This window comes from Pristis pectinata, chromosome 9 (assembly GCF_009764475.1).
Source record: "Pristis pectinata isolate sPriPec2 chromosome 9, sPriPec2.1.pri, whole genome shotgun sequence".
NCBI classification, from domain to species: Eukaryota; Metazoa; Chordata; class Chondrichthyes; order Rhinopristiformes; family Pristidae; genus Pristis; species Pristis pectinata.
The window spans coordinates 43,016,960-43,077,907 of NC_067413.1; the positions used below are offsets into that span (position 1 = coordinate 43,016,960).

The following is a 60,948-nucleotide window of genomic DNA, read 5'->3' on the forward strand; positions in this document are numbered from 1 at the left end:
TACAGCTCCCTTGTCTGCTCGTCCCTTCCCACCAATCCCCCTCCTAGCACTTATCCCTGCAACTGTGCAAAATGTTACACCTGCCCCTCACCATCATTCAGGGCCCTAGACAGTCCTTTCAGGTGAGGCAGCGCTTCACCTGTGAATCCGAGGTGTCATTTATTGCATCCAGTGCGGCCTCCTCTACGTCGGTGAGACCAGACTCAGATTGGGGGACCGCTTCGTCGAGCACCTTCACTCTGTCCGCCATAACAGCCAGGATCTCCCGGTGGCCACCCACTTCAATTCCACTTCCCATTCCCACAGCCTCCTCTACTGCCATGTTGAGGCCAGATGCAGGGTGGAGGAGTGACACCTCATATTCTGCCAATATCAATTTCTCTAACTTCCAGTAACCATGTCCCCCTGTCCAACCCCCCCCGACTTATGTTTTCCCTCATTCCTGTGGCCCCCTCACCCCTTCTCTTTCCCTTCTGCCACTCTCACAACCCACCCATCACGTCCCTGTTTCCCCACCTTCTTCCCTTTATTCCATGGTCTGCTATCCTCTCCTTTCTGATTCCTTCTTCTCTAGCCCTTTGCCACTTCCACCAATCACCTCCCAGCTTCTCACATCATTCCTAATCCTCCCTCCCCGACCCACCTACCTTCCCCTCTCACCTGGACTCTCCTATCACCTGCCAGCTAGTGCTCCTACCCCTCCCTTTTTATTCTGGCTTCTGCCCCTCTTCCTCTCCAGTCCTGAGGAAGGATCTCGATCCAAAACGTCGACTGTTTATTTCCCTCTGTAGATGCTGCCTGACCTGCTGAGTTCCTCCAGCATCTTGTGTGTTGCAACAGGTACATTGGTTTTAGTATCACAGTAAAGCAACTGTTGTACCTGAATCTCCCGATGCACCAGTCTGATCCTGTGCACTGAATATGAACAGAAAATGCTAGAATGAATGGATGAAAGATCCCAGACCTGAAATGTTTCTCTTCCCACAGATGTTGCCTGACCTCCTGAATATTTCCAGTATTTTCTGCTTTTATTTCAGATCGCCAGCATCTGAAGTTTTTTTTTGAGTTTCAGTCTTGTGCAGTAATTTACTGAGGAAATGCCCCACTGATCTAAAAATTCTGCCCTCTCTCCCTAATTAGATGTTGGATCTCTAGGAATTTCCCCAATCTCTGACATGAAACTGGGCAGGAGTGAGAGAAACTTGCATCCTGGTTAAAATGTTAGTCAAGATGGCCCTGATATAATATTTTAAACCATTGAACCATGTCATTGACCAGTTTAACCTCATACTGAACTTCTTGCTGCCTGTATAAAATTGTACCACATCAACATTGTTCTGGATTTACTTTATATGCTTTGGAAAACCTTCAGGCAAATCCATTTATTCCTACTTTATAGCGTTGAGACAACTGAGCATGTGAAAGACTGTCATTCAAGTGCATTCCTAAATCAAAGTCAAAGTCGAGTTTATTGTCATGTGCACAAGTACACGTATGCACAGGTGCAATGAAAAACTGACTTGCAGCAGTATCACAGGCACATAGCATCATACAAGTAGCATTCACAAAAAAACAAATTTATCATAAATTATATACACTTTTTACAAGAAAACAAAATTAGAACATAAAAACAAAGTTCATTTCAGTGCAAAGTGGTCACAATGTTGCTAAACTCTTGTGATCTGACATTCATAAAATATTTGAAGAGTACTGCCTAAGTGACTTTATGGCAGCAAATGGAGTGGACTGAGCTTACTGTGTTACCTTTAGAATACAACTAAAACGTTATATTACTTACAAAAGTAATCAGATCAAGCACGTTACCAGTCATTCATCCATTCCTATTCCATGTTGAAACACAAGGGGAACATGAAAACCATGCAACAGATCACCAACATGGGAGGAGTTTATATAGCTTAGAAGCTAAACAGGGTGGGAGCACCATCATATTTCAGATTCTATATCTATACATTTTTAACTTAATGCAGTGTGCCTGGTCATTTCTAACTTGATTGCCTAGGAAAGAGGGAAAAAAATCCACACTTATGGGAACTGATTTATTTTCCTCCGCGTATCAAAGGTATGGGAGACACATTGTTTAAAACAAACCTAAATGTGAAGAATCTAAGATACTGTTTCAGATCTGGAAGTTAGCAAGGTTTTACTTTGTTGTTGATGTTTAGTTAAATCTGATACTTAATGAAAAAAAAAATTGCAGCTGCTGGAAATCTAGAATAAAAACTGAAAATGCTTGAAGAACCCAGTAAGTCAGGCAGCCTCTGTGGAAAGAGACAGTTAACATTTCAGATGAGCGATTTTATCAGACCGGAGGAAGAGAGAAACAAATTAGTCTTGGTAGCAGTGAAGATGGGGAAGGGTGATTGGTGGAATAAAGAGCATTTCTCTTATGGTTGAAGTCATGTGGCAGGTATGGTCAGTTTAAGCTAATATGGCTGTGTAATTTGTTGCTAATGTGGTCCTGGCCTACTGGGGCATGCCCAGCAAGGCAGACTATACACAAAGAGGAAATGAAAAAAGGCAGGCAGACAAAAATAATTCTTATAGAAAGAGCTTTTTAACTAATTTTGGAGAATTCAATATCAAGTCTGGTAGGCTGCAAAGTGTCCAGACAGAAGACGAGGTGTTGTTCCTTGAGCTTGCTTTGGGTCTCATTGGTACTTAATGTTCTTGCCCATGTTTGAATTATATTTTATAATTTAGAGCTAGTATGGTCTATTCTCACTTATGCAAAAAAAACTACAAAAAAATCAAGTACCTACGCCTTTAATTTATTGCTGTAATTGAAGTAACAATGATTTCAGTTTTATCCATGGGATATGATGCACTACCAAATATTGCACATTAGAGGTTTCATTCTGAATTGTAAGGAATGAAGAAACACTTAGTAATTTTTGATACTGAGTACATGGAAAACATCATTGAAAGTAGTATCACACACAGAGCACTGCATTATTTGAAGTGTCATCTTTTGGATGAAACATTAAAGTCCCAGGCAGATTTAAGATCTCATGGAGGTATTTGAATAAGATCAGGGGCACTTTCAGCATCTAATTCAACATTTATACTCCCCATTCACCAAAAAAAACCATGTTAAACTAGTGATTTTTCTCATTGTTATGTGTGGGATCTTGCTGTTCACACATTGTCTGCCATCTCTGCCCAATTAAAATCAGCGACTTAATTTGATGAGGTGGATGCGTGGGGTCATTGAAAATGTGAAAGCAGTTATTTAAATACAGTTGTTTACTTAATCTGTCTTATTGCCCTATATTTTTCAGTCATGGTACTGGATGAAAACAATATTTCCAATAGCTTGCCTTTTTTAAATTCCAAGGAGTTCTTAAAATATACGAGCAGAGAAATGGTGTCTATCACTGATTTCACAAAGACCAGTACTTCCAATTGACTCAGTATACATTACATGATATCAATTGGGAGCAAATAGTCTGTGAAGATAAACATTATCTCTGCATCAATATTTCAAAGAACATGAAGTTATTTTTGATTTACTCCTGTGGTGCTCCTGATCATTAACCTTTAACATTTCCCTTGTAACCAGTAATAGGCAAGCTTTATTGAAAATTAAATGTACAGAATATGAAACAGAACTTGGCAAACAAAATGATTTTTTTTCACTAACTGATGGACAATTCCAACAAAAACACTAAAGCACTCAGAACTGACACAGCACCTGTTGAGCTGCATCACACCCATTTCATAGCATTTTAACTGATGACTGTATATTGCATCTTGTGACGTGCACTTTCCATTGTGTAACACCAACAATATTGCCTGGATGAGATGAGCCTGGCAACTAATTTCTTGTAATACCCCACTCTGCTGAGCAGACAGCAACAGTTGTTCCTCAAGACACTATTTTTCTTTTCAGCTTGTATTACATCAGATCTTTCAAGCCTTCCACACAAAATCTGTGTAGGAAATTTAGTTAAATATGTTAATAAGAAATCCTCCCTCCAACAGTAGCCCAGTCCTGCCACTGGCCTCCCTGTATCCTACTCCTGCAATGGCCTCATGGATACTATCCCAGCCTTACAGCCTAACTAGTGGCCTTAACCTGTCTCAGACTTGCTCTCCAACTTGTTCTTTGTGATCTGGTACATTAAAGCTTCACTGCATACATCTCACTTTCTGCACCAGGTTGAGAGCAAATGAAATAAGGATAAAAAGACGATAAATGGGATGTTGGAAAAGAGATCAAGCTCCATACTCTTGTTTCCTGGCACAACTTCAGCCCCTAGCCAGACCATTACTCCCCTACCAGAAATAAAGAGCTAGACTGTGCCAGAATACTCAACTCCAAAGTCCTCTGTTACCCATAACATGTAGCTGCAGCAGATACCACTCCAAATCTGCAGATCACTGTCTTGGCTGGAGTCCTTCTTGACTTTATTTGCTATCTGTGGTCCTCAGCAGATCCCTTCCTTAATATATTCCAACTCCTGTCCAAAAGGAAGAAAATGAGCACAAGTTTGGGGCAGTGTTTGGGGGGGATGGTGGGTGGAAGCACAGGAAGAGAGGAAATGGAAGTTTGAGAAAGACATGAAAAGGCAGTAAAGACTTGAAACAGAGGGAAACAGGAGAGGCACGTATGAAAGAGCATGAAGATAAAACACAGGCATAAGGTCGTGTATTCAGATTTCCTACCTATCCACAAAATATCTGTATTGAATAAAACAAACACACACATATGCCAAGCAAGATGATTAGGAATGGGAACCCAAATTTTTGTCAGAGGTTGACTTTTTGTTCATCAACATAGATGACTAACCTCAGGGTTCAAGATTGTAGAAAATACTATTGACAATAGGGCATTTTGCACTGATCCATTGAGTAACAATCAAACCTTTGCAATAGAGCATCATAATTTAACATACGTGGATCTCAGTAATTATTTTGAAATTTTTTAAATAAAATTTGAATTCTTTGAAGGCACAATACACCAACCTCTAAAATGAATGGACTGAATTTGATGCACACATTACAAATTAATGAGCAGCATATTCCTTTTGCTCAAATTTAGATTAGGGTTGTCTACACATGTACAACTTAAAGCCCTGACCATGGACTTATTTTTGTCTAAACAATTGATTCTTACCTTAAAAAAAAGAATTTAACATCAAGAATTGTGAACCCTAGACAGCTGTTAATGCTTGTGGGGATAGGACAAGTTATCAAAGGCAAACTTCTATGCGGGTGATTTACTCTTTAATGAATTGTGTCAAGCTTTTGCAGCTATGGAAAGCAGTGGAAGGGAGCCTGGAAGACTTCATGAGACATATTACCAAGATTATTGGGAATCATCTCCGTCAAGCCTAAGTTTAATGGAAAAGGGATAGACAAAAACAAAACAAGAAAAATGAAAAATCTCAATAGATAATTAACAAGGAATGTTTTACTATAGATAGGATATTTGCTATAACTTTTTGCTATTATTTATCTATTCCTGTCACTCTGGAATGAGGACTGAAATTAACAGATCTCCAAAAAATGAATCACGAAAAGCAGGTCTACAGAAATATAAATGACTTTTGGGTCAAATATTTGACTTCTGTGCATGTCTTTTCTTAGTTCTCTTTTTTAACCAAGTGAAGTTTAAATTCTTAAAAAGGAATAACATTTAATTTGCACTAAGTTTTGCAACCTAAAATCAGTGATGATAAATTACATAATTCTCTGCAAGGTTAAAATCTTTTTTAACTTGGAGTCATGGAATCAGAGAGATATAGCACAAAAACAGGCCCTTTGACCCACCGAGTCCACAGTGACCATCAACTTCTCATTTCCACTAATGCCATCTTATACTTCCCACATTCCCATTAACTTCCCCCAGATTCTACCACTCACTTACACACTAGAGGTAATTTACAGCAGCCAATTAACCTACTGATGTGCACATTTTTGAGATATGGGAGGAAACTGGAGCATCCAGGAAAAACCCACATGGTCACAGGTAGAACATGCAAACTTCACACAGACAGCAGAGGTCAGCATTGAACCTAGGTCTCTGAAGCTGAAGCAGCAGCTCTACTAGCTGCACCACTGTGCTGCAACTTTATAAACATGATCAATTTGAAACACTAATTCATTCACTCCCCACAGGTACTGCCTGATATGCAAAGTGTTTCCAACATCTTAGTTTTCATTTCACGCTTCCAGCATCTGTAATATTTTGCTTTCATAAAATCGTAAAATGTTTTAACGATTCTATATTTTCAAAAGTTACAACATTACTGGATTTCAAAATTTCTGACAAATGCTCAACACTGAAAACATCTTGGTTACCATGACTTTTACATTTATTCCATATTTTGTAGGCATCATAAATCATGAATGTATACAGTTTTTGCACATTGGAGTCATGTTTAAAACATCAGTACAGGCCTGGTACATCACATATACTTTTTCAATAAACACGATTTGTTACGACCAATGACTATTTAAAATTCTATGTATCAAACACAGGTAAAGAGGTGAAATGATACAAATTCTTTGCACTATTAATATACAGCTGTAAACAAGGTCTTTCAGGAATATTGACAACCAATGCAGTTTACTGCACAGCACTTCACAAATGAGTTTTTTTAAATTTTTAAATAATAGGTTTGTTTCATAAATATAGATCCAGATTATTGCAGCACATAATTCAATACCTGATTGGTAAAAAAGTACATCAACACGTTTTCAAAGGAAACAGCAGCGGACAGATCACAGAACTGGACCTAATTGCAGGAATGAATAAGCAAGCACCAGTTAACCCAGGCTTGAAGAAAAAGGGACGAGCAAGTGTCAATCCAATACTACTGTAACCCACACTCTAAAAGCCAAGGTGACTGGAGAAAAACTATATGAACATTTATTTGAATTCAAGCAGATTGCAGTCAATTTTATAATATACATATGGGTAGTATTCCTGCTGACTTAGACTGAGCCCTGGTATGTCCATTGCGGCCTAAAAAAGAAGTTTGAAAGCAAATTAACATTTGATTTATTTTATTCTAGATTATTTACAGACTTTTAAAAAAAACACAATTTCAGATAATGCAGCAGCTTCCGAAATGTCTGTCTACCTACCATGATCAAAAAAAAGCTCTACATTAGGGAGCCGGTGCATTGCCTATTCCATTTAATTGCATCAAATATTACTCAAATACAACCTGGCAATTTGATAATTAGGCAAATTCGTGCACAAGATCAATGAAATTTCCATATTACAATGTTTATTTTCCTTGACTTCAACAGAATTCCAGGAAGAGAAAATCTTTACCAAATGAAACTTTATGCCCAACTTACAATTGTTGCATTGGACAAGTGACATGTATCTACATGTGATTATACCACAGTTGTGGGGTGATGATAGTGATGATGCAGAAGGAGGAGGGGAATGAGAGAGGACAGGAAGGAAAAATGGGTGGGGTGGAGAAAGTGAGGAGCTAACAGGAATTTCAGTTTTTGTTTTGCATAGATGGTCCAGAAAGCAGTGGTTTTAGGTAGATTTACATCATGATGTTAGTTTTAGGATTACACTCCTTGTGAGTTAGAATTAGCTCAACTCACACATATATGGATTGTATTCTATTAAGTCAAACCACGCAAAACCAGCTTGCAGGTTATCCATGAAAGCTTTCAAAAAGCAATGTTGTCAACTGAAAAAGCTCATACTATCAGATTAAAAGTTTGCCTCCAGTAGTCAAACAAGCACAGTGACACTAAGAATACAGTGATTGTGCACAAATTCAAATAATATAAGAATATATTAGATATAGTGACTAAACTTCAATTGATGCTTATATTTGCACAGTAGTAACGTATTCTACAGTCATTCTGTACAGGAAGTGTATGTGCAAAACTGCTATGTGATTTTGACCAAGGAAAAGAATCATAGAATGCTTAAGGTGGAAAAAAAAAGCAATGGTTAAAGCAACATCATTGAATATAGAATCAGTAATCTACAGGCTCATGGGTTTAAAACAAAAGAACACGACAGTAAGAATAACTTCATACATGATAAGCTTTGTGTTGGATATCCAAACAAAAATCAATGAAGGCAGCAATATGAGGAATTGGACAAAACAATGTTGGAATAGTTCAAATCAACAAAGGGATCAACAAAGTACAACAGTGTCTGGACTTGATTGTGTTAAAGAGGCCAAGGTTTTTAGTGGGTGCATTGGGAAGGGAAATTCAAGCTTCCGGATTGCTCACTCAGGTTTAAAAAAATTCAGCATGGCTTCTATGTGACTTTCATGCCAGAGAAGTGCAGATAAGTCAGCTGCTAATAGTTTGAGAGAAATTGTAGCATTCTTTAAAAAGGGTTACAACAAGAACACCCTTGCAATGCAGATGAAACCAGACTTAATTGTATATATTTACTAACAAAGACATTCACATTCAAGAACAAGCAATATGTTCCAGGCTACAAGTGTAGTAAAGATAACCTTACACTCGGGTGCTGTGCAAATTGGTATTAGTTTACTATTGTCACTTGTACCGAGGTACAGTGAAAAATGCAACCAGTTTTTTTTTTAATTTAAAAAGCAAAACAAAGCTCTTTAAAAACAAACTGAAACTCCTAATACACCAGTGGCTTATTTCAGCCAGGAAATAATGTGGATGAATTTTTGCATTTTTAAAAGACTTGTTTGACAAGAGTTTTATCCCACATGCCCAGGTACACCTGTAATCTAAGGACTTTGCGACAAAAGGCTCTCCTAATGGTAGAGAATGCCCTTCTCATAGAGGTGGTAACGTTATAGAATTTACATTTGGTGGAAAAATTTGACAATCTAACCCTTGATCCAGGAATTAAATGCATGAATTAAAAGGAGTAAAATGAGTTACTGATCTGTACTGTTACAAAGACATGTCAGTAAGAGAAGTGATTTTCTTTTAGAAAAACTGTTTTGCTATAACTTATGAAGCCAGACTTTGGAGTGCAATGAAACCAATCATAGTATCTCACAGTATTCTAGTTCTACCTGTCCTCAGTCTTGCAATGAATTGACCTGACCTGCCGTGAAATGTTCCATTCAGTTGGATTCTGCTGTACTACCTACTGTCATAGAAAAGTTTCTGCTAAAAAACACTTTTGACCACAGGCCAATCAGGTGGCGGTTTGCACAGAATACCTGAGGCTCCGCGGAAGGAGACAGTGGATCCTAATGGATGGTTCCAAGCAGAACATCAAAGTCATGCCTGATGGTGAGAAGAACCCTCCTTTTCCAATCCTTTATGTATGGCCAGAGTTACCACCCTACTGCATGCTGCTCTCAAGGTGGCTGCACTGCAGTGAGATATTTATCCCGTTCCTGATGCACTGTGTATTTGCCAAGTCTAGAAAGGGCTCCTGTGGTCTTTGTCAAGATTCATCCTGAGCAGCTGCATAATACAGGACTCTGCAGGTTCCAGGGATGCATACGGAGGCAAATATTGATTGTTACCGTAAGATCATTGATTTCATGGAAGACCCACTTTGGTCTGACCAAGACTTGCTCTTCCTGTGCAGACAGCTGCCCACCAAATGCAGCCAATAACATATTCCAAGGAATAGGAGTATGCGTTGAGGGAGCTTGGTGCAACTACTGCAAAAGTCCTGTGGATAAAGGCCACAGTGGGGGGGGGGGTGGTCCTTGCACCACTGGACCCTCTGAGACCGGGCCTTGTATAATAATCTCTCAAATCTATCGCTGAAAGAATGTTGGGAATGAATAACTGCTGACATGTTATGCCTGGCACAGTAAATGAAGACAATTCCATGTCCCATTTGTATGACTATATTTTATGAACAAAGTTCATTTTTGGGAAAAAAAATTATTTGCAGCAAACCATGTGTCTGTTATTGAGCAGTCTTGTCATAAATGGTCCACCTGCTCAATAAAATTACAATCAATCTTCAGAGGTCTAATTCTTTTTAAAATGCAACAGATATCTTATAAGAGATTAACAATTCCTGGAAGATGAACAAGTGTTCCCATGCAGATACCTACATCAATGATGGCAGCAGCACTGCTGTCTAGGTGTTTGTATAAATCATTGAGAACTTCTCGAAGCTTCTTCATCATCTTTTTGTTGGGTTGTAAAAGCATTGCCTGGAAGTTAACTGGCAAACCATATCTGGATACATGGGGCAAGATAAAATAACAAAGATATTAGTCACATTTCCTGCACTTTCACATGTATAATGCTGTTCCACACACAAAAATGCTTTAGAACAAATGATCAACTAACAACTTCAACCAACTTATTTTTTATAAAGTTTCAAATATCATTATCTTCAAAAGAATTTTAAAAAGATGAAAAGAAAGCTTAATGCAAAAGATACAATACCACAATGATTAGTTTGTGCTCACCAATTACTAAGTACACCACAGAGATCTATCCCCTACTAAAAAAATTGTAGATCATAGGAATCCTAAGTAGAATCCATTACAAAATATTATTTCTTATAATTCAAAGCTTTTCATAAATAATATTGTTACAATTGCATCACAACTTGTGGCATGTAGTAGTGCTGATTAATATCATTTTTAAATCCAACACTTCCTTTACACATACAGTACCTTTCAGTCCTGCTTCGCTGTGATGCTTCTACCTTCCTTCCATTCTACACCTCCATTCATTGCCCTCAGCCTGCCTCAGCCTCTTACCTCCTTGCAATAAAGTTCAAGATATTCAGTAGATCAAATCTAATATTTTATAAAACTACTTCTTCTTGAAATTATTTTCTTTTCTCTTATGTAGGCTTTTCTAGATATTTCAATTCTATTGGTAAATTGATGCTTTTCTTTCAACTGCAAAGGCTGTGCATCAAGAACAGTGTACCAAACCTGTCATGAAGCATCATCTGTGACCATAAGGAAGTTTTATCTTGAATACACTGCTCACATTTTCTGAAATGTTTTACGATACCAATACATTGCCATTTCCCATTGCAAAATTTGGCTTTTTATTGTGCACATCAAATCATACCTCACAATAATTAAAATTCTGGGATTTGTTCAATTCCTGTCAGTGCACAATCTTTTAAACATGATTAGAAGAATAACTTTAGTACATTATTTTTTTAATTTTGAAATAAAACCAATTATACAAGTCTTTCCTTACCAGATTTAACCCTTCCTAATTTATCATTCCTCTCTTTACCAACCACCATCACCTCCCCCAGTGCCCAATTCCTTGCTTGGGGCACATTTGTGAACCATAAACTGTTTTTCAACTATTATTCTTGCCACACAAAACTCCTCTCATTGAAATGACTGTTTTCATCCTCATTTACCTTTAAAATTACCAACAGATAAGCAACAACTTTAGAATAAATCAGCCTGGTTACGCAGAAAATGCAGTCTGCCTGATTGCCAGTAGGTTTTACTGAATCTCCATTCTAAAGCAACATGTGAATATAAACAAGAATTAGGAACAGTAGGCAGCCACTCAAGTCTACTCTACCATTCAGTAATCTAATCTAACCGTAACCTCAACTCTGCATTCCATTCTACCCATAGCATCTTGAACCCCCTTGCTTATCAAGTATCTATCAACCTCTGCTTTAGAAATATCTGAAGATTCTGCTTCCACCACCCTTTGAGGAAGAGAAATCCAAAGGCACACAAACCCACTAAGAAAAATAATTTCACCTCATCTGTTTTAAATGGACAACTTTTTTTGTTTAGAAACAGTGACTCCCTAGTTCACAAGAGAAAACATCTCTACATTTGCCTTATCAAGAATCCTAAGGATCTTACTTGTTTCAATCAAATCCCCTCTCAACTTCTAAACTCCAAAAGGACATAGGTTGAGTCTTTCCAACTTTCCTCTTAAAACAACCCAATCCTTCCAGGAATTAGTCTAGTAAGCCTTCTCTGAACTGCTTACAATACACTAACAACCTTCCTTAAATATGAAGACCACTGCTGTGCACAGTACTCCAAAAGTGGTTGTATCAACACCCTAAATCACTGAAGCACAAGCTCCCTACATTTGTAATCAATTCCCTTCACAATAACCAGCAACATTTTGTTAGCTTTCCTGATTAGTTGCTGTACATGCATTTGTCTTTTGTGATTTATGCACCAGGACATCAAGATCCCTCTGAATCTCAGAGCTCTGCAGTCTCACCATTTAAATAATGCTTCATTTTCATTCTTCCTGCTAAAATGGACAAATTAACATTTTCCCCCATATCATATTCCCTTTGCCGGATCTTTGCCCACTCACTTAACCTATCCATGTACTTCTGTAGCCTCCTCATACCCTTCTCACAGTTTACTCCCCTATCTTTATGTCATCAGCAAATTTAGCAATCAGCAAAATCAATAAAGCTACTTAGAGGTGCAGCACACAGATCTGGACAGAAACGTCATCACGACACCTAACATGCAAGGAGGTTGAGTCCTATGTCTTTGTTAAGTTTATATTTTAAATGTTAAGCCATATTTTATCAGCATATGGATCCAATCCACCCCTAAAGAGATTGGGTGGGGGAGGGGAGGCAGGGAAGGAATAATTTAAACAGAAGTATTTTCCACAACCTTAACTCCCATCCTCTACCTCCACATTATTTGAGTACTTTGCTTTCATGACATGTTAAGTTCTTAAAGAATCTTTGAAAGGCAGACTACTGATCCAGCTTTTGTATTTGGGTCTTCTCACATATATCCTTTTCTCTCTGAACACAGAAAATTGGTACATGTAACTCTTTTAAATCAGTCACATTTAAAACAATTACAGATAAATATATGGGATTATCCTGGTCAAGAATTATTTCTTAGTAAAGTTAATCATGGCCATGCCATGCAAAAACTCATTTTCATTTCCCTCTTAATATAATTAGCACTAATACAAATACAAGAACCTAATAAAAAGTTACACAAAAATAAATCTTCTAACGGGTTCAAATAATACAAATGGAGTCTGATGATTTTATAAAGTTACTCTCCAAACTGTTGAGAAGCTTCACTCTCTGATGCTAATTTGGTTGATGTTAAGTGGGTGGTTCACCACCACGTTCTCAAGGTGCAAAACGTGCCCACGTACTAAAAAAAATGAATAAATAAAGGGCATATAACTTTCTTCTTTGTGTTTTTAAAATCAGTGTCCATGGAGGATAATCAATCAAAATGGAGACTTCAAACACCTGCAGACCAAGCCAATAAAATATCCCACTGGCATGCTGGGCCAAATCAAATTGAATTTTTGGATTGCTAATGGACACCCATCAATTTTAGATTTCACCAAGAGTTGAAAACAATGTACGCTGATAGAAAATCTCTATGGATCAATAACTTATCACCAGAAACTGTAAAGATCTTTATCCTTTTTCCACAATCCTTTATCCTGGATCCTTTATCCACAATCAACATTGTGGGCCGAAGGGCCTGTTTTGTGCTGTATGGTTCTATGGTTCTATCCTTAGTACTGGATTAAATTCCCTTTTATAAAATCTAATCAGTAGTGAGCTGGCTCATAGAACATTACAGCACAGTACAGGCCCTTCGGCCCACAATGTTGTGCCGAAATTTTATCCTGCTCTAATATCTATCTAACCCTTCCCTCCCACATAGCCCTCCATTTTTCGACCATTCATGTGGCTCTCTAAGAGTCTCTTAAATGTCCCTATGTATCTGCCCCCATAAACTCTGCTGGCAGTTGGTTCTACGGACCTACCACTCTGTGCAAAAAAAATTACCTCTGACATCTCCCTTATACCTTCCTCCAATCACCTTAAAATTATGCCCCCTCGTGTTAGCCATTGTTGCCCTGGAAAAAGGTCTCTGACTGTCCACTCGATCTATGCCTCTTATCATTTTGTACACCTCTATCAAGTCCTCTCTCATCCTCCTCCTCTCCAAAGAGGAAAGCCCTAGCTCACTCAACCTACCCTGATAAGACATGCTCTCCAATCCAGGCAGCATACTGGTAAATCTCCTCTGCACCCTCCCCAAAGCTTCCACATCCTTCCTATAATGAGGCAACCAGACCTGAACACAATACTCCAAGTGTGGTCTAACCAGAGTTCTATAGAGCTGCAATATTACCTTGCGGCTCTTGAACTCAATACCCTGATTAATGAAAGCCAACACACCATATGCCTTCTTCAATGCAGTTAAATGCGAGTTAAGGGAGAAGTTGTACCTTTTTAAATGATGTTTGTAAATTATTTATTCTAAGTGCTATTGACCTGCGCGGCAACCTTGAGGATCTATGGACATGGACCCCAAGATCCCTCTGTTTCTGCACATTGCTAAAAGCCCTGCCATTAACCTTGCATTCTGCCTTCAAATTCGATCTTCCAATCACTTAGGCTCTTTTTGATTACTTTAAATATCAGTAGATTTTGGCTCAAAACTCAATGACACCCTAAACATTTCATGGGTAGGAAATAAATACGGAGTAAATTGAAGATAAAAAGTTGGACCTACTGATCACATTAAGTCAGTTGAGGGCAATGTCCAGACCTTCAATAAAAGGTACCACACAAAGACCAATATGGTCAAAACACAGTGTTAGGGGACAGGGAGCAGAATAGGTAGCTAACTGGTTGAAAGTACAGGGTAGAGATAATCAGTGGAAGACAGTGAGATCTCACAAGGATTAGTGCAGCAAATGCTGTTCAGTTTTTTTTCTAGGGTCTAAATCATTGACATTAACTTGGTGGTCAACATAAAATTGGGAGGGATAGTAAGCACTCAGAATAAACAATTTACAATCATCATTTAAGAAGGTACAACTTCTCCCTTAACTCACATTTAACTGCATTGACATTGCTAAACTAGTTATAATTGTTTTTAAAAATATTCCAAAATGGCAGGACCAATTTTTGGATGAGATTCAGCAAATATAATCCAACTCAAAATGAAAGCAAAAGAAACAGAAATACAGAAGCTAAGCATCCAAAACTATTTTGAATATGCAAATATTGAAAGATGAAACAATGTCATCTCTAAATTGCTTTTTGACTGAATTTGCCTTTCTTTTAACAATTTGATTAAACTTATTTCAATGTCAGTACAGTTGAACTTCTGGCTGTAAAAGTGATTTACCTTGAGTGACCTGTCAAGTACAAGTCTCAAGGTAGTTTCTGATCAATAGTAAAATACTCAATCACAAACATTACACCTTAATTTATAAGTAGAACTTTTACTCAATAATTATGAATTAAACTGATAACAAAAATAATAAAATAAAACTTTAGGGTATTGTATAATAGTATCTGCAGTGTGAAATTTCAAATCAATCAATACCTTAGAACAGACTCTACAAATACCCGTAAAGCTTTCACATGAATCCATGCAATAAAAGCCTCACTGAAGTTAACTTTCAGCCATCGCACCAAAGGACCCTATAAACAAACAGTACAACATGTTAAGCAAAGATTAGTTAATTGCAATACTTTTTACACAGCTTGTGCACCTTTAATTTTTTCCACATCACTTGTTCAGCCTTGAGCTTTAACTGTTTAGAAAATGCTTCAGATAATTTTCAATTAAGATGCACAAGGCAAAATGTACATGTATTATTGCTAAATATAAAGTAAACCCTTATTTTAACTTATTTCAGTGCTGCAGTTACAGATATCAAAGTAAATTTTATATTCTCATTCTTTTCCCCATTTTTGGCCTTCTAGAGGGCATAGCTATAAAAGATCAGTTGCAACAGTTTTTACCTAAATGTTTAAAACTGCAAAGCAATCACATAGATGTAGCATGGCGTCAAGTATGTGTGATCATCTCAACCTCATCCAAAAAAAATCACATTTAATAATAACCTTTCCACAACCTGATTAAACTCATTCAGATTTCAATGCAACTGAATTTCTAGCTGTGGAACTGATATAACTTGTAAGATGTTAAAGTAATGGCAGGATCTGTTTCTGATCAATAGTAAAATATCCAGCCACAAACATTGCATCCTAACATAGAAGTACAACATTTACATAATGACTATTTTTGCCCTGTTCCTAGGTTGCCCTCAAAAATAAAAATCTTGTAAAAATAATCTTGTTTAAGAAAAGGATTTTGCCACTTTTCAGCCACTCTCTGCTCTAAAATTTTACATTTGATTGGATGCCTGCTTCTGCTGGCTTCCTTTTCAACTGCTTCTAGATCACTTTTGTAAACATGTTTTACCTATGTTCTCAGGCTCTGGAAACACAATGCTAGCTAAATATAAATGCGTCAAGGCTCCTTCTCTGATCTTCACCCTATCTTGTTATCTTTATTCGCAGATGGCATTGCTGTCCATTACCTTCACTCTCTACTGAATGTAGTGAAGGGCTACTCTGCACTATCAGCTCTTTCCATACTTTTTGAATGGCTTCTTATGTATTCCCAAGCATACATATTCTTGTGATCTGTTCAGTACTTTTTCCCCTTATAAATGTTTTCATTTTCATAAACCAGGTACCACCCACCTCATTTTACCATCTCATTCAGCCTTTCTGAGCCAGCAAAGTCCCCTGCCCATGTCCAATTATTCCCCTACCCACTACTTCCATTTAAGATAGACATTTCTTTCTCTTAACTCACTCCAAGCAACATCACAGGAAATCAACAAGTACCCCAAATCATACTGAAATGGTAATTTTTGGTATCATAGCCTACTCTTGTTTAAAATTTTAACTTACTTAAACATCACAATGCATCACATCAAAGGCACACACACAATTAAATTCAAGTGAACAATACTGGTTAACATTCATCATCATCTTGATAAACTGCACTTTACACCAGACAAACTTCACTTCATTGAATTCCTCAAGTTAAAGGACTTTACTGACCCTGTATAATCAGGTTTTGCATGCCTGTATCAGATGCACATGGAGCATATGTTGCGATGCTCATTTCTCTTTAGGATATAAATAATTCCAAGTTAAAAAAAATTAAAATTACCAAGAACTACTGAATATAAATCATCTATCAGTCTATTTGTTCGTTAAAACAGGATTGTAATGCTGACAGGAAAGGATACCAAAATAAAATGTACATATGGGCAGCTGATTTCAGGTGGATCTAATTCAGCTGCAAGGAGTCACAGACTCAAAACAGGTTTCTTTCAGGGTACAAATATTCTAGGAAATGAGTGTAAAATCAAATTCTCAGGGTTTTCAGAAATTGCGTTTTCTTCATTTTAATGGTGCGAATCTCATATCTCATGGGTAAATAGGGATAAGGGGGTCATTCTCAAATTAGTGACCCATAAAAAAAACTGAGTGCCACAAGGATTGGTGCTGACACTGCAAGTGCTTATGATATATATCAGTGCATCTCGTGTTATGGAGGGACGAGGTTTGTGCTCCTTGAAAACAGTCCATATTGCAATTTTCAGTAACACAAAGCCGTCAAGAAATGCATGTTGGAACAAAAAAAAGCACAATTGCACTTATTTGCTTCCCCCCGCCCCCTCTCAAATTCTGTAACAGCAAATTTTATTTCATACTCAAATTTTTGGGAAGTGATTTGTAAGTTCCATAATGACAAATTTCTGTTACCTGAAAAGCAGTAATGCCAAGGTTGCTAGGATTGCTTGTATATTAAGGATTTAGAGGAAGGAAGTAAATGCACTGTAGCCATATTTGCAAATAAAACAAAGCTGGGTGGGATGGCAAGCCGAGGAGGATACAAGTAGTTTACAGAAAGATATTGATAGTTTAAGTGAGTGAGCAAAAAGTTGGCAAGTGGAGTATTATGTGGGAAAATGTGAAGCTGTTAACTTTGGAAGGATGAACAATTAAACAGGTTATTCTTTAAATAGAGAAAACGGCAGCATAAAAGGGATTTGGGTGTCTCATACAAGAAATACAGATGGCTAGCCAGCATAGGTTTAAAGACGAAAGGGGAAAGATTTAGTAGGAAGTTGAGGGGCAATTATTTTAAAATTATACAGAGAGGATGGTATATATATGGAATGAGCTGCCAGAGGATATGGTAGAGGCAGGTACAACAACAACTTTTAAAAGACAGTTGGACAAGTACATGGATAGGAAAGGTTCAGAAGGATCTTGCTTGGCATGGATCAGTTGGGCCAAAGGACCTCTTTCCACGCTGTATGACTGTATCATACAGGTAATTAGGAGAATAATGGAATGCCATCTTTTATTTCAAGGAGGTTGTAGTAATGAGGTAGTTAAGTCTTACAACAACTGTAAAGACACTAGTGAAGCAAAACTCTGTTCAGTTTTGGTCTTTTAAGGAAAGATATATCAGCATTGGAGGCAGTTCAGCAAAGGTTCACAACAATGTTACTGGGTATGGACAGAATGTCTTTTGAAAATGTATGAACATGTTGGGTTTGTGCTCATTGACAATTAGAAGAATGAGAGCTAATCTTACTGAGACATAATATTCTTAAAATGCTTGACAAGGACAGTCTAGAACAAGAGGAGAGAGTCTCAGAATGAGTGTCAATTAAAACTCAAAAGAGGAAGAATTTCTTCTCTCAAGTGGTTGCAAGTCTTTGGAATTACTTGTCCCAGAAAGCTGGGGAGAATGAATCCTCGAATATATTCAAAGCTGAAACAAATAAATGTCTCATTAGTGTGAGAATCAAGGGTTATGGGAAAAAGGTAGGAAAGTGAACATGGGGAAAGCTGGATCTCATTGAATGCCAGAGCAGGCTCAAGGGGCCAAATGGCCTGCTCCTGTTCCCATTTCTTTATTTAATATTAATCAATGCATGTAAGCAATACGCAAGTTAATTAAGTTAATGATTACTTTAAATATCCCACTGATTAACTGTGATATAAAAAACAATTTCTGTTCACCAGGAAAATAAATGAAATAACAAACCAAAATTACTACGCAATCATGAAAGTGACAAGAAAAGAGTAGGGCAAGTATAGCTAGATATCCACAAAGGGCTTTTCATACTGATCGTTCACATGTGTTCTAATTCTTTGAAATATCTTAAAAACAATGTATAAATGGAATTAAGCCACACTAAAGGATTTCTTTTTTTAGTATTTCCCCCACTGCCCAAGGGGAAAAAAAACTTGTATGTCCTCAATAGATCTCAGAACTTAATTCAAAAATAATTCATTAGCTGTTATCATCACTTTTGTCTTGTAGGCAAACACAGCAGCCAATTTCTGCAATAAGATAAATGGTCAGTTAATGAAAATCCCAGAAAATCTGTGGAAGGACAAACAGAATTAGTATTTCAAATCAATGACCTGGCATCAGAATTGTTTTGTTGAAAAGTTGTTGTTCTGAAATGGCTGTTTTCTTTACACATCTGCTGCCTGAACTGAATATTTCTAGCATTTTCTGATTTTATTTCAGATTCCAACATCTGTAATTTTTTGCTTTACAAAACAGGAAGTTAATCTGTTTTCAATTATGTTGTTTGAAGGGTAAAATGCAGGACAGTATGATATCTGCCCACCTAAACTTCCCAAATAACAATTGCTTGGAAGGTGAAATAATAGTTAAAAATAAAACATGAAATCCACCAAGGAAAGCACCCACAGCAAACCTGTTAACAAATCTCATCTTAAAAAAAATTTATGTACAGAATAGTACAGATAATAATTTTACTATTTTTATTGTTATAGGTTCTCAATATCAAACTCCAGATCTTTTGAATGCCTTCCAGCTCATTGAATCTCTCTTGTATAGTCAACACTTGATATTCACCTCAAAGTCTGTTACTCTGGCTTTGCAATTATGTTCTGTGATTTGTGAGCTTGTTCTCAGAACCTTTCCCTGTAGACCAAGACTTGGCTGTGGCTGGGGGAGGAAGGAGATTTGGGGGGGGGGAGGGGGGGGGGCGGGGTTGGTGGTGGGGGGTGCGGTGTGGTGGTGGTGGTGATGATGATGATGTTTAATCAGCAGATCTGGGGGCCCATTGTTGAACTTGGAGTTTCACCAGGACAAAGTTCTGTTCATTGTCCTTCTACTCTGCAACATGACCAAAATACTTTTCTTAAGAAAAGCTCAAAGCTTTATTCTGAATGTTTATTGAAGCAGTTGGTATCTAATGGATGACCACATGCTGGCAATTTTGATTAAGATGAACTGCTCCTTTTTTGTTCTGCCTGATATTAAACTCTGCTCTAAATCAATTCAATAAATGTAACAAGAACACCTCCCTATACCTTTTTCGATAGAGTTTCAAATGGTCATCACCCATAGCAGAGGCTGCACAGCAAACTACACTGAAAGGCCAAGCACATACTTATTCTAGGTCACTGAAGAACATGGCCTGTGTAGTTTGTAGCTCTTATTTCCATAGATTTGAGTACATACAAACTGTTTCTTTTTGTCAGTTGAAAGTCGAGTCATCTCTTCTTTATCTGCTTTCAGCTCCTCCTCATTATACTGGAAATCCCGCACTATAAATCTGAAAAGAAGGCAAGAAAACTGAATGCATCCATTTTTTAAAAATGCGTAACTCTAATAGAAATTATTTGACAGAAATTCTTACTTATTCTCCCTGGCCTTCAGTCGGAAGTCATCAACTGCCTTCCTGAACAATGTCACGTTATACAAGCCACCATCGGTATCTTCGCATATCAACCTTGAATAGGGGTAAAAATAAAAGAAAAATTAATTAAAAAATGCCCATCTAAGACCATTTGTCCAGATTTTGCTTGCACTAGCCCACTGTGTGCTCACGTTCAGATGCAGAGGGTTTTTTTTCCCCCCCTTACCTGATGCCTCCAAATCCAGTAAGGTCCTGAACAGTGGCGGGATCCAACACAATGGAGAAGGCTCAATCCTAAAACTTCTTGACAGTGAGCAAAGCCCTCCCTCAGCTGTGCCAACTATCAGAGTAGCATTTTAAATGTTTCTGAATGTCTGACAGTGAAATATGAGTAATTTAAAACATACAACATAATTTGAAAAAGAACCTCATATTCCAACCTTTTATCCTTCATCCCCATTTAAAGAATGATGTTATGGATACTCAGCCATCTTAGTGCCAATTCCCCAGAGAAAATGATGGGTAATCTTGAGATGGAGCTCCACCATGGGGCATCCAGTAGCAGAAAATACCAAAACATGCAGCACCTATTAAGCAGTCTGGAATTTTCACATTTGGCGACACGTGCACTGAATCCCTAGACTCTTTGCCATTTAAATGGCAAACCTGGGCCAATACACATCACTATTTAAAATCTGAGACCTAGGTTTTCATGCACGAAGTTTGTTGGCCTGCTTGTATCTGGACATAGGTTGAGCACTGAATCATGTGGATAGGTCTCATTCCAAATTCATTCACGGTCTATTAAGTATATACCACATAGCATGTGATATAGTTTAAATATAATCAGTTATTTTCAACAGATGTTAAAAACAATACAAATTCAATCTGTGCAGCAAGTCTGACCATTACACTACAATATTTCAAAATTTCCCCATCATTTCTTCCCCAGTTCTGATCTTGCCCTGATGTGGATCACGAAGGAGCAGAGACTTAACTCTTGAAAACACTGGAAATTAAAGCAGCAATGACATTGGTAACATTTTTCCTTGTTCACCAAGAGACTACACACCTTCCAGTTCTTTTCCCATTAAAAAAATACATGAGCAGTGTTTAGATGGGGCCAGCAGATTTCCAAATTTTCACATGTGGAATTAAACACCAACTTGTAGTGTCTATCTTCAACATAAATTCACATCTCGTTTAATAGTATTCTGAGAATGGAAATAAGTAGTTGCACAAACTTGTAATAATTCATAGAAAACCCAACTTCACCTGTATCATTGAAAGTAATATCCAAGAATTCATGAAAGCCCTAGAAAATACAAATTTTAAAGCAAATTTGGTGGTGCTTTGCAAACAACCCTGAAACACGCTCCACTGGAAAATTTTGCACTAAAATTTTTGCACTTTTATTAATTAATTTTATGGTTCAGAACAAGACGTTTTTAATCTGATTTGAAAATACCACTACTTTCCCAAAAAGTAATTCTTCCACATTCAGCCCCTTCCCACATAAATTCACTCTGGGCTGTACCAGAATTCTCCACTTTTTCTGAAGGAGCCAATACTTATCTTTAATTCAATCTGCCACACATCCATCTCAAATCCTGTACCCTTTCTCTACTCTCTTCCCACTGAACCAGAGTTCCAAGTATCATTATGCCAAATCCCCATCCTAATATGCTGCTGAACCATTGCCCTCTGGTTCCCAGGTTCTCTCCTCCTCTGCAACTTGAACACATAATATACAAATCATAACCAGTTTATTTAAGCTGGTCAAAATAAGTCATGACAGTAAAAAATTCATTGCTCAAATTTTCAATCAATACTAGCAGGAAAGTTCACAAGAAACAGATCAAAGACCTCCCTTACTTGCTTGATCGTGGAACCACCATGTCTGCTAGAGTTTCGTATGTTTTTTCCCATTCAACATAATTTGCTCTGAAGAAAAAGAAGAGCTTTTTAATTAACATACATTGGCTCCAGATCCAGACAACGCTTTCACCTCTAACTGATAAATACAGAATCAGTGCTCCTTCCAAATGGCCTCATTCCATGTTGTGACCATTCTGTGACAGTGTAATGTATACAAGTCTACAGATAATAGAAAGCTAAATGGGAGAGGGAGCCGAGGAGGATGCAAAAGGATAGAGATAGGTTAAGCATAATAAAGTGAGTATAATAAAGAAAAATATCTGATAATTCACTTTATTCAGTAGAATAGAAAAACAATATTGTTTTTAAATGAAAATTTTTAAAAATTGCAGATGCTGGAAATCTGAAGCAGTAAACAGAAAACGATTCAAAATTCAGCATCTGTGGAAAGAGACAAATGGTTTGAGCTGAGACATTAACTGTTTTCTTTCCACAGATGCTGTCTAACCCACTAAGTGCTTCCAGCATTTTCTGTTAATATTTATAAACAGTGAGAATTTAGCACTTTGTTGCTGTATAGTGGGATCCTGGTGCTCTGGTTCACAAGATGCAGAATGCAACCATGCAGATCAAACAAGAAACTAGGAATAGAAACGTTTAACTGGCACTTATTTCAAGGGCACTGAAGTAAATGTGTCATCAACCCGAAATGTTAACTGTTTCTCACATCATACATGCAATCTGAACTGCTGAGATTTCCCAACTTTCTTGGTTTTCATTGCAAATGAAGATTGTATAGGAATTATACTGAAATTATGTCGGGCTTTGGTAGGACTTCCTTTGAGTCCTGGGTGCAGTTTTGCCGTGTGTGCCTAAATAAAGCTAGATTTGCCTTGGAATCAGAGCTATTTGGATAAGAGAATTATTTTATGAGGGGATGGAGTATGATTGGCCTATGCTCTCTGGAGTTTCAAAACAAAAAATGATTTCACCAAGCCATAAAAGGTTCAGAGAGGGATCTGACCGGGTAGATATATTGAAATTGCTTCCTCTGGCTGGAAAATCTTGAGTCAGAGGCAGTGTCTCAGGAAAAGGAACAAGGCGAAATTTCTTTCCACAGATGACTGTGGGTTCTGTGGAATCTCTGTCTTAGAGGACTGTCAATGTTCAAATGGTGAGTATATTTGAGACTAATAGATTGTGGTAAAGCTTTAATTAATACACATGGGAATTGCATACCATACATATCAGAAGATTGCACTGAGCTATAATCTGCGCCATTAAAGTAGACCCCTTTGCATTATAAAACATCAAGAAGTTAAAAGGCAGGTAATTTTGCAATTCCAGTCACAAACACTGGATGGAACAAGAAACAACATTATCACTACTTAACCGTTTAAATACTTTTAACTCTATTATAAGTATTTAGGAGACTTATAATGATTTCATCTTCATAACCAACCCAGAGTTCAACAACATCACATCAACTGTTACAAGTGATTATCATCATGACAATAAATGCCCAACAGAATCACCGAGGACAGAATCAGGAATCTAGTGCCAAAGTTGTCCCACATCTCTGCTCTTTCCTCACAGTCCTACAAAATTGTTCCTTACCAATAATATATATTCTTTTAAATTATTAATTCCACTGTCACCACCCTTCAGGCAGTGGATTCCAGTTCATAACTAGCTAAGCATAAAAAAAGTCTCTTCATCACACCACAGGACTTTTGCTATTTTTCTAGTCTTTGTCCCTTGAGTATTGACATTTACCACCCACCATGTGAGTAATAAAATGTCTTTCACTTTCTATCATATCAAAGTCCTTCATTTTTAACACTCCTTTAATCTTCCCATTAATCTTTTTGTTCCGAGAATAATCCCAGTTTCTTCAGTCTCTGTATATAAGTGAATTCATTCATCCCTGGTATCAATCCAGTAAACTCTTCTTGATCTTGTACATCTACATGTTACAATACTTGTGAGTGCAAGTGAAATGTATGTAACTATACATTTAGAACAAAACAGATTAGCAGTCTTTACCACTTTCTTTTATGCAGCTCCATCACCCCTTTATTGGCATTTACTCCCTGCTGGACTACAACCCATTTTTGTTCTCTCCTTCCTTTTCACACCTCTGCTCCATCCCCTTTACCTTCCCAAATATTTTAAAATTGATTCACCTCTAACATTTTCTGATGGAAAATCTTCAGCTGAAAACATTAACTCTTTCTCCTCAGAGGCACTACCAAAGCTATCAAGCTTTTCTAGATTATCTATTTTAGCTCAGATTTCAACATCTGTAGTATTTAGATTAACAGCCTCAACATTTTCTGCCACCTTCAAAGATTTGAGAATGCAAATCCCAATGTGTTCCAATACATCCTATACAATTTCATCATACAGTTTAGCTCATCTTGTATTTTCCTTCAACTGTCCAAACTCGGATTAAGAACGTGATTGTACAGTGGTTAGGATGCTAGTTTTAGGCAGTGCAGGAGGCACTGTGGGTTTCTGGGCATTTGAAATGCTCAGTGATTACGGTGGATGAGTGAATTCACATCCGTCAACCAATCTGCAGAACACCAGAAGACTGAACTGCCAACATCGGGTAGCACCAGGCAAGCTGCTGACGATTCATTCAAAGTTTAGTTGGGCTGGACTTGGGCACAGGCCTCAGGAAGCATAGCTTCTGGGAATATGGACATGGGTTTTTGAAGGTGGCCTCACTCTGGGCAAATGCCAGCAGTGGGCATCTGCAAAGTTGGGGGCGGGGTGGGAGGAGGGGTTTGAAGGGAGGAAGCCAAAGTGGGTCTGGGTCCCATAGAACAGAATATGGATAAATGTGCGTGTCTAAGCACATGCATCTCTCAGTATGCATATTCACTCATGAATGCATTCCCACATACGTGTGTGCCAAGTCTGTGCTGCCAAGCCCAATCTCCAGCTGTCTGGAACCTCCTTGCCACTGGACCAAAACCTTGCTCTGTCAAGCCCGTGCAGTAGCTGGTGTGCAATGGCTATCCTAGGTTAAAAGAAATCATGCAAAGGCATCTTCCACACTTCAGAAATCAAGTGGATCGAGACATCCTTGACTGAGTGATTAAGTAAAATTGCCAAATCAACACACTCCCTCTGATTTTTCGGTTATTACCAATACTTGTTTCTTCCCGAATCACCACACCCTGGTACCAAGAGTAATCAATTACAATGAAGTATGCAATTTAAACTTTTGAAATTTAAAAACATATTTAAAGTTACTTACTTGGGCACAACTACCAACAAAGTAGTAAGATATTCAGAGTCCATTACAAAGTCCTCCTTCTTCACGATATCAGCTAGACTTCTTGTCATCAAACTTCCACTACAAAAGACCACACAAACCACATGGCAACACAAGTTAAAGATGCAGTTCACCTCACAAAAACCATACATTGAAAAAAATCTCTACCCCATTAACGGTATTAAATTTTAAGAACTGGGTTTGAGACCAAAAGTGAGAGAATTAAGAAAAAAACTCAAAATTTTAAATTACATGCAAGTGAAGCATTTGATGTCTAACTATAACTTTAGTATATAAATCAAAAAAGTCACTTACACATTCTTCCTCTCTAGATTCTGCAAGTTTCCTTTCAGATTGTTGTATGCTGATGCTCTTGCTTTTAGATCATTGTCAATCTGTGATACTTGCTGCAAATTTGCAAGCAATTAGTTAATGGGTTATTCACTTGAAAATAAATGAACATCTGGAAATGCTAAAAATTTACCTTGTATATCAAAGTTATCCCCTTTTTACACCCACAACACCAATTCCATCAATATAATACTTAATTAGAACTTTCATGGGGTGGAAAATTGGACTTACCCAGATCATTAGCAAAAGAACAAACATCCAAATTAGCAAGGACATACAAAGGGATTGGAAAACCCCATTAGCACCACATTTCTCTAGTGCTCTCATGTATTAACATTCAATAGTCTTTTCAAAGCCATCCCTTGAGTTTATATCATCTGCTATGAATATACTCAGTATACCCCATATTTGCAAACCTTCAGTTCCCAATGCAAAATCAGATCTGTTCTTCTCTGTAGATTTTTCCTGTGTCACGTTCCATCATGTTTCCTCTATTCTGATTTTACAATAACCATAAAAACTTTAGATCAAGTCTAATGCTTAGAGGTACTATATATTAGTGGAATGAATCAAAGAATGACAAATGTGGGAAGTGGCCTTTCATCCTATTGCAGCTCTTTGGGTTGAATCATACCTTGGCCTGTGGCTCATAAGACAACAATCAGCTGTGATGCAAGTAGGTGGCTTTACAATTTCTGCATCTGCACACTGCTCCACAGGAGCGCTGAACATATTGGTGGCACTTTTATTGTATATATCCCCTCTCACTGCACTGCTGGACACGTCACCAAATCTAGGGGTGCTTCTAGATCATCCTGAGTTGAGGGCTAGATACATTGTCTATTAAGTCCTTCACATTATTAAAAGGCAAGTGAAGGTTAGGTTTTTATTTCCATACCACGTTGTGTTTATATTTTTAATTAATATATAATAGTTTAACATGTATTTATATGAATTAATTTCAATGAAAAATTACAGATAAATGTTTTCAAATATCTATAATCAAAGACATTTAGAGACAGATGAAAAGACCTTTGACAGGACAAGCTATCCAAAAGCCATTCAGGTGATCTGGGGAGCAGGGCCTCTGAATGCACCATCTGGAACTAGCAGCCTCTCCCAGACTTCTTTGCTGTGGTGTATGGGCACAGACTGCCCCAATCTAATAGCAAGTGTCACTGAGTTTTAAATCTAGTGACAAGCAATTGATTATGTAGCTATATACACCAGCATATTTAATTAGGCAATGGAGCAAATCTTGCTATCTAGAGGCATCAATTCAGAAGAGAACAGTCTTGCTGGGATTTACTACTTATCTGATGAGATTATATCTTGTTCGTTATTAGTTACAATTGAATTGAAGACATTTTATCAATTGATTACATTAAGTCATAATGTTTATTATTAGATGAATTGAAATGCAACCCAAAGTAACTGCAATTGCAGAATTCAGTTAAATTAAGTAAAATCAACTTTCTGGAATGAAGAGAAAGTATGAAACAAGCATGATCAAAAGATTGTTACTGAACCTTCGGTAATTATTAAACTCATTACAAATACTGAAAATATCTAAGTACTTTTCAGTGCTTTACTGAAGTAGGCAGTTATAACAAGTTATTGAATAACATTATAGAGCAATGATTTCTTCATAATATTACAGAGCACATTAAGAATGATGTCATGTCCTGTGGAGAAAGTAGGTCTCAAATCTACCTTAACAATGCTTGCTCTATTTTGTTTTAAATTTAAACTTCACTCCATGCTAAATTGATGAAAAGAATCTCAGACCCAAATTCACTACCAAGCAGAATATACATTGGGATGACGTACTGATCTAAATTGCTTACTGCTTTGAATATTTCCATCTCAGAAGATTCATTAAAAAAACAAGAGCTGAATGTAATACTTAGAACAATCTGTCAGAAACACACAATCTGACCAGATCAACAAGTGCATTATCACCTTCATTTTAAGCCTTATTCCTTGAACACATGGATTCAAAACAATTAAATACCATCAAATGAGAATTCATTGCGGAGAGCTAAAATGTCACCTTCTCTGTAATAGTTTGGATGGTAGAAAGATAACCACCAGTTACTCTTGAAGATTCAGGTAATAAATCCATACTTCTGTTATTACTGGGGAATGACATAGACAGCTGATGCAACAGAAAAGCACCAGTGTCTAATTGCAACAACTAGTGAAAGCTTTAAACACTTGATACCATGTAGAACAGTGCAACCCAGACAGCTGGCACTCCACCCTAGACACTAATTCCTTGCTTCACTGGCACAACATGACCACTATGTATACCATCCACAAATTGCACTGCTATTCTGACAGCACCTCTCAAACCAATAACGGCAGGCTCTGGAGGCATATGGGAACAGCACAACTTGCAGGTTCCCTTCAGAGTCACACCATCCTGACTTGGAAATATATCACTGTTCCTTTACTGACAGTGGATCTAAATCCAAGAATTCCATTTCCAATATCCTTGTGGGAATCTTCTTCAGAAATACTGCAGTTGTTCAAGAAACTAGCTTACCACTACCTTCTCAAGAGCATTGTGGGATGGACAATAAATGCTGGCCTTGCTACCAACATCAACAACCCTGAACGGAATATTAAGATAATGCCACTGACATGTACCAACGTTGTACAACCCAGTGCCATTCAGTGCATTACACCTTTTAAGAACATTAACATCAGCAAATTTACTGACTAAAAGCTTACTTCATGCCAAATTGGAATTCAACTCTCATAGTTGGAAGGATAGGCCTATCGTGACAAAATGTAGGGAGCTCTGTACAGGTTCTAGCCCAGTGAGAGTCATTTTTTATATCATTTAAACTTAAGTAGACAGCACATAAAATAAAACAAAACATGATATCATTTATGTTCCTAAACTTCATTGCTGTCGTACAAGTATCCAACATAAAACAAAGAAAATATCAGCAGAACATCTCCATTTTGAATATTACAACTTCATTTGTAATTTGTTCTTCTCTTAAATAAAAGAACAAGCCCAAAATATTCAAAAATGCCACAAGGAACTTGAAATGATCATAGGATTTATGTTAAAAATAACATTGTTCAAGAAATAATCTAAAAGACACCAACCTTCGTGATGATTTCAGATATGTTTTTCAGAGACTGTTTGATTGGATACTTCGCCATGTCCCATTGAAACCTTGTGATATAGGTGACCAAGTCAACTAAAATGAAAATGTTTTAAAAATGTTATGAGAAAAACTTCAGGTTTTTGTTAGAACAAATATAATAGTTTTGGTAAGTTTTACAATGGGAAGAAATGCAAGGTGTACGATTCCCACATTGTATCAATGCACAATTTAAAAACAGTATACAAGTCAGAAATAGTTACACAAATAGTATGTAATCATTTGAATATTTTGATTGAGGTTTGACAGCATTTCACACAGACATAAATGTTGTTGAACTGGAACACCCACGAGCTGGTCCGCACTTTACGTTAGCCTGCTGCAGGATCCCAAGGTCGGCGCTGACCTTTTACAGGCAAGTGACTCCCAGAAATCCCAAGGCCTCACTGACATAGCCAATCTATGAAGCAGAACCGACAGCAAATGACCAACAGACCCCAAACTGCAGAAAGTGAGACACATCCACCCGCAAACCAATTTGCTAACAGCTATTACGTTCTAATAACTCATGCCTTTTTCATTGTTTCTAGAAGTCCATGGAAACACTTAAACTGAAAAATATTACTGTAAATTTTGACATATTAAACAAATTAATTCAAAATATTCATATTAAAAGAAATTTTAAAAACATTTTCACAGAAGTCAGCTATCCATTCCGATGGAAAAGGTGGGTAAGATGGTCACTGCTTGTAGATCTGACTTGCCTTACTTAAAGCTGACAGGCCAAGTGCAAAGGATATCCAGCCTCTTAGCTCAAGATTAGGAACCCCCGCCCCCTTTTCTTCCAGATAAGTATGGACTCAGGTTCAAAATTCCATGCTGCAGTTTCTCTACAGAACTGCCAGCCAACAGTCAATGTGATAGGTTCCAATATATGCAAGTTAGCAAATCAGGTGGGCATTTTTTTTTCCAACTCATGTAACTTTGTATTTTAGACCAAGTTGGTTTAAAGGAGAACAAAATCATACTATTGTTAGGTTTCCATCCATTGTACATCAGCTTTCTCATGTTCAAATCATTATATAAATTTTCAATTTGCAGCATACAACAAAAAAAAAGGCATGCAACAACTTCCATTTATATAGTACTCAAATATTACAAAATGTCTCAAAGGGCTTCAGAAGCCCTGAACAAAAATTTCAACTAAATCACATTTGTCAGAGGACCAGTGACGATAGCTCAATTACTTGTATTTACATAGTACTATGGGAGATTTCAAAATGCTTTACAACCAATGAAATATTGTTTTTTTAAAGCATTGGTATACATGATGAAGGAACGACCCTATTCTTCATTAAAATTATGTCACTGAATGCCTTGCATACAACTTCTCTACGTTCAACAGCAAAGTCTTCATTGGCTGGAAAGACCTTTGGGATATCCCTAGGTCGTAATGCAAAGCCCTTCCATAATTTGAGGCTACAACTAAAGCCTCGGTTTCAATTCTCATCAAGGACAATCCAGTACTTGCCTGAGACGTCTTCCTAGATAATGTGCTCAAATCTCAGGACTGACATGCCACAACTTCCTGACTAAGAGGGCCAGAGCATTACTTGAGCTACAACAGACAAAATCAAATCCATTACAGTGCAGATGAGCAGCTTAACCAACACATAATTGCAATTAGTGACTTCTGCAAAAATGAGATGCAAAGTTATGTTGACTAGTTACAAAAGAAGTAAAAGAAGCTACAAAAGTGACATTTAAATGGACAAGCACAAAAGCAATAGTCAGGGCAAAAACAAGGAGAATTCACACATTCACCCATGGTGTTTAAAAGATAGCTGAGCATAAAACTAAATGAGATCAAGGGGATTACTGGATTTTGTACTTTTGTCCAAACCACTGGGTAGTAATCTACAAAGCAAATAGATTTCTCAGCTGTTCAGTTAAAACAGCACTATAAAATCTGCCCAGACAATAGGTAAATAAGGGCTATTACATATTAAACCATGACAGTATGTCACTGAAGCACAAAGTCAAGCTGCTAAAACAGAAATCTAAGACCGATGTCAGGAAGATCTTTGCAAAAGTAAACAGATGAAACCAATTTCCAGATAAAACAGTGGGAGGCAATAACTCTGGAATTACTTGACAGTTAAATATTGTGGCCCAGACTATGGCACTTGTTTTTGAATAGTACGGTTAAGATTAGGCAATTAGCCATCCTTTTCTATCTCCACCTTGAACAAAAGCTTGGCCAAGATCCATGAAAACACCACTCATTTATTAATTTAATAAGAGTTTTGTGTACATAAATGTCATTACAGAATCATAGGCAGCAAGAATCTTATAGAACTGACCTTGAGGGGCTAATCTTGTATTCAGTAAAACTGGAACCCATATATCAAATCACACAAGTTAAATTACAAAAATTCAACTGTATATCAGGTATATTCTGTGAAATTCAACTTCATACAAAATGATCAAAGCTACCCATTTGATAGATAAATTTTAAATGCTGTACTCATCTTCATACAACATTTAGGCACATCTGATTTAGTGCTGGAAATAGTATACACCTTCACAACAGGAATAAAATTAGCAGTGAAACATTCCATCAAATAGTGCAAAGAACCAAAAGTGGAGATCTCAGTGTCGCTTTAACCTTAAATTATTTGCATTTGTGGACTGTTCTTAATGGTTGTTCCTGACATTTGAAATCTAAATATTTCTGTTAAGTGTCTTGTGTTCAAATCACAATACACAAGATCAAACCTAAGTGGTGGGGCTTTTAAAGAAGGAGATTCTAACGTGTGAAAAAAAGAGATAGCTAGAGGCACTGTTGCCAATGTCAACAAAGGATTTGGAATACTAGAAGAGTCAGAATAATCTTTGGGGAGGTTTTAATAAGGCTAAATGAATTTGCAAAGATAAACACGATGTCCATGAAGGAATTCAAATACAAGATTGAGAACTTTAAATTGAAGGCTAGGGAATTAGCCCTCTTAATCAGCATACTTTTAACTATTCCTAGTTCTGATGGAAGGTCAGAGACCAAAAACATTAATGACATCTGTTTCCACAGATGTAACCTAAACAACTGAGCACTTGCTGCATGTTCTGTTTCTATTTCAGATTTTCAGCATCTGTACTATTTTGCTATGAGATTAGCAAAGTGATAAGTTAGCAAGACCCAAGATAGGTCAGAATACAGTCGTGTTTTCAGAAGTGGACAATTACAAAGTGAAGAATAACAGCCTGTCAGGAAAACATTTGAATAGTTGCCCAAAAGGATTTTAATAGCTCCTAGACCAAAACTGATGAGATTAATTTTAAAAGCTAAAGGACAGAGTCTTTGTAATGTGGAGTTTGAGTTTGAAATCTCAGCTCTTGGTCAAAATGAATAATAGGACTGCAAACAGTTCTGGCTTAATCAATGGCCAAGCTGACAGCATTGTCAATGGAATCAAGGGCCAGGGTTAAGGAGACTGTGAATGTTGTTGGAGGGCAAAAGGGGGGTGCAGTGAAAAGGCAGCTGATGGCTCTAGGAAATATCGCCAGTAAAACTGATGCAAACAAGTGGGAAAAAAAATGGAAAAAGCTGCCATGTACCAGTAACAGAATTCTAAGAGTAACAGAACAATGAAAATCATTGAAAATTGTGTCATTTCCCTTTCAAAGTCAGTTTAAACTGAGAGAATAGTTTAGACATACCTCAGCATTATTCCTCCATAGCAACAGTCCAAAATATTCCATAACTAATAATAATAGAAATAATCTCAAGAACAAAGGACAACTTTGTTTAATCATCGTATGCATATATATTAAGATTCAGTGTTATCAGTGGCCAGATTCAAATAGAATTGGACAAACTACCCCTTTAAACTCCCAACTCCCTATCGGGCACTTCAAAACTATTTCTAAATGTTTTGTACAAGCATATATGGATCAATATGTGCTTGCAAGTATAAAAGACATTTTAGGAGATACAAACTGAACATACTATGTTGATTCTGCTAATTCTGAGGATTATCACGGTTAGGGAAGCGCCAACTTATTAAACACATCAAGCCATCTCTACTAAATAGATGGCATTTTGGTTTCTTACTATTATATTGCATTTACTTTTACACCAAACTGTTAAATAAATAACCAAACTTGTTATTAAGCCCCAGTTAACTTTTTTCACATGAACCCAATAATGCATTAGCTGCCTGATAAAGTGCAAAACAAAATCCATCAAAACAAAATTTGTATTCAAGTAACCATTTGGTGGAAAAAATTGCAGTTTTACACTATAAGCAAATCAAATTTTAAGGAACTGTTATGGCAAACCTAAGAGTGCAGAGGACTTTGAAGCTTTTGTTGTGTTTCAATAAGATGAAACATAGTCTTGTATCTCCATGTTATACACTGGAGTTTGGTGATGCAACAGAGAATAGCCCCAGATGTGGCATGTAAAAACAAAGATTGTAAGTGCTGCACTTGCAAACAAGCTCCTGACCAACTACTGGAAAAAAAAACACACCTGTAGTTCATTTTTCCTCACTACAAGGGCAACAAGCCAGCAGCACTGATTATTACATGCAGAAAGTCAAACAAGAAAACAGTAATTAAAAAATAAAGCAGGTCTGTCAATTTTAAAACTTTATCTTTGAAACAAACAGTAGGCCAGTTCTAAAGAGTACAGTAGTAAGTGGACCAAGGACAGAAGGGCACTAAGATTATAGTTCTATACTTAGATTCCAGCAACTAGGATTATAATGCTTAGAAACCAAAATATAAAATACAATGACTATAATTGTAAGATACACAAAAGAAAAGAGTAAATTCTAGTTTAAAAATAGTTTATAAACTAGAATTTATAAAAATATCCAAAAATATAATTTTAATGAAAGTAATAAATCTGCCTGTTGATAGAAAAGTATGATATATTTGTAATAAATTTTGTTATAGATCTGTACCTTTGATTTAGTCAGATTGCTACCATCTTCCACTATCTACAAATTAATGTTATGACTATTAAAAGCAATGATCCATAAATTTCATGATTCCAGGTTTCAATATTGAAAGATGCTTATTTTGAACAGAAAATAAAGTAGCAACATCAACATGAAATGAAGTGTTCTGGCAGCAGTGTGAGCTACAAGGAATCTATTTTCTTCAAATTGTATAATTACAACTGTTCACCCACACAGGACTTAACAATTTTCGATATTCCTGAGAGCTAACAGGATTTCACCATGAAGGTCATCAGGTAATGTAAAATACAATACAGAACTCAAGTATAAAAAAACGAAGTTTAAATTTGAGATATCAGAATATGAAAACTAGAACTCAATAGATAACTTGATAAAGTACTAGAAAAATAACACCCAAAAGAAATCAGTGAATGTTTTGGAGTTTAGTATAAAGAGAGATTCAATTATTTTGGAACAGCAAACAGTACAGATGTCATAATCAATCACTAGATTCAAGGAGATTACTATCTCAGAATAAGTTCAGAAATGAAGTCCAACCCCCGAACCACAAACCTTCTGACGGAAGGTATGGATATTTCCAAGGTCAGTTGCCTTTGAAATATGGTGAGGCATCATCGAGTTCATTAATGACTTTCTGCTCACAGCTAGTGACATCAATATTTGTTTTATTCGGTATGCTTTCAGTACCCTTTTAGAGTGTTTCTTCTGACCACATGATCTGATGATGAGTGAGCTGGGAGTAGAGGACTTGTTGAGGGTGCTAGATCTTAGCATCAACACACCATGTCTACTCCAGTGTAGAATCTGACATCCACATACAAAAGCCCGTCTAACAGAATTGGGGCACGAGGATTACTACCTCATTGGTGAAGTGTGATTCAGCAAGGATGCTAGCAATCATGCAACAATCATTCCACTTGATGTGATGGACCTTCTTGGCGACATTGCTGGTGCTCTCTCTCCCCAAAGAGAAAATATTATTGACAGGTTTCCCAGGCCTTGCATCCATACAATACAGGGATGATGACTGCATTATAAACCTGGATCTTGGTGTCCTTCTACCAGTTATGATCACTGAAAACATCGGAAGTGTTTTTCCCAAAGTAGGCCCTTATGTTGGATCCAGTGCTGAATCTCAGTCTTCTCTCAAAGTACTGGTATCGAGTACCAAAGTGTCAGAAGTGCTCAACTACCTTCAGGGTCTGTCTATCAATAGTGGATCATGTGCAAGGCCTGAAACCTTCAGATCAACACTGTCAGAACAGATTGGGCTGCTGGAAGAATTGAGTCCAACCATCCCTGAAAAACTTAGCAAGATTTTGGAGTTTCACATAGATTATGCTCAAACCACCCTCAATTAACCCACTCAAATTTTTGGCTCTGCCTCCATTTTGTTCTTTCCTTTTAGGACAGTTTAAAGGTTTTACTTCTTAGAAATGGTTCACAAAAAAAGCAGATTAAATAGACAGAAGCTATTGTTCAGAAGTGATCCATTTAACATTTTGTACAACTTATTGGAATTGCTGAAATCATTGAACTTGATGTTCAGTCCAGAAGGATGTTGTACCTCAAACATGCATTGGGCTTTGGTGGAATTGTTAGGGGTTTTACCTTTAACTTTTCCCAGTTCTAATGAAAGGTCACTGGCCTGAAACTTTTACCCTGTTTCTCTCTCCACAGATGCTGCTTGCCTGAATATCTACAGCATTTTTGTTTTACTATAGATGTCCAGCATCTGCTAAATTTTGGATAGTATATGATTGGATCAGATGAAGGGAAATAATCTTCAACTTACACAGTTTCTTAAAATACCACTTATAGCCCCAAAATCACAGTTACTGCATCATTCTGCTCACCTTTCAGATTTGACAAGTACCTCTTCACTTAACACAATTTCATAAACAAGATGACCATGCACCCAAATCACTATGCAGTTTATACATCCAAAATAATTCTATGAAAAATACTATATTGCAGAGAGCTGACTTATTTATGGTAACAATGATTACAAACTAATTTATTGAAACTGTTAGAAGGTCTTTGATAACCAATTCTGCTATGAAAGCACATAAATCATGGAGACAGGCCTTCCAATTCAGGCAGTAATCAACCAGAGAAAGACTTCTCTCAGGATCAGAAAGCCAGGAAAAAGAGGCAGCAAAAATAAACATCAGCTCAACAATGAGGACCTAATCTGGGTGAAACACAGTATCTCAGAGAAGAGTACACAAACATTATTTCTCTGGAGGAGACATCTTAACAGTTGTTCACCAGCAGAAAGGACCAGAAACTTTGCTAGGCTACCTACTTCAATGGCACACCTTACAAAGGATATGGACGATCTCACTGAACCAATTTCATCTTCACCAAGAGAGTTAATTTATCATTGTAAACATTCATAAGCCACTGAGCAACCTGTGGCTAGATGTTGCACTCCATCCAAAGCAAATCCAGCTATTTCCATCAGTCACCGCCATGCATGGCCACACATTAACAACATTAGCAAACAAATGTCAGCTAGATGGGAGAAAAAAAAAAGGACTTGCCTGTTCTGCTTCATGTGTAGTGACATATATAGTATATCAATAATCTGCTGGCAACAGATATTGTCCCAACCTCCCCAACTCCCAACACCATCCTAGCTTCATACAAGAGTTTCAAAGTAGCAATAGCTGAAACCATACTAGAATCAACAAAAAAAGGTTACAGGGATGCCTAGGAGAGATTACTATCAAGTAAACTATGGCTTCGCCTGAAAGCTCTGATCACTTAAAGCAATTTCTTAAATTTATAGCCACAGAAGTTGGGCATGAGGATTTCAGAAAAATCTACATCCAGTGTTTTACCTTAGAAAGGAAGAAGCTTCTTGAGGTATACAGAGAAAATGATGACCAGGATATAGCAAAAACAACTCAATTCCCTTGATGCTGCTGGTTTATGAAGTGGCTTTGAAACATTGACTACACATGCTCAAGCCAAAAAGCACAAAATCTTCAACGAGATCTGCACTTATATGAGCAAGACAATGGGTAACATAGAATGCAAGGAATGAATAAAGGTTTCCACTGAAGATAAGTAGAAGTGGTAGAAACAAGGCACAGTTACAGATGTAGAAATGGACATTTCTTGGTGATTGGGTGGTTATGATCACATGGTACACATGACACCAAGATTCCAAACATGCTCACTCACCCTTCAAGAGTGACCTAAAGGGTGGAATCAGTGTTAAGGAAACTGTCATTGCTCCCTGTAACAAACTATAGCTTCAGTCCTGCATCAATTAGTTGGAAGGAAATTCCTCCTCAGCCAAGCAAAAGCTTAATGGGTGGTAGTGACTCAGAGTGAGTTTTTAATCTACATATATACAGGACCTCTGATTTTCAAATTCTATCACAGTGGGAGCTGGGGGCAAGAACAGATCCTTGCAAGACTCTTGATACAATGTTGCAGTAGCAAGAGAAGTCATTATAGATGATTCCCTAGTCACAAATGGATGGCTAAGAAGAGATGGTATTAGAGGAGAATGCTGTGGTCAATTATGTCAAACGCTGCATTCACGTCAAGAAGAATCAGCAGAAGTAACTTACTGCAGCTATGGTAAAGCAGAATGTAATTTGTGATTGATAATGGTCGCCTTAAAGCTATTGCAGTGAATACGATCAGAGCCTGAACACATGAAATCAGAGCTGATTAGAACAACAACATAGTCATAAATGCTATATCATGTCCAATAAATCTAATTCAATCTTTGTAGCAGTAAATAGTCAATAAAGAAACATCTGTGGATGTAGTATACAAGGCCTTTTAAAAACGCATTCAATAAGACTCCATGCAGAAGACTAACTAAAGCTTGTGGAATTGAAGACAAATCTCATGTAGTTCTGGATTTGCACCTCAAAAAAGGATGTTACTCAGGCTATATAAATGATGAACAGCAAGTACATAAACTTGGCCCACATTTCTGGAATATAGATAAGGGAGAATTTGATTTGAGCTTTTTTAGATTATTGAAAGGAATCAAATGGGTAGGAAAAGAGGAACATTAGAGAAGTGTGGAAGTCTAGAACAATTTGACATAATCTTAAAACCAGAGCCAAGCAATTCAGGAAAAAAGTCAGAGAACACTTAACCTTAGAAAGGTAGTAAAAGTGTGGAACTCTATCCCAGTAAAAACAGTAACTTCCAGCCAAAATAGTTTTGCATCCAAAATCAACAGGTTTTTGCTAATCAACAGTATTCAGGAATGGAGAGTCATGGAAAGTGATTGGAATTATGTTGAAGGTGATCGTACCGAATGGCAGAACAGGCTTGGGAGCTGAAACACCTGCTCTTGCTCCAAAGCACAGTAACAGATCAACATCCTCTAATCTAGTCAGAATGGTCTGCTCCATACTGCTAGCTTAATTACATAATGGCTGCTCAGTATTTTTCTTCCCAGTAAATAAAATCTGAACTGGACTGATCATCAAATTCCATCATTTGATACGTCAGTCTCAGATACAATATTTACTCATGCATGAGGCATAGGGTGAAATTCAATTTTTACAACCTGTTCATAACAAAACAGGAATATAACAAAACAGGATGTAACAGTGCAAAATTTAGATGTAATTCAATAGTTTTCCATTTACCTCCACTGGCCAAAAGATTTTCTTGTACTTTGTCCCTACTGTCTTCCAACACATCAGCCATGTACTGGGCCACCTTCTTCACAACACTGAAAACATTAAACAGATTATGGGTTATGGATTTAAACAATACATCAGGGCAAATGCAGGATATACTGTCCTCTGCTTTTCCCCCCAGTGACCTATGTAATGAACTATTAAAACATTGAGTATATAAATGCAGTGACAATTGTGCAAGGCTAGCTACTGTAAGACAGAGTACAAGACCAAGAGTAAAATACCACCAAAACTGAATTCAATAACCTGGTAACTACACTAGGAAGTGACAAAGAATGTTCAGAGTTGTAAAAATCCAACTAGTTCACTCATGTCCTTCAGAGAACCGAAAATCAAGAATTTGCAGATGCTGGAAATCTGAAATAAAAACAGAAAATACTGGAAACACTTAGCAGGTCAGCATCTGTGGAAAGAAATACAGTTAATGCTTCAAGTCAGGAACCCTTTGTTGGTTCTAGAAATGCTGCGATCTATAGGAATGGCAGAGGATTTGCCTGAAAGGGCAGATGGGTAGGTAGTTGCAGGACTTATGTACTCCCAAAGCATGGGTGAGGTGTTCAATACCATTCCGAATTTATCTTCTTCACCTAGAGTGGTCACAAGCCAGGGAATCCTAACAGTCAATGGTGAGGTTGCATTTTCTCAAAGGGGGGGGATTAAGCACAAGCTTGACTTTCCCTCCCCCCCCCCCCCCCCCCCCCCGCAAGGTATTCTCTGTGACTGGGCTTGGAATAGGGTGTTTGTTTCAGAAGTCTGATATCAGGCTTGTGAACAACATGACCTGTCTAGCAGAGCCAACTGTGCGTAACTAGTTTCAGAAGTCTGATATCAGGCTTGTGAACAACATGACCTGTCTAGCAGAGCCAACTGTGCGTAACTAGTTTCAGAAGTCTGATATCAGGCTTGTGAACAACATGACCTGTCTAGCAGAGCCAACTGTGCGTAACTAAGGACCTCAGTGTTCAACCTACAAATGGGACACAGATGTTGGTTCACTTTTCCTTCCAGTGAATTGAGGCATTTTTGGATTCAGCATTGAGGTACCTTTCAGGTGCCTTCAGGCGTCTGTTGTAGGTAGCCCAGGCCTCAGAAGATAAAGGAGGGTATGGGTCACCGCTGCCCATTAGACCACAAGTTTTGTGCCAGATCTCAGGTCTTGATCTTCAATCCATCAAAGACTCTGCTGGCATACTGAAGATGATTGTGAATTTCATCACTGATTTCTGCTTCCAGTGGTTCCTGAGATATGAGAAGAGGTACACTATTTTTCAGGTTCTCACTGGAAATATTAGAGAGCAGCATTGGCAGTGGAAGCAGGTTGGTTGAGGACCTTTGTCTTGTGGATGCCGAGTATAAAGCCCCTCATATGCATTCGGGAACAAGTCCGTTGCAGCTTGAAGCTTGGTTTTTCAAACGTGCGCAAACACAAGGGTTGCCTGCATTAGGCAATTTAATTACTGAAGTTCAGGTAACCTTGATTCAGACGTGTATCCCCACATATTGAACAATTTCCCCAGTAGTTCTGAAGATTAACTCCACACCCACAGGATGCTTGTTGGAGGTAAGGTGCAGCATTGCACCAAGAAAAACTAAAAAAAAGTGTTGAGGTAGTGATGCAGCTTTGTTCTACACAGACTCCATTGTAGTCCTGTAGTAGTGTTGTAAACACAAGATGAGAGGAATTTCTGTGGCAAGCCCAGTTTGAGGAGAGTGCTCTGCTGTCCCTCCAGATTGACTGAGGGAAAGGTTTTAGTGAGGCTGAAAAAGAAAACCATGTACAGCAGGTGGTAATCCCTATGATTCTCTTGCAATTGTCACAGCCACTGTATCTTTAGATAAATGGAATCCACACTGTGATTCAAGGAGTAAATCTTCAGAGAGTGGGAGGAAACAATTCAGGAGGATCCTGGCAAAGACCTTTCCTGTGACAGAAAGCAGGGAGAACCCTCTGTAGTTTCCATACTCAGACTTGTCCTTTCCCTCAAAGATGGCCAAGATTTCAGCATCTCTTATATTGGCTGGTATATCCTCCTCCTCCCAAGTACAGATGATGTGATTGTGAACTTGTGACTGAAACTCTTCACTGATGAATTTTAGAACTTCAGCAGAGATGCCATTTGCATGGGGATACAGCGACATCATGTCTCAGTAGTATCAAGGACAGACTTGCCGTTGAGAAAATCTGAAAAGTTCTTTCACTTCTCTGTTGTCTTTAATAATTTCACCTCTCTTCTTGAATCTTAGTGTGGTAGACCTAGGGTGTTTAAATCATGAATGCCTTTGAAAGTGCTGAAGAAGCCATGCATGTCATGGCTGTCAACAGGTTGCTGAGTCTCCAGAATTCTTTTCATCAACCATTCTTTAAGTCTCATGTTTTCAACTGGATTTTGGCTTTCCAGCACCTGCAGAGCAGCTTTCTTTGTACAGTTTAAGTGAAAAACCTGTCTGAACATTTCACATTCTGAATGTTGGCTCATTCCAATTTGTCCAATATTCTAAACCTATCACATTTTATTAAGTTAAACTGGTGGTGTTCAGCATTCTCCTTTACAAAGCGTTCTAAATATCAAAGTGAGAAAAATCATTGTTGGAATCAGATATAAAAGACTTCCTTTGATCACAGAATAAAATTAAGATCACCTCTCTGTCAGATTCCACAGTCACTTCTCTGAAAATCAATTGGCTTCAATCTAACTGCTGAGATTAAGTAAAGCTATCAACATGATGTTGAAGGAAAGGGTATATCTTGATGACTAAATATATTTATTCTTCTAAGTCTATACAAAACTTCAGTAACAAAGAAATCAACAGCCACTAGACTATTAATTAATAACATTTAATGCAATAAATGATACATCATGAGCTGGTGACAAGATCAAATGGAAAAATCATGAATACAGGTCAAGCCAAATTTCTCACACTAAGTAATTTAATTATCTGGCCCAAAATGGTGCCACAGATTTTGACAAGTTCAGTAATTCTTAATAGGAAGGAGTATAGGTCCAAGAAACATGGTGAAAATTAGTTTTCTTTTAGCCACAGCCTGTTAAATACTGCATCTAATTTATACTCCACATAAATCCCAATTGAGATTGACCAGTTTTGTAAAAGCATCTTAATATACAACTATTTTACAAACAAAACTCTATACTAAATATTCTAATCCACAAATTTTGCACCATTAGAATATATAAATTCATCACTAACTTTTGCATAAATCTGTAAACTTTCGACACTTCATAGTCGGTTTCTCTCATTCAGATTCCACTTTAAAATGGTTAAGTTCAAAACTAATATCTGGAAACATTATTTCAGAGAGTAAAGTGGTAATTCGACAGAGCAGTTCCCAAGGAATTAGACTGTTTTGATTGCAATACAAATTCAGCATTGCATGAGCAATTTGTTGAAAAACATCTGTCTGCTATTCAAAAGCTCAGAATTCCAGAATTATGTTTTCATCTTGTTGTATTTACCTGCTATGATCATTCTATTCTTATTCCTTGATAGTAACATAGATCCAAACTAAATATTGGGTTGATTCAGCATGTTTAACCATAAAGTGAGATGAGTAAAATCTCAAGCTTTGAAATGTCTTATGCTGATCTGAAAGGGGTTATTTTGAGTAGGAATTTCACAATGCATTATTACAGGAAAATAACTAAAAATATAACTGTTCATATACTGGCTTTGACACTTGCCACTCCCAATAAAAGCCAAAATCCAAAGCATCCCTACCGCAACTAATAAACGGGCACACAGTGATATAATTCTTAACGTGGTGTTAGTTTTAGACAAGGCTTCATGATTTCACAACTTGAAATAACAGTTTCAAAAATGACAAGAAAAGCAACTGGTTTATCTTCTCCATATCTAATCATTTAGTCAATAACTGTATTGTTATGAGCTATTTCATCAGAAAAAGATCAAAAGAAAAAAAACTGGGTTTAATAAAAGCTTAATATCCTTAACCTTAAAACAAGCTAATTTTGAGCCCACAGTTGAAAGGCAGAGAGAGAGATTAATTAAGAACCCTTCCAGAGATTGCTCATTGTGCCATAAAATGCTGAGTTTTTAATAAGACATGAATTCCACACTTGGGGAGGGGCAGAAGCCTTAATGGGATGTTATCATCCTTACCCAAGAAGAAACTGAAGGCCATACTTTTTAATCTCACATAATAAGAACCATCAAAAGTTGAGGGGTGGAGGGGTACAAAGACAATGATAAATTAGAAGTACCCAAGGATTTCCAGTTACATCCATCATTTATATTGCTGTATAATGTAAATTTGGTAAATTTACAAAAATGTCAAATTAAAAATTAATCACATTGAAGTATAAAAATAATGAGCTTCATAATGATTACCCACATCTCAGGATGCTCCAAAGTACTCCTTTGGCAATAAATTACTTCAATCTGTGGTCACTGTTGGTTTGTAAAACAAATGCACCACTAATGTATTTACAACAGAATCCTATAAGTAGTGAATGAGATAAATAACCCCAGGGGTTTTGCTTTTGTTGCATATTCCGAATAAGCCAATTCAGCAATTTCAGATATAACCACTACTCCTTGTTTTAAAACAATTATGGTTAGGATTAGTTCTGTTTTTGTCAGAGTCAAACTTTTGTTTCTTCAGTTGTCTCACACCACTCCACCACAGGCCTTACTTTTCTAGTACTTACCATTACCCCTTTCTTTCCCCCTCTACTTACCCAAAACCTACTACTTATTTTTTTTCTTGAGACATTAATTGTTCATTGCACTTCACAGCAGTTTCTGACCTACTTGGTGTTTCTAGCATTTCCAACTTCAATTTTTGGTGGCGTTGAAGGATGCCTTCAAAACTTTCAACTGGTGTAACAGCACAGTGTTTGGTTAATGGATTAGTAAACCAGAGAACAAAACTAATAACTTTAAGATAAAAGTTCAAATCCTAATATAGTAATTGCAAATATATATAATAAATCTGTAATAGAAATGCTTGTTATGAGAAAATAAAATATGAAAAGGTCCAATTGTGTTGCTTAGGAAAGACAACCCACCATTATTACTCTTAACTACCCCCTGAAATGGCAGAAAAAGCCATACAGTTGTATCAAAATTTCTGAAAACTATAAGAATAAAAATCAATTGGTATAGATCCTTGGCACCAGCCATGGGATCACAAAGGCACACCCAGTACAATCAATCCAGCAAGATCCCTTCTATTAAGGTGAACACATTTGCCAAAAGTGGAAAAGGCTTATCAGGAAGTAACATGGTTACAATCTCAGAATATCTTCCAGTCAATACCCAGTCTTCTCCATTAACATCCCTGATCTAAAAAAACAAATAGGGGGAAGACACATCAGCATCTATAGAGGCAAAGAAATGGTCGACGTTTTGGGTTGAGACCCTGCATCAGGACACTCCACAGATGCTACTTGGCCCACTGAGTTTCTCCAGAAGCTTGTTTTTCGTTCCATATTCCAGCATCTGCAGTTGAGTCTCCACATCCCTGATTTATCCTTCATCACCACAGCAGACCCATCAGGGGTACCCATAAAATGGTCTGCAGTCAGAAGGGTATAGCCTTGTGATTCCTTAAAATTGATTTCCTCCCCAGTGAAATTTTGTGGTATCAAGCCAAACAAGGATAAATAAACCTCTTGCTGATTACTATCTATTATCCTCAAACAACTACTAATCATGAGTGCTCTGCGGTAAACACCACTTGGAACCAGCATTGACTGCAGCCAGGGCATAGGTTGTATTTTGGACATCAAGACTAGCTTGGTACCACCAATAACTAACAACTTAATGGCATAGCTGCCAAACTGCTGCAGAAATTTGCCTATCACAGATATATTTGTTCAAAAGGTACTGGTAGGAATGGTCATTACCTGCGGAGACAACTTGCCTCAGTCTGGCCTTAACACTATGCTAAATAGAATAGACACAAGTCCAGCAACACGAAATTACACATACAAAATACACCATCAACAAAATGGACTTCACAATCTGTAATCTTATCGCTCAATATAAACTTCATTCTCATCAAGCCAGGAGCACTTCCTTAGTTCAATGTGTAAAAGAGACAGCGTCAACAACCCCAACAATGTGGTACCAAACTGGCGAAGCTCTACAAGGTACTATGCATACTAAGCAGTGGAAACAGCATGTTATAGAGATCTACTAGAGAAACAAAGGACTGACGATGCTGGAATCTAGATGAAAAACACAATGATGCTGGAGGAACTCAGCAGGCCATGCAGCATCTGTGGAAAAAAGCAGGCGGTCAACGTTTCGGGTCAGGACCCTTCTTCAGGACTGAAGATAGGAAAAGGGGAAGCCACCAGATCAGATCAAAATACTAGAGTCCTTCATGTGTGAATGGTGGTAGACAATTAAAACTAGGAAGGAGACAGCTTGGTGATGGGCAAACCCAGCAAGCAAGCAAACAAAAGAAAGTTGAAACTTGTACTTCAGGCAAAAGCTTCAAGTGGATGTTTCACCATGGCCTTCTCCCAAGGTCCCTACCATTAATTATGCCAGTTTTCAGCCAATTCAACTCACACATATGATAACAAGAAATAGCTAAGTGCAATCATCCTGGCAAAGGTAATGGCTCCAAAAACATGATAGTGATGCTGGAAACTTGTGCTATGGAGCCAACCACATCACAGGCCAAGCTATTCCAATAAACTATAACACTGGATCTACCCAAAGTACAAAAGTTACCACGAATGCCCTGTCCACAAAAAGCTATTTAGTCCTGACCCTTGAGCCTATTCTCAATCAGGAGTCACTAGCTGTGCAATCATGAAGCACTTACTCACCAATAACCCACTTCTTAGTGTGGACTCTGCCAATACAACTCGGCTCATTTCAGCCTTAGTCCAAATATAGGTGCAGTAACAGTGGTTGCCCTTCACATCAAGATAACCTTTAACCAGGTGGGATCAAAGAGCCCAAATAAAATGGAAGTCAATGGGGAAGATACTCTACTGGGTGGAAGAAGGTCGAGGTTATTGAACAACCATGCAACTCCAGGATACCATTGCAAGAATGCCACATGGCAATATCTTGGGCCCAATCATCTTCAGTTGCTTCTTCAACAGCCGTCCCTCCATAAAATAAATGATACAAATGTTTGTTGATTATCATGTTCACTTTTATTCACCATTCCTTCTTTAATGAAACAGTCTGCCCCTGGATGCAGCAAAACCAAGATTCCCTCATTCCACAAATCTTCACATCTGCCAGGTTCAATACACATTGTATAGTTTTGCAGTTATTAGGCTGAGACTAATTTTCTAGTGAATGCAGCAATTTTTCAGTTTCAATCAGGATTAACCCTGCAGTTGGAGGCAACTTAACAACTTACAGAATGACAAAAAGTTAATCCTTCTAAATATCTCAAATTAAAACTGGGATCAGATGGCTAGAATTAGAATAACATAAATTTAAGCACAGTGGAGAGAAACCCATCTAAAGAAAATCAATTATTACCTGACTAAAGAAAAGTACATTTCTGATGCCATTTTATTTTACAATGCAAGGTTTATTATATTAAAAAGCTCTGCATTGCATCTTTCAATATCTGCATATACTTTACAGCCTCAGTATCCACAATTGAGCATCAGCCTATAAATATGTGCTTAAATATCTAGAACAGAGCTTGAAGCCAAAGCCATTGCGACTCAAAGGCGACTCAGCCCCCCAAGCTGCTCCTCCATTTAATAAGATCATGGATAATCTGACTGTAACTTCACCATATTCTCACTGTCCCCAAGTAACCTTTCACCCCTTGCTTATCAAGCATTGCTCCACCTGTCTTACAATTTTCAGTCTCCTTCCATCACCTTTATGAGGAGAATTCCAAGGTTCTTAACCCTCAGAGAAAGTGTTTCTCCACCTGTCCTAAATGAGGAATTCCTTAGTTTTATACAGTGATGCACAAGTGGAAATATTAACTGTGTTACCAATACACTGGTATCTCACTCAACACATAGTATACTTTCCCAGGAACGAGAGCATAGATGGAATCAGTGCAACAAGGGTATGTATAGGGGGCAGTTGCATTACTGACAGTGCTGCTGTGCTGGGAGTGTGACCTGCCCTTCTGCTGTTGTGCCAGAAACATGACATAAATCGCTGCCCCCACTTGTTGCTGTGCAGTGCTGTGTCAGGAACCTGGTGCAAATCCAGCAATGAATTCCCCAATGCATTACTCTGGAGAAGCTGCCTTGAGGGCTGGTGTTGGTAAATTAGAGTAGGTAGTGCAACAGCTCAGTGCTTCACCTTGGCCACCAGTAAGTACAGCCATTCCCAAGACAGAAGTGCAGAGAGAAAGGGAAAGCAGGGGTTTGTGCCAGGTTACTGGCACTACAACATGTTGCCTGAGTGGGTGTCCTTTTAGAACTATTAGACCGGAAGACCAAGTGTGCTGCAATGAATCAGCACTCTGCAAGGTAGCACTAAGCAGAGTACCAAAGTATAACTGAATCATAACTTCCATATATTTACATTCAATTCCCCTAGCAATAAACATGGTTAGTTTTCCTAATTACCTGCTGTACCTGCATACTGGTCATTTGCAAATTATGCATCCAAATCTTTCTGCATTTCAGAACTCTACAATAATCTCCTTTTATCTTTTGGAGACACAAGAGACTACAGATGCTATATTCTAGAGCAACAAACAATCAGCTGGAGGAACTCAGCAGGTTGAGCAGCATCTGTTTGGGGGTGGGGGGGTGGTGGTGGTTGGAATTGCCAACATTTTGGGTCAAAGCTCCACTCCTCATATTCTTTTTCTTGTCAAAATGCGCAATTTTGCATTTTCCCACATTACACTCCATTTGCCAGATCTTTGTCCTCTCACTTAACGTACCTATATCCATCTGTAACCTCCTTGTGTCCTTTTTCACACTTTACCTTCTCACCATCAGCACATTTAGCAACCACACCATTTGTGCATTCATCCAAGTCATACTGAGCCAGGCCAGCATGGCATGCCCCAACCCAAATCCGCATGTTTTATCAGAACATATACTCAATCAGAAATTGACACACATAGTTGGGTTCTGATGGGCTGAACTTAAATAGCCACATTCCAATGTGAACTGCATACAGCAACCATTTACCATTTATCTACACATGCAATTTAATTCTTGTCACTTTTTTTTACATCCGAATGCTTCAGAAAGGACCTCCTAGAAGTAATAAGTTTACCTTCAGAAATAATTTAACTGTCCAACAAACTTACCTCTCAACAAAGGAGTCCAACTTAGCGAGCTCATCAGACAATCCCACCAAGACATCTAATGTTCCAACCTATTAAGGGACAGAAAAAAATCCCATATTAAAAGCAGTACAAAATTAAGTGATGGTAGAATGGAAATTTGAAGATCCTAATGAGTTGGTAACTTCAAAGGCAATTGTGTGTATTTTTTTCCAAAAAAAAGTCCTAACTTTGAGCATTTCTACATTTTGTCCACAAAATGCCAGCATAGCAATATTTAAATGTACAATATGACCAAACCTAAAATTACTAAAAAGGTGAATGATAGAAATGCTGAATCTTAAATGCAGAATTTAAAAAAAATTTACTGTTCTATGTTTTATTTCTATTAGTTTACATAGACCATAGGTCTCCTTCACATTTGAAATAATTATTGTTTCAACATTGGTTTAGATGCCAGCAGAACAAAATTGCAGAAATCTGAACTTCAAGGCTTCTTCCTAATTCTCAAATTCATTTAACAAGATATTTTTCGTGGGGCAACAGTTAGTATGCAAGCTCCGCAAAACATTATACTGCCAAGCACGAAAATGACTCATCTTAAGGCAATCCTTTTTCAACAAACAGCAATGAAAATTTCCCATCTTAGTCAAAATAAAAGTGAATAGAATATCTCAACACTGAAGGAAATCATTTTGCCATGATAAATTTAATTTTCAAATGTGGATTCAAAAAGCCATATTGCCCAGAATCATTCATGTTATGAAAAACTTTGCATTTCAGAGGGAATTTTTTTGTCATTATTCAGGTAAGTCTGCTTCTGTGGAGGAAAGAAACAGTTAACAATTCATATCAGTGATCTTTTAGCACTTTTGGAAAAATTAAAAGGCTGCAAGTTTTAAAAAAACACTGGAAGCCCACGGGGTATTGGTGAAGAAAGGAAAGTTTCTGATGGAGATCAGATTACAAAAGGTGGGGGAAGGATGGTGATGCAAGGCAAAAGAGGGCAGTAATGAGGCAAAAGCAAAATATGGGTCTAATGGAGGCACAAATAGGAATGGAAGCATTCTACAAACAGGTCACCCAAAGTTCAATCCTCTCAGTACAAAAGAGGCTACATCATGAACAGCAAAAATTATATACCAAATTGAAAAATGTTCAAACAAAGAACTGTTTCATCAGGAAAGAGACTTAAGCCCTCAAAACTGGAAAAATGAGAGGGGAAAATTGACCAAGGGGCAAATCTCATAGACTCACACAGGAAAGCACAATGAAGAGAGAAGGCAGAAGGTGATTGGGAATTAGGTTGAGGAGAGAATGGTTCTTTAGGAATGCTGAAAAAAAAGGGGAAAACCCCATATGTGGTGGCATCATAGTGGAGATTATGGAAAGAGGATGATCTGTTGAATGCCAAAGAATAGAAAGGACAACCTCACTACTCCTGGGAAGGAAAGGAAAAGAGTGACAGAAGGGAAATGGAACAGATATGTCCTAGGGCCCTGTCAACAATTAGCAGGGTAGTCACCAGTGAAGCAAGAGGAGATTATTCACAGACCTGAGCACTATTGGGAAGTGCAGCATTTACCTATTTGCTCTTCAAGTATTTTCATTGTCATTGTTACTGTTAGGGATGCAGGAGTTATGGAATTATGTGACTATACGAGGAATTCAAATGAGAACCAGTCTTCAGTTCTTAATGTAAATTGCAAGCAGTAATCAGTTTGAAGTTAAAAGAACACCTTTGTAAACAAACAGTACTGTCTACAGAGCACAGTAGGGGGCTGGCTGCTCAAAAGGTATGGTTTGCAAAGTGATGTGACCATGAGACATTCTCCTATGCATCAGCAAAATGCAAGACAATGGGAGTATGTTAATTGGCCTAGATCAAACTAGGCAATTATGGCCAAGTTATTTTGCACCATTATGATTGAGTTCAAGGAAACTTGCAGACCAGACTGATATTGTCACTTTGCACATCAAACATGGTCACAGGCATATTTGCTGGATCAATAGTTGGGATATTTGTGTACTTAGAGAGTCAGCCCTCAGCATTAATTCTGGGTGTCTGGGTTCTGTCCTCTGAATGTTAAAACACTTTACTGGGACAAATTGACATGGATGGTCTAAAAGCTTCTGAGGTGTCTCCCCTTGTAGATATGTAACTCAAAGGAAGCATTGTCAGACTCAAAATATTGAAGTAAACAATGTCACTGTAGTTATTGAAATTGTATTGAGTCACCTGCTCTTACGATTGTTCTTAAAAGTATAAATCAAGTTCCAGGAGACTCTACTGAGAGGGTCTCCAGCAGAATGCCTTCTTGTCATGAGGAATAACCAGCTTCAGTGTCTCTCCAGTGACTCAGTTCACAGTCACAACAATTACTGTTTTTTTTATTACAGGCATGCATTAATACTGAACATTCAAAACTTTTAAAAGGATTCTCCACTACTTATAAAGGTTCTTGTCCAAATTATGCAAATAAATATTAACAGATAGAAATTTGAACATCAAGGCCACTTCCTAATTGCCAAATTCGTTAAGCAAAGTATATGGCAAAATGATTTCCTTCAGCATTGTGGTAGTTTATTCACTTTTATTTTGACCAAGATGGGAAGTCTTTTGTTGAATTATTGTCTAAATAAAATGAACACCACATAACCTTTACTAACCTTTAACCATACTCACCAACATGCCATTCAATCTCACTGGGAGCGAGAGAAAACAGTTCAGCTATTTGGCAACTACATCAAAGGCTTCAGGTACATTGTTTGTAATGCTAAAAGATTAAGTGGGTAGCTTTCATATAAAGCACAACTTAATGGAAACATCACCATAGTTATAGATGTTAAAGCTTCTGCTCAGGATACATCTGGGCTTTAGTCCAAATTCACCACACAGGTTGTTCTCCATAAAGTATTTAAGACAGAAAATAAGACAGCTAGAATACTAAACTTCTGTCATTCGATTTTAAACAAAAATTGAAATTATATTGAAAATTTTATCAAACAAGCTCATTCTTCTTTACCAACAAGAAATGTGACAAAGTACAAGTAAAATTTTAGTGAAAAGTTTCACCATTGCTTTCTGTTCATTCATATTCACCTTGGATCATACAGCAACACACAACCAAATTTCTTCTTTAATGTCAATGTGAAAATTTTCTCACTCGATAGGATCTAACCAATATCACTTTGTATTGCTATTGTTAGTTTCCATTCTGGAATTTAACATAAGTGTTAGGAGAGACCATGTGAACTCAATTCCTTTTGAGAGAAACAAAATCATTGGTTTTATTGCTTCAAAAATATAGACGAAGGAAAAGGTTGTGAACGTGTACAATTTTATGTCATGAGACTCAATTTGCAATTTCAATAAGTAAGTACCCATTTGTTACATACCTTCAAATCTGGAATTGCAAACTTGAAGTTAGTAGAGAGATTATTGCTCCTTGAGGTTGTAACATTTAATTTGTCCCATGTCTGTTGACATGTTTTCTCTCCAGGAGCAGATATTAACCAAAATTCTGTCATCCTCAAATAAGTAAATGACTTCTGAAGTAAATAATCAACGTACTGAAATAAGATGATAAAATTTAATTAATGCAATGGTAACACAATGTTTTACTTTACACATCAGTACTTAGAAATATGTTTCCATTCACAAATTTAAGATTGCTCATTCATTCAAAAACAAATTACTTAGGATACTGGAAGTGCTCAGGGTTGGGAGCATTATCACCACTTTTCAGTTTGCACCACCCCCTTTGTCATTTAATTTCTCCTATCTTCCACCCTATCACAGACCTTACCATTTGTTCTCTTCTCAACTCTCCAATTTCTTTACATCTTAGCATTTTCTCCAACTATTCTGCTGAAGGATTATCAACTTAAATTTCACACCCTCTCTCTCCTAGTACTTCAGAGTATCAAGATATTACAACTGGAATCACTGCTGAAACATTAAGAAATACAGCAATTATTTTGCAGAGTCCCACAAAGTAATCAAAAAAATGCTGTTTTATTAACAAAGATTATCATGGCTAACAACTTTTCCTCAATGAGAACCCCTTGCTCTTCTGAATAGTGCCATAGACTATTTCATATCCATGAAAAAACACAACAGGGTTTTGTGTACTCTAGTGCTACCCAATTAGAAAATATATGAACAAAAAATGGGTCCAAAGTTCCACTGCATGAGCTGGAGTTGGGATTTACTCACTAATTTGGAGATGCAATTTAGGATCTTTACTATAATTAAACAATCTGGCCTTTTGACATTTATATTCAGAATTATCATCTGTTCAAAGTTACAAATCTACAGTACTACTGTAGATTACATTTAAAATTAAATTAACAGCTAATACTTACAGGGAGAACTAGGCATCAGATATCAACAGACATCTTAATCTGTGAATTTAATATCAATCGCTGATTGCTCAGCTGGCAAATAAAGCAAAAAAGAACAAAAGATCTGAACTTCAATACAACTAAGTTAGCAGCTAGACAGAGTCTAACAATTGACTTTAATATTCAGACAAAAATGGGGAAAATCTGCAGGGCCTTCAAGCCTCCAAGAGGGAATACACATGCAGATGTTGGGTAAAGATTATGCTGTGGTACAAATGATCACTATACAAGTTCACCAACAGACAGGCACAACTTTGAGAGTTTACACCATGCTCAAAATTACAGCTCTGTTAGAATCAGTTCCTTTAAATGCCTTGAAAGTACCAGGGTGAAAGAGAATCCACACAACTACAAAAAATTCTTAATTTTGAATTCTCTCCCCTCAAACAACAGCTGATAAAATTGCTTCCAATACTCTTTGCTCATTCTACCTAAAAAGGCAAAAATTTCTTAACATTCTGTACCCAATTCCAGGAATTGGAATACCATAGAATACTTGAGGAAAGAAAACTAGTTTGAAAATAACATCCTCTGAGAAATTAACAAATCATGTTTATGTTACACAATAAATGAAATCCCTAAACTTTCACTTCTTGAAACACAGACAAGCCTGGCAGCAACTTCCCTATCATTAGTCTACCAAAGTTTTGTATTTCTGATTTTATTTTTTTTCCTCTTCTTGTGTCACTCACAAACCTACTCTGCTAACCTATTTAAGCAAATGTGTATACATTTTCGGAAACTCTGATGTTTGCATGCACTAAACATTTTCAGAATTGTACTAAGTTGATTAAGTTAAATACAATTCATAAAGTTATGACAAAATAAAAATATCCCTCTTTAAAATAGTTCATTTGGAATTTATGCAAACCTGATTGCATGACTAGTGGAAGCAAATGCTTAATTTGGACTCAAAAGAAGCCAGAGCAGATAACATATCTATTTATTCCTACCGGAAAAGACAAATTTACAAAAAGAAGTCAAACTAATTTTTTTCTATTAAACATCATGGATATCTAAAGCAATTATTCAATCAATGCAGGTCCACATTAAAATTCCTGGCTTAATTCCATTGCAAGCTCAAAAGACATATTTAATGTTTTTAAAGAAGCTCTTTAAAAAAGTTGCATTAAAGCAGAATACATGATTGAATTTTTTTTACAAAATGTATAGCGATGTATAAGCAACAAACATAGGTGTTTAGGAATTTCAAATACCAAATATTAATAATGCTATTATTCTGCTTATAATCCAGAAGCAAAAATATTTGGAAGACTGGTGATTTTTGAGTAGATATCACTGTTGGAAGCAAAGCCAAAATGTCACCTTAAAAAAAAATGACAAGAGGTTCACATGCAACTAAAAGCAAAATCCTTTGATCACTTATGCCAGAAATGGTTGGCATCATACCACAGCAACCTTCTCCATTACACAGAGAGAAATATACTACACATGCATTAACATGCAGTTACGAGGTCAGAACAGAAATTTATTTGTAATGTTAACCAGCAGATATAAGGTTTAAAGCCAATACATAAACTGGATGCTACAATGAACCTATGGGATTGGGAATGAGAGTGAGAAAGTACTTAAATAAATGCTTCTAATATGGAAATGGTTACAAATCCCAATCTCTACACAGCAAGTCCAATTCTTCAAATCAATAGCTATCAGAGTGGCTGAAAGCTAGGTCTGATGTCCCAATTCTGGTGCTAAATATTTCATGGTTGAATAATTTATCTTAAAATACAAATACCGTATTTTGTGCCATGACCAAGCCTTGCATCGCTGAGCTCAAAGTTCAATAACTTATGTCAGCAGTTACTTTTTTACGCTATGTTTCTGTTTATCTACTTGTTCCATTTCATCGGAATTGATTTAGCAAGTAGTTAATTTGAATAATTGAGCAAAAACTAAAGTGATAGTCTCAAATGTATTCCATAAGTATAAGTGCAGGCAGGTGACCTGCTCCCTTACCCTTTCATGAAAAAATTCCTGATACAAACAACATGCCAAACACCATACTTGCAAAAAATATGACTAGGACCATTTGAAGCCACAACTGTTTGATAAGATTTGTAAGTGTAGAATAGGAATATAGTCCATCTGAATTTTCAGAAGATATGCAATAACATAGCTCACAAGAAACTGTCCAGAAAGTTTAGTGTTCGATATAAGAGTTAATGTTGAAGCATGGCAGTCAAACAATTATAATGAATGGGTTGCTCAAACGAGGTAAATTGCAAAGTAGTGCACTGCCCACATTTTACAACATCTGCAATCAATCCTCTATCCACCGTAGATTTCAGTATACATAGGTCATTAGCATTAAGTATTAGCAAAATGCAACATTAATTGACAATATAACCAGGAATATCAAACATTAATGAACTTCAGTAAGATAAATAGTTTAGTTAATGCAAATATATCTTACAAAGAAAAAAAATAGAAGTGTAGAATCAGTTCAAAGGCAAAGATGTGGGTGAACAAAAACTTCAACAGATTTAACTTCCTCAGTGTGTAATCACAGGTAAATGAAGACTTGGAGGCCAGTAGGATCTTTGGCTTTATTGAAAGGGTTGTAGAAAAGCTAACAAGAAGCTAAATATGAATTAGACATTAGGCCAGAGTTAAGAGCATAATATATAATTATGGGCATTCTGTTACAGAAAAAAGTGAACTCACAGAATATTAAGAGAAGGAATTTAAGGCATTTTGAGTATTCCACTAAAGAATGCAAAGGGGATTTTTATTTTCTTTTGATGGTTCAACGATTTAGAGATGGAGAGGGGCAAGAAGAAATCTATCTAAACGGCTGGTTATTGCTGCATGGAATGAATTGCATCAAAAAAAAAACACTCTTTGGAAAACAATTACATTTTAAGCAAAACATCATACGCTCCCTCTAATACAGACAAGTAGTTACTACTGCCCACTGCAAAAATCTTAGTAACACATCACAGTACAAAATAATCCACTAACTTCAATGATTCTAATAATAATTGCTACTAGGAAATGTCCAACTCATAGACAGACTTCAAAAATATCAAATCAATTGTGTCAGAATCTGTACTATGGTGGGATAGAAGTCTTATCCCAACTGAAGTAAACTTTACTGAACAGTTAGCCAGTTGAGATGTTAAATTGATCCTATGCTTATACCAAGATATTTATAAGTGTGTTATTTTGGTGAACTGACTTGCCTTACTGATATCTAAGTTATTCGCTACACCAACCTATGTTTTATAAAATAAAGAATCGCCACTCTGAAAAAAAATTAACCTATTTGTTCTGAATTACATCGCCATCCGGGACATGCCCTCTTCATGTTACTACCATCGGGGAGGTGGTACTGGAGCCTGAAGACCCACACTCAGCGTTTCAGGAACAGCTTCTTCCCCTCTGTCATCAGATTTCTGAACAGTCCATGAACCCTACCTCATTATTCCTCTATTTATTTATTTTTGTAACTTATGGAAATTTTTATGTCTTGCACTGTACCACTGTCACAAAGCAACAAATTTCATGTCAGTGATAATAAACCTGATTCTGATTACACTGAAGGTTTGCAGTTTGAGAGATTTGAGACTGAATAAACAATTTTAAACACTGGTATACTAGTAAGTAACTACATACCTCAGTAAACCCAAGATCAATAAACAATTAACACTACGTTTGATAAATGTATCCAATTAGCATTGTATTAAGATCTCTTATTCATATTTTAAAGGATATCAACATTTCTTTAAAATCCCAATCTGACAAGAATTATTGTGTCAAAAGTCACCCAAGTGTTACCACTGCGTGACAAGTCTAGTGTGTAGTGCACACGATATGTTCTACAAACCCTGATGACAACACAATATCATTAGAGGCTCCCACCAACTTAAATGGACGAATCTATCTTAAGTACTCAGCATTCGTGACAAGCAGCCCAGTGATTTCCCCAACTGAGGAAAGCGGATTTATTGGGAGATTGCTTAATTGATTCTTGCACTTCCCTAAACGTTGTAGCGTGTTTTGTGGGAAGGGGATGAAGAAACAGGCACCGACCTTTGCAAAGGGAAAATGGACAGAACACCGACCCCCTGAAGATTTCAAAGTCAGTGAAGAGGACAGCCTCAGTCACCAAACAAAACCGTCTACTGGCAGCCAACTGTGGGAAAACTTTGAGAGAAAACAAGGGGGCGAGTGGTCATCACTCCCCTCCGGGGTTCGGGCCTTGCTCCTGCATCATTCGCCCCGGTATTTAACTGACAACAAACCCAACCACCACCGCACACGGCTGGCAAAGGGCGCCGTCCAAGGGTTCGGCGGCTCGGGCGAGGAGAGGAGGTCGAGGCCTTACCGGTGTGAGGCCGAAGCAGCCCGGGGTCGCCTGTGATGCTGTGGCCGCCCTGCTCCTGCCTTCACATCGCCCGCTGCCTTCGAGCGGCAGAGCTCCAGTCACTTGCTCAGTCAGCTGAGCTCCCGGCGCCTGCGCATTCGCCGCTGCCGCTTCCGCTTCTCGCGCCGGGCTGCGCGCCCGCGCCCCCACACGTCTCGCGCGGAGCCCGGCGCGCCCCGACGCAATTACTCGGGTGCGCCCTTCCTCTGTGCAGCGCCTCTCAGGCGAGGTTGATGCATGAGATTCACCGTTTTCTCAAGTCGGTGCGAACTGTTTTGTGGCATTTAGAGAAACTGCGTAAGTTTCAAAGAGGTGCATCTCTGGGTCGTTTTTACTGACAAGGAATGCCACTTCTGATGTTCCTTCTCCCCATTCACCGAAGTTTAGTTTATGCAGCGTGTCCCAATGCAAGTGAAGTACTTTTTGAAGTGTTTATGGTGTGGTCACGGCAGCCACAAACTGCTGGATCTAAGTATAAATCAGAATACCAAAGTAATTGCTCATCCTCAATATCGTTCCATGGGATTTCGCCTCCCCCCCCCCCCCCCCCAACAAAAACTCTACAAGGTCTTGGGAAGTGCAAGAATCAAAACAGTAGATGGCACCTTGATTTAACATCTCCATTCCAAAAACGATCTTTTCTTCCTTCTGCACAGGAGTGCCAGGTTAAACTTTTGTGATCAAATCTCTGAAAAGGGATTTCAACTGACATTCTTCTAACTCAAAGCCGAAAGTCCAAGCCAATTATACACAGCTGACATGACTGACACAGAATGGTTAAAACGCAGGAGGTCATTCAGCCTATCAAGTCTATTACCAGCTCTGTGTAAAAGATACACTGAGAGTCTTTCTCCCCATACCCAGTCTTTCCTTTCAGATACTTATCCAACACTCTTTTGAACACTACAATTGAATCTGCTTCCAGTACTGCACACGTAGGGAAGTGTGGGGTTATGCGCCTTGGTAAGAATAATAAAGGTGTAGATGACTATCTAAATGGGGAGAGAATTCAGAAATCAGAGGTGCAAAGGGATTTGGGAGTCCTAGTTCAGGATTCCCTTAAAGTTAACTTGCAGGTTGAGTCGGTAGTAAAGAAGTCAAATGCAATGTTAGCATTCATTTTGAAAGGACTTGAACATAAAAGGATGTAGTGCTGAGGCTTTATAAGGGGTTGGTCAGACTGCATTTGGAATATCGTGAGCAATTTTGGGCCGCATATCTAAGGAAAGATGTGCTGGCTCTGGAGATGGTCCTGAGGAGGTTCATGAGAATGATCCCAGGAATGAAAGGCTTAACAATATAAGGAGCACTTGATGTCTCTGGGCCTGTACTTGATAGGGTTCAGAAGGATGAGGGAAGATCTCATTAAAACCTACTGGATACTGAAAGGCCTGGATAGAGTGTACATGGAGAGGATGTTTCCATTAGTAGAAGAGTCTAGGATCCTTAGATCACACTTTTTTCGATATTTGCAGATTAGAAATGTTTTAAAAGCTACTATACCCTCTTTTCTGACACCTTACAAAATTGAAATTACAGAAAAAATTTTAGGTCTTAATCCTTATCAGAAGGGCTTGATAGCAATAATCTATGATTTAATTATGAAAATATGTCCAGAATCACTGGACAAAATTAAGAATGAATGGGAAAGTGAACTCCAGACATCTTTACCTACAGAGAAATGGAAGAAAATTCTTCATTTAGTTAATACATCTTCAATGTGTGCCAGAGATTCTTTGATACAATTTAAGGTAGTCCACAGGACCCATATGTCAAAAGATAAGCTAGCCCGTTTTTATCACCATATAAATCCTATATGTGACAGATGTAAATCGAATGTGGCTTCTTTGACACATATGTTTTGGTCCTGTCCTCTTTTGGAAAAATATTGAAAAGACATTTCTAACATTATCTCAACTGTATTGAATATTGATTTACAACCTCACCCTATCACTGCAATGTTTGGATTACCAAGGATAGATTCTCGCCGTTTATCTGCTTCTGCTTACCGTATGATTGCCTTTGTTACAGTAATGGCCAAATGATCCATTTTGCTTAAATGAAAGGATCCAATACCCCCTACTACTTTTCAATGGTTCTCTCAAACTATATCATGTTTAAACTTGGAAAAAATTAGGAGTGGTACTGTTGATCCTTCACTTAAATTTGAAGATATTTGGAGTCCATTTATTCAATATTTTCACATGATATAGATCCCCTTTCAATAATTCTCTAATTTAGAGGAACGGAGTTGAAGACATAATGTTGCTCTGTTTCTACTGAGAAATTTCAGTCCAGTCTTTTTTTTCCTTTTTTTTATTCTTTTTGAAATGTTTCTGTTTAGTTTGGTTTGATATATTGTTTATAATTTTTCTTATTGATTTGGGGATTTTTTTCTCTTTCTTTTCTTTTACATATATAAGAAATCTTTTTAGTTTCTTTTATATTATATTCATTTACTAAAGATCAAGGGATCTACAGATTTTTTAATATATTTTATTGTTCTTTATGATTATCTATTGCTATGATTTTTCTCCTGATCTCTTTGTATTACATGTACAAACATTGATGTTATATATTTATCTGTATTAATTTGAAAACTAATAAAAAGTTTGAAAAAAAAGTCTAGGATCCGAGGGCACAGCCTCAGAATAAAGGGATGTCCCTTTAAAACTGAGATGAGGAATTTTCTCAGCCGGAGGGTGGTGAATCTGTGGAATTCATTGCCACAGAGGGCTGTGGAGGCCAGGTATTTGGGTGTATTTAAGGCAGAGATTGGTAGGTTCTTGATCGGTAAGAGGGTTAAGGGTTACAGGGAGAAGCCGAGAGAATAAGGTTGAAAAAAAATCAGCCATGATTGAATGCTGGAGCAGACTCAATGGGCCGAATGGCCTAATTCTGCTCCTGTATCTTATGGTCTACACCCTTGATAATGCATTCTAATTCACTGAGTAATAAAACTTCTTCTGACACTTTTAGTTCTTTTGAAATCAACTTCATTCTATCTGCCCTCATTCTTAACCTTTCCACCTCAGGAACAGTTGCTCTCTCCGCTCTGTATCCTTCATAATATGAAATACAGCTATAGGACTCCTCTGTTCCAAGGAGTTCTCCAGCTCCTCCAGCATATACACATAGCTGAAGTTCTTCATCTCTGGTTTCATTTTATTAAATGCATATAGTGTTGCTGTCACACAGCTCCAGCAACCTGAGTTAGATCCTGACTTCGAATGCTGTCTGTGAAGTTTGCACATTCTCCCTGTGACCATATGGGTTTCCTCCAGGTTCTCCAATTTCCTTCCACATCACATAGGTTAATTGACTACTGTAAGTTACCCCTTGGTGCAGAGAGGTGAAAAGTGAATCAAGGCGTTGATGGACATTGGGGGATAGAATTGATGGGAATGCTCTGAGAGTTGGCCTAGACTCAATGGGCTGAATGGCCTCCAACATCAAAAGGAAATAGAGTTATACAGCATGGAAACAGGCCTTTCAGCCCAACTCATCCATGCTGACCAAGGTGCCCATCTAAGCTAGTCCCATTTGCCTGCATTTGGCCCATATCCCTCTAAACCTTTACTATCCATGTACCTATCCCAGTTTCTTTTGAATGTTGTTATTGTATCTGCCTCAACCACTTCCCCTGGCAGCTCGCTCCATATATGCATAACCTTCTACATGAAGAAGTTGCCCCTCAGGTCCCTTATAAATTTTTCTCCTCTCATCTTAAACCTGTGCCCTCTAGTTTTTGATTCTATTTCCTTGGGGAAAAGACTGTGTGCATTCATATGAAATGTGTGTGAAATATGAAACAAAATGTGAAATAAATCTCTTCTGCATGCTGTCTAAAGCCTTTACATCTTTCCTAAAGTGTGGAGAATTGAAAAGAATATTGTAAAAATTAAAGTAAAAAATAAAGTGCCCAGAATTGGACACTGTACTCCAAGCTCTGGTGAGACCAATGTTTTATAAATTGTTACGAACCAGCAACAAAAGAAACACTCCCTCATGTGATAAGTGTTAAAAACTACTTTATTAATAACTACTTACGATAATAAGAAAAATAAAAGTTAAAATGTTAAAATGTTAGAAGTAAAAATGTTAAACCTTGAACATTAACCCCAAAACTAAACTTGTGTGTGTGTGTGTGTGTGTGTGTGT

General features: G+C 37.5%; 1 protein-coding gene across 1 annotated transcript; it reads right to left on the bottom strand.

The window, feature by feature from the left end:
- Positions 1 to 6,320: 6,320 nt before the first annotated feature.
- On the bottom strand, positions 6,321 to 57,038 carry atp6v1c1a (ATPase H+ transporting V1 subunit C1a). Its single transcript, XM_052022937.1, has 13 exons — positions 56,749 to 57,038; positions 51,393 to 51,566; positions 48,018 to 48,085; positions 38,711 to 38,796; positions 29,096 to 29,190; positions 25,937 to 26,028; positions 25,604 to 25,702; positions 22,333 to 22,401; positions 20,458 to 20,550; positions 20,280 to 20,373; positions 15,279 to 15,376; positions 10,026 to 10,152; positions 6,321 to 6,991 (listed from the first exon to the last, which is right to left on the bottom strand). Exons 2-13 carry the CDS (start codon positions 51,522 to 51,524, stop codon positions 6,896 to 6,898), a joined length of 1,149 nt encoding a protein of 382 aa, XP_051878897.1. The 5' UTR covers positions 51,525 to 51,566; positions 56,749 to 57,038; the 3' UTR covers positions 6,321 to 6,895.
- Between the last annotated feature and the right edge of the window lie 3,910 nt (positions 57,039 to 60,948).

Coding starts and splice junctions, on each gene's coding strand:
- atp6v1c1a (XM_052022937.1), bottom strand. CDS start 51,524: ATGACAGAATTTTGGTTAATATCTGCTCCTGGAGAGAAAACATGTCAA. Junction 29,191..38,710: donor AAATCTTTTGGCCAGTGGAG/GTAAATGGAAAA, acceptor TTTTCATTTTAG/TTGACTTGGTCACCTATATC. Junction 20,374..20,457: donor CTGAAGGCCAGGGAGAATAA/GTAAGAATTTCT, acceptor CCTTCTTTTCAG/ATTTATAGTGCGGGATTTCC.